Consider the following 72089-nt stretch of genomic DNA (forward strand, 5'->3'; position numbering starts at 1 on the left):
CAGAATAGTACTGATATGAGTTAAAATGGTGCATATAAATATGTGCATTATTTCAAGTTAAGGTGTATTGATTTCTTGTTAAGTGGGTTATATATGTGATTTCTAATTCCTGTTAGTGTAAAATACTTATACATCGTTCCAGTTGTACTCATGACCGTGAACCTGTCTGACCCAATTGTCGACTTCCTCCGGGCCTGCTGTTGGTTATCCCACGACATCCGGTTGATCAACATCAACCACGCAACATGTTGCAAGTCTTGGATCGATGGAAGCAAAGAGCACTGACAATGTTTAGCGCCTTTCGTTGATGGCGTTACTTGGGGGTGGCAGCCACTACGCCATGACCCGAGAGGGCTCAAGGTAGCCCGACTTGGTGCGATAAGCCGTTGTGACCTTAATAAGAGTACAAAAAAAAATTTGTATTAAGCAAGTGGACCATGCCACGTGAATGATATGATTCATGGGTATGAACCCGTACACCATAGCTCATAAAACAAATATGAAATTTGGGCTCCAAGTCGAGCCATGTTTCGAGAAATACTATATGGATGATGCTTATGGTACCCGGGCTCGAAATTTGCATACAAGGTATGCAAACCCAATAGTAGATTCTGGATTTTTGGAAAATCCCCTGTGGTGCGACGTCTTGCACAGGAAAAACAAACAAAGGCTGAAATGAATGCAAAATCATAAAATTGTGTGGTTCTGGGTATACCTGAGAGACAGTATATGTTACCAGACCCCTCGTGGTGCGATAGCTTGCGCATGGTTATAAAGAAAAGGTTAAATAAAAACATAAATATAAAACTATCGAGATTCGGGGTACATCTGAAAGATGGTGTATGTTACCAGATTCTCCGGGCTCTGGGTACACCTGAAAGATGGTGTATGTTACTGGACCCATGGTCTACCTTGGAGAGGGTAGGTGGTACAAGCTTCGTGGACATTCTTATTTTCGTGAGAGCTAGGTGTCTCACCGGGTCCCCAGTCCACGAAGTTAGGGGACCAGGACTACCAGTATGTCCTAGGTGGTAGATCCAAGTCTTCTGCATAAGTACAGGGTGCATCCTAATTTTTGTTCTAGCCACTGAGGAGTTCTCTCTCGGTCACTGACCGTCCCCTTTGGATATCCGTACGGCTAGTCATACGGGTTATTAAATAATAGACCCCCGTATGGTCTCGGTCCGCTACGAGGTCTATGCCTGTGCATACCCACAGGGTAAAAGTAAGCTAAACATTAAATAATTTAAGTTGACTGGAATTTATTTTTGAAGAGTTATAAACTGTTGATATGACTTTTACAAAACTTGTGTAATCTACAGCTTGTGCTAATGTGGAAAAATGCATCTTTAGTTCAGTCATATTTTGTTCTGTATCATGAATTAGAAAGCATGATCTTTTTATTAGAATGATATAAATTTCTATGCTAGTTATATCTATAGTTATTGCACATACTTGTACACATGACACTGAGCACCACATATAAATATAATGCTTCTTACGCAGAAAAGGGAGTCTGACCCTTCTACTTTAAATGTTTTTCAGGTAGTAATTAAATCAGAGCATCGTTGGCGTCGCGTATGGAAGTAGTCAAGAGATCTCAGTTTTTCAGTGTTTCCTGTTCGAACTCTGATTAGTAGATTTATATTTCTGTTATGGGATGTAATTAATGACATTAATGTTTTAATTAATGATTGTTCTGCTTTTATTACTTCTCTGTTTTACCCTGTAATGCACCCGACTTGTGTTTTTCGCACTTCCGCTATTTAAAAAAAAAAATTTACTCCAAAATTTTTACTATAAAAAGTTGGGGCGTTACAAGCGGACTCACACAACCTCTGTGGGGCATGTCTCTACCTAGGAGAGGTAGAGGACATATAAACATGCATTTATACCTTCATGCCTTTCACAACACTGCAACACCATCAGTTGTGAGGGTTCCTTCAGGCTCCAAGAACAAGGAGAAACCTACATATACCCCCCAAGTATCCCTACCCCTTAGTGGGTTTTATGATGTTTGTCGAGTAGTGTCTTGTAAGTCGTGTAATAAAGGTCTCTTGTGGTCTTGTTGTTATTAAGGATTCATGGGTTGTATTATGGAAGAACTTATGATAACTTTATAAAGATGTTCAATAAAATAATAGTTTAACTATGATGGATGTGTTTGTTTGCATAAATGTTGAATGACTAACATACATAAGTGTATTTTACTATACTCTTAATTGTAGTATGAGGACTCGCCAAGGTACATCATACCAATCTAGGAACTCCCAAGCAAGCAAGAGTTGAGTGAGCTCTTCTCAAGCAAAGCAGGCAGATAAGGGTTTTAAAAGAAGGTGTACTGTAAGCCCCAATGGTCTTGTATCTCCATAAGTATCAAAGAGTCTGCCTCTATATAGTATGGGAGCAGAAGGTGGAGGAGCGTCAACAACTTCACTTAGGCAAGAGCATGCTACGATAGGGAGTGATATGCCTCCTAGCTATACCATAGAAAGAATTTTGTATGAGTTATTATAAAATTTACTACAGTAGAGCAATAACCAAGTAGCATCTAGAAGCAGTTTTTGGTCTGAAAAGTTCAATATTATGAGAGTGCCTACCTTCGATAGAACTTCTGAGGGAGGGGTGCTAGAAAAGTGGATGATGCAAGCCAAAAAAGCACTGGATGTGATACAGTGCCCCGATGACCAAAAAGCTTGGGTGGCAGCATCAAACCTAGCTAGCCGGTGATATAGAGTACTAGTGGTGATCCATCAGAGATGTCTTGGGTAATAGAGAGTTTATTCCCTGGATCACTTTTAGGAACAAGTTCTATAGAAAGTTTTTCCCCAAGATCGAGAGAATAGAAAAATAAGAAGAGTTTAGAAAGTTGAAATAGGGAAGTATGAGTGTGGCGGCCTACACTTCCAAGTTTAATTTGTTATCCAGATTCACAAAGGCTTTAGTCTCTATCAAGAAGCAGAAATGCAAGCTCTATGAGCATGGATTAAAGCTCGAGATTTTAAGAATGGTGAGACCACTATAAATTCAAAAGTTTGCCAGATTAGTAGAGATGGCATCTCGTTACGAGTTTTGAGATGACCTGACAACAAAGCTAAAGTCAGAGAAGAAGTCAAATCAAGTACAACAGGGACAGTTCAGTTTATCATCCCGTGGTTTCTTCAAGAAGAGAAAAAACAATAGATTTTCAAAGGCATAAGAAAGAAGTAGTGGGAGAAGCAGCAATAAGCAACAGGCGAAGAAGTCTAAACGACAAGAAGCTTAGAAGCCTCGCTACCAAGGGCCACCTTCCAAGAACATCAACAATTGTAGGACTTGCGGCCTTAAGCATGAAGGTTGTTGTAATGAGTAAAATATCAAGTGTTATAATTGCAGACAAACGGGACACATTTCTAAGAAGTGCCCCCAGCCAGTGCAAGAAGATGAAGCAAAACCCAAAGACAAACCAGTTGCTTCAGGTCGAGTTTATATAGTGACTCTGCAGGAAGCTTTGGCTAGTCTGGACGTTGTGGAAGGTATATTTTTTATTTTTGGTGTTGGTACTCATGTTTGTTTCAACTCAGGTGCAACACATACATTTACTACCCTTACTTTTCTTGCACTATTACTTGTTCTACCTATATCTTTAGATATAAACTATTAAGTAAAAACACCAATGGGGAAGACCATTTTTGTAGATAAAGTTACCAAAGGGTGTTTAGTGCAAATTGAATAACGTCTATTGTTGATAGATCTCCTAATATTAGAATTTAAGGGAGTGAATGTTATCTTAGGTATGGATTGGTTGTCTAACCATCATGCGATGATCAATTATCAGAGAAAAAATGTCAGTTTTTAATACCTCGAACCTCCAATATGCATCTTTTTGGGTGTTAGAAAACTAACAAAGCTGACAATTATTTTATTTCTTCGGGCTAACAATTACATACAAAAGTATTGTATTGGGTATTTGGCTTATATGAAGACAGAAGTTGGTGATAACCTTTGAGTCATAGAAGTAAATATTGTGCATGAATTCGTGGATGTGTTCCATGAAGAACTTTCAGGACTTCCACCAAATAGGGATGTCGAGTTCTAAATCGATCTAGCTCCTAACACAATACCCATCTCTATTTCACCATATAGGATGGGACCTGTAGAACTCAAAGAACTCAAAGATGAGTTGCAGGAGTTTTTTAAGTTGGGTTTATCCAACCATCGATGTCACTTTGGGGTGCACCAATTTTTTTATGAAAAAGAAGGATGGGTCACTACAGATGTACATCAACTATAGGAAATTGAATGTTGTGATAGTAAAGAACAAGTATCCATTGTTGGGGATAGACGATTTATTCGATTAACTCCAAGGGACAACCTATTTTTTTAAGTTGGATCTACGCTATGAGTATCACCAGTTAAAAATTTAGAAGGAGGACGTGTTCAAGATAGCTTTTCACTCAAGCTATGGGTATTATGAATTCCTAGTCTGCCCTTCGGTTTGATGAATAACCTAACTGCATTCATGGATTTGATGAATCAAGTGTTTAGATCTTATTTGAATAAGTTCATGGTGGTATTCACGAATGATATTCTCATCTATTTGGCCAATGAGGAACAACATGCAGAACACTTGAGAATAATTTTGCAAATACTTAGAGATCATAAGCTATATGCTAAGTTCTCTAAATATGCATTTTGACTAGATCAAGTTTCATTTTTGGGATATATCATCAGTAAAAAGGGTGTGATGGTAGACCTAGCAAAAGTTAAAGCGGTGGCCAACTGGTTTAGACCAAAAAATGCCACTGAGATTCATAGTTTTTTTGGGTTTAGTTGGATATTATAGACATTTTATTGAAGGATTTTCAATATTGGCAGCCTCAATGACCAAACTGACAAAAAAGGATGTGAAGTTTGATCGAAACAAAATATGCGAGCAAACTTTTCAAGAAATAAAAAAATGATTAACCATTACACCAATGTTAGTTATACCTTCTATCACTAATGGTTTTACTGTTTATAACGATGTGTCACATAAAGGATTGGGTTGTATCATGATGCAATATGGTAGGGTTATCACATATGCATCTTGACAATTAAAGGTGCACAAGATGAATTACCCAACTCATGATCTGGAGTTAGCAGCGGCAGTGTTTGCACTCAAAATTTGGTGATACCATTTATGTGGAGAACAATTTGAGGTCTGTGTTGACCATCAAAGTTTGAAATATTTGTTCTCCTAGAAGGACTTGAATATGAGACAGAGGTGATGGCTTAAGCTACTCAAGGATTATGATTTTGAGATAAAATATCATCCAAGAAAAACCAACATGGTGGTTGTTGCACTTAGTCAAAAAGCAGAGGCAACCATAAGAATATTTGTATCAAACTTGTTTGTTAGCATTGTGGATTAAAAAGTAAAAGTGCAATGCCTACCATGTCAATTGAACTTTGTCCAGATGACCTTAGGGTCTGAAATTTGAGACAAGATCAAGGAGAAGCAACCTTTAGATAAGAAATTAAAAGAAATCAAATTAACAATACCTAAAGTTGAAGTTTCAGATTTCAAGGTAGAAAGTATTTTAATGTTTCAAGATCGAGTATGTATTCTTAAGGATGCAGGACTTAGGAAGCAACTTCTTTAAGAGGCTCATCGTTCCAGGTACTCCATTTACCCTAATGGTACAAAGATATACAAGGATTTAAAGGACAACTTCTGGTGGAATTGAATGAAGAGGGATGTCACTAATTTTGTCAGCAGATGCCTTGTATGTTAGCATGTAAATATCGAGCATCAAAGACCGGGTGGATTCTTGCAACCACTACCCATTCCTCTATGAAAGTCGGTGAATATCATAATGGATTTTGTCACAAGTTTTTCTAAGTTCAAGGAAGGATTAAATGCAATCTGGGTGATTGATGATAGATTGACAAAGTTTATGTATTTTCTCACATGCAAGACAACATGTTCCTTCAAACAGTTAACTCGTCTCTTTATTAAAGAGATAGTGAGATTGCACGAAGTGACAAACTTTATTGTCTCCGACAGAGATTCAAAATTCACCTCCAAATTTTGGCAAAGCTTTAAAGAAGTTGTGGGGACTCAATTGAAGATGAGCACAACTTTTCATCCTCCAACAGATGGATAGTCGGAAAGGACTATACAAACGCTGGAAGATACATTGCGAGCTTATGAATTAGAGTATCATGACTCTTAGCATGAGATTCTGTCATTAATGAAATTTTTCTATAATAACAGTTTTTAGGCCAACATTAGTATGTCTCCCTACGACGCTTTATATGGGATTCATTGTAGAACGCCTTTGGGCTCGGATTAGGTAGGTCAAAGGAAGACCTTAAGCCCTGAGTTGGTTCGACAAATGGAAGAGCAGATCAAATTCATTCATGAAAGACTTCTAACTGCTCAGAGTCGTCAGAAAAGTTATGCAGAAAAGAGGTGACGTGAGTTAGAGTTCGGTCAAGGAGACCACATTTTCTTAAAGATATCACATTTTAAAGGGGTAATGAGATTCGAAAAGAAGGAAAATTAATATTAGATATATTGGACCCTTTGAAAAGATAGGTTCTACAGCATATCGGTTGGCATTACCCTCATCATTGTCTAGGATGCACAATGTGTTTCATGTATCCATGTTAAGGAAGTGTATATCAGATTATTCGCACATATTGGAAACAGTTAAATTAGTGTTGGATATCCAAAAAGAATAAAGTATTAGTGAAGAACCAATCAAGATTTTAGAACTCAAAGAGCATAAGCTGAGAAAGAAGGTTATTTCAATGGTCTTAGTAAGATGGAAGCATCACAACAAAAATGAAGCTACGTGGGAGAGTGAAGCAGACATTCATGCACATTTTTTTCCAGTTATTTCCAAGTAAAATTCACGATAAATCTTTTTTTAAAGGGCATGGAGTTGTAATGCCGACCAGGTAGGTGTAACCCTCACCTCAGTCGGTTACAGTGAGGAGAGGACAGTTACCCTCCCTCTCTCCCACATATGAAAAGTGGGGATAGAGAGGGGGGAACACCTCTTAAAGAGAAAAGAGAGGGGGTGAGGGGTAACGCCCCTCACCCATAGCTATAAAAGCCATGGGTCCTCTCTCTCTCCCTTGTCAATTTTAGCAAAGAGAGGAAGAGAGAGTGGACATAAAGAGAGAGAGGGAGAGATTGAGAGAAAGAGGAAAGAGGAGAAGAGGAGAAGAAGCAGGGGACAACGAGGAGCACCATTGTCGGCGGACCAGGTAAGTCTTCTCCTGTCCTTTTAGAAAAAAAGAAAGAAAGTCAGCAATCATGTGGTTTTCAGCAATTGTAGAGGTGCAAGGATTGGGAGGCGACTATCCCTGACGCCCAAAATGGTGAGGCATAGAGAGAGTCCCTCTGTCCTCACAACCGGTAACTAGCAGGTTGCCAGTGTCAGAAGACAACCACTGCGGTCGTGGTGGAAGGCAAAGGAGGTGGTGCCTTGCAGTAGCTGCCAACAACCATAGCAAAGAAGAGGGGGCTCGACCTCGAGTGGGTGGAGCAAACTTGGTCTACACCGAATGTCAAACCGAGTTGGCCAGGCCACTCGGTCTGGGTATGACCCATACCAAGTCGGGCTAGCAGCAAAAGACTAACTTGGTTTGGGCATGCCCAAACCGAGTCAGAATAGACAAACCAACTAACTCAGTTTGGCAATGGTCTAGATCGAGTCAGGTAAAGGAAAGAAAAATGATAGACCGAGTCAGGTCTGTTTTCAGTGGATCAACTCGGTCCAGACCGAGTCAGACCAGCTTTTGGGATAGACCGACTCGATTTATATCGGGTCGACCATGTTTTAGAAAAAATAATAATAATAATAGAAATATAAAATATTCATATATATATATATATATATATATGTATGTGTGTAATCGGATATGGACATGTATATGGAGCGAGGCAAGAATCGAGATGGTGATGACCTCGATTTTCCAATATAAGTCGGATCTAGGTTTGAATTCGAATTAGATCCAATCTCAGATTGGATCTCGTATATGTAAAGTGGATCCAAAACAAATTAAATCTAGTTGGATTTAGTTCCAATCCAAGTCCTTTCCATCATTGACACCACACTTATACCAAACTTAATTATTATGAAAAGGTTTAGATCAGTCATACCAGATCCAAGATCCAGTCATGTTTATAATTGAAAAACTTGAATGATCCACATTAGAATAAAAGTGGATATGGATAAAAAATATCCAGTTAAACTAAATCTAAACTATAGTGAATGTGAATTAGGTGTACTGTAAGGAAAAAATGAATCTGAAGAAAATTACATGAACCTAAGGATGGTCGAAGAGTAAAAAGTCTATTTTGCCCTTGATATGCTCGATTAGTAGATGAGGCATAACTTTGCACCCCGATATCGGATTCAAGTAATTTTTTGATCTTTGGATTCTTCTTTTTTAGTAGGATCCATTAGCAGGGGGTGTGATGACAAACTCTGAGAAAAATGTGATCAGAGTTTGCCATAAAATCCTAGGGGTATTTTTATATTTTTTCACAAAAAATGAGACTATAATGATAAAATGGGATTTTTGTCTATTTCATATCAGAACTTGCGAGAAGAATCAGGTTATTCTTTAGATTTAGAATTTAAGCGTTTCAGGTAAGTGAACATTTATAAATTTCTCCTTAGTCAAATAAAATACATGATGGTTAGTTTAGGCATCTTGCAATATGATTCCATGTATTATAAGTATGTTAGTTTTATCGTATTTTGAATAAAACAATTGTTTAACATGCTTAGGAATCCATAACCTTGATGTTCAGTATGATGTTTAAATATGATGATACATGTTACATATTTTTTTTATTTATGACATGATTTAAATTATGAATGTATCATGTGTGAAGATAATCATGACATTAATGCATATAAAATATTGTTAAAAATTAATGTATGACTTTGAGAAATATGTGTAGAGTTCTAAAGTTTCAAGATAGGATATGTCCTGAGAATGTTATGCTTATGCCTTAGTAGGGGCATTGTAAGTGTCATGACTTAATGAGTTGGCTATATGATGGGATGTTATCTTTAGATATGCGATATATGTCTACATGTTAAAAGTAGTTAGTGGATATACATTGATGATTGTATAAGACACTAATGTCAAGAAATAAAAGTTGAAAAAATAATGTGCATAGGATAACAGTACAGAGCATGATAAGAAACTCTAATAGGTTAGACATGGTCTAGAGCATTGTTTGTAATTTGTACCTCATTCATACCTTATAAATTGCTCAAAAATTCTTAGGTGATCTTTAGGGGTTAAAAATATTGTCACTAGACACATGTAGGATGTAGCATGAACTATAAACCTTGGGGGCATGTATAGACCCTCGAGCTCTTCAGCTAGCTACCGATGAGTATTTTATGGCTTTCAGCTTGCAACCAGCGAGCAGTTGCAACACTTGTGAATTCATATTCTGGGTCGATTTGGAATATGTTGTTGTGAGCGGTTCATATGTTTGGCCAAAACTTTAGACTCTAAGTTGTCTATATGGGTTGCTACGCTCAAAGAGGTTATTTCCAGAATAGTCGATTATAGTAGAATGTGAATGTCTACTTTGACAATAATGACAGTAAAATAGTAAAGAAGCTAAAATCTATAAATAATATGTGTGTCGAGTTAACAAACTAAACTAAGATTAGAAGCTTGGAGCTCAGTACAATTGTAACTGTCGTGTCTAATTTGTAAATGAAAACTTAATGATTTTTTGACTTACCACCTCTCTTGATTACAATTATAGGTTCAAGAACTGCTGCCAAACGATAGGTTCAAGAACTCTCAGCTACCCTCAAAATTTTCAGCACTTAGAGTATTTTTCACTGCATTTTCTTTTATTTTGATTATGTACTTTTGTCACTTTCATTTAAATGGCAATAACTGTTGTTGATTGATGTGTGACACTTTAATACTTATGAAAAGAAAAATAATTGGTGTGATTTTTAAAGTTATTGTAATAATTTTTTTTTTTTAGAATTAAGGTCCACGAACCTGGGCTTGAGAGGCCCAAGTTTAAGTCGTTACAAGTCTACTAATCCTTTATTATTTTCTGAGGGTTTTGTGGATCAATGCCAGCAAATATTATCTACATAATTTATTTATAAATAAACATGTTCTTGATCGTGAGATGGCAATGTATAAGTTTTTCAAAAGCTTGGGAGAAATTGTAGGACAGAAAAATTGGAATGTTGTGCGCATTTATGCAGTTTTGTTGAGCAGATAAAGCTTACACTTATAATTTATCAGTAGACAATAATTGTACTATATAATGAACCGACAAAGACTAGGTGTCACTCACTTTTTGCTTCATTCCGTGTTTTGGCAAAGATGAAAGAATATGACAGACATGACCATTTCACGACTCATAATAGGACAAAGTTGGCTATTTACATGTTCACACACACACACACACACACATATATATATATATATATATATATATATATATATATATATATATATATATATATATATATATATATATATATATATATATTCGGGCTGGTTTGGGCCGAGCCACTGACAAATTTACCGGCCCATTGTGGGCTGGGCCGGGCCGTCCCTCGGGCTGCACGGCCCAGTGCCCACCACTACATGGGAGTCAGGTACTCTACCAAGACTGGTCAAATTTCAAAGTAGTGGTATTGTTAGGACTGTAAACGGTCCTTGCATGGATGGCCCAAGGTAACCAAGTACGGTTTTCTTACTTCCTTTTACTAGCTTATAATATAGATCTGAATGGATCCGTGTGACTGGTTCTCGGGTTAGCTACAAAGCCAGATTGTTATTCCTTTATCAAGTCTGTATCTCCAGAATGGGCTTCGGATCCCAACTGACCCGGACCGGTTAAGCTTGTGAGATCAAACCGGTCTCTCTCTCTCTCTCTCTCTGCCAGTATTTTCTGACAAACCATCAATCCATGGCCATACCTTAGGTTTCAAAATGTGCACAGCGTTAAGAACTAGAAGCATGAAAGTTGGTAAATATTATTTTTGAAAACCACAAATCAAGTGGTGAACAACTTGCCACACAAGGCAAAGTCATTCGTTCAATCCTCATGTTTTCTTGGTTTCACCGAAAGTCAAGTATTGTTTTTTCAATTCAATATTTTTTTCAGATTACTCGAGTGAACCAAAGATTGGGTATGCAATGGAACCGAAAGAATAACAAAACGCAGAAAAGTTTTCCCTCAACAAAAAAAAGGCACTGCTGGAGCTTCAATCATAACTTGCACTAATGGTTTAAAAACCAACCGTAGGTTGGCAAGTCTTCATGCCAGGTGCAGTTTTTCCAGTTATAAATAAATAGAAAAATTATTCATCTTGAACTGTCTTCCTAGTGAGTTGTTGTTTGTGCAGGTTTGATTGATCTTTGGACACACACAGAAATGTTCATCTTGGGCAGATTCAAAATTGATCACTTCACTTGGACAAGGATTCCTGGCATCAGGCTCAATTGGGTTTTGAGTCTGGTGGTCCCTCGAGTCAGTCATCAGCCAACCCAAGTTCAACCAGCTTGCAGTTCTCACCTATATTGAGCAGCTATTCAGTTTGTTAAATCAACTCATCAACCCTGAGCCCGCAAGGGTTTCCACTGATCTGCTAGGGGTGACTTGTGAGTCACCAACAAGACAAGTTTAAAACCTATATAAAGGTCTCTTGCCACAAGATCGAAGCTGAGTGTACTCTCTAGCAATGTTGTCAGTATCGGCCTGAATCAGCCTGTATCAGTCAATACATATCATATCAACATAAAATCGATACGATACTAACCTGAATCAGTTATTTTTTGATAAATGAAAAATACTTAATAAAATTTTTAATATTATTTTAATGGTTGTAACACGTTTTGATTGACACAGAATATTTTTTAATTATTTTTAGTCAATTCAGAACGATTCACTTGAGAATCAATATTGGCCGATTCACCTGAATCGTTGGCTAAACGATTCAGGGCCGATGCTGACCACAGTGCTCTCTAGTGAGAAGCAAGGCTTCAAGGGTTTTACCAACCAGAGGCCGTTTTCCCCTGGCTTAGAGAAAAAAACAACTCTGACTGAGAAATCATAGATGTTGGTCAAACTCTCGAGACATTAAACATAAGAAGATGCAGAGTTGATAATTGAGTAAATCAAACGCATGCCAACATACTCATTTGCGTTAAAAGGGAGAAGCCACGAACTTAATTGCACTAAAGGATGACAAGAAGTTCCATTAAAAGCTGATAATGAGAATGATGCTCTTATACAGCCATTTTATTGTCTGTTGCACTCCCCTATGATCTAATATTAAATCCCACTAGCCATCCTACTTAACCATGGTAATGATTTTACCCCTCATTATTTACTATAAAGAATAATTTGGTATGACTAGTCGTAGACACAAGTACAAATCCCCTCTCTCTCTCTCTCTCTCTCTCTCTCTCCATTTGATAAACCCCAAGGGTTTTGATGTAGACTTTTAATTGATTTTAAGATATTGGTAGGTCTTTCTTGATGATAACAGGGTTTGGGTAGAGGAGAGGAATAATAACGAGATTGCTTTTAGTGGGCTTTATCGTGCTCTCACCAATCATGACTCTCTTTACCTTTATCTTTGGAGGGTTGTAAAGGGAATGTTTTCTTTATGGGGCATTGCCGTTTCCCTAGGGCACAGGATTTTACAAAACAAAGGCCATGGGCGGGCATTGGGAGGGCTGTCAGAGCCTCGTGTCGACCATCCATGTGAGCCCCCTTCCTTTTGTATTCTTGTAAAGCAGCCACCCTCATTGGAAGCAATCATGCCGGGCGTTTTTGTGGAATAATTCCCAACTCCCCTTCCTATTCTTTATTCTTTTTCACTCCGTTATAGATGAACATCGATACAAATCCTTTTTAATAAGTTTCAATCTCACATCTTGTCTACACAGCCAGCCAAATAAATGCTCTGTCATGGTAGGTGATGAATAAAACATCAATACATTTTCTCTAGCATATTTCATATGAATCCATGAATATAAGGGGAATGTAGATGTCCTTACGTAGAAAGCAATAAAAAATATAATTTTTAAAAGTTATCATGTGTTTATAACGTAGAACATGTAGCCCCAAGGGTTTGAATATTTTGGCACATTTGGGTTAGGTGGGTTGGGTTGGGTTGGATTCAGGTTGAAAGACATTGTGAGTTTTCATCCTTTGCAGCAATGCCAAAGCTTGTGTTAGGGCACGGTGGTTGTAGAGTTTTATTATCAGTGGGGTCTGCATTAGGTCAGCTGGATTCCCGCCCATCCTGCTAACCATTAATTAAAGTTGGGTTTTAACTTTGCTTACTAAAAAAATTTGACTATTAATTACTATTTAAAGCTAATTATGAAACAGTAAATATCACAGAATAGTTACGATCGGCAGCGTTTCCAAAATAATGTAATTTTATCATGGTATTTTCAAAAGCTAATAAAATACCCAAAATAACTCATTATTTTCATACTTTAACCACATTGAAAATATCCCATTTTTAGCACAGTATGAACGCTTGTGAACAAAAAGGATTCAAAAACATTATGATAAGGTCCAGGACTATGTTTACTGTGTAATTTTGTTGCATAGCCAAAATGCTAAGATTCGACACATCATGGCAGAGGAGTGCAATTTTCACTCTCAAAGGTGGGTGACTTCGTAAATTGGTACAGTCTAAACGGTACGGAGAAATTTGCCGATTTTTTTAATTCCTGATCAAGCCCGGTGGGGCAACCCGCTCGTGCGTTCAAGCCATGTTTTTTTTTGAGAGAGAGAGAGTTTGATCATCAATCATCAAACCCCTCTATTTGGAAAAGCGGTTTTGTTCAAGCTGCCGATTATTTCATGAAACCGCCGATCATTTCGACCGTTGTGGCAAACAAAATCGGCCCTGGTCTCCAGAATATATAAATACCAAACACCACCCCCTACCCTCCAGAATTCCAAGCACTCGACCCTTTTTCGGAGCTCTCTGTCTCTCTTGCTGTTTAGAACCACCTGCAAGTATGGCCACGGACAAGGTGGAGACAGTGGTGGCAGGGAACTATGTGGAAATGGAAACAGAAGGCAAACCAAAAACCATGAAAACCAAGCTCTCCAAATTCTTCTGGCATGGTGGCTCCGTCTATGATGCCTGGTTCAGTTGCGCTTCCAATCAGGTATTTCCATCTTCATTTCCCTGCATCACCATCATCATTTTTTTTGTTTATTACGGGGAGAAACTGCGTCCGGGATCAGAGACGTGGCCGCGCTGGCTTAACGGTTGCTTTTCTTGCAGCTAATGTGCACATCCAGTTTTTTTTCTCCTTTCTTTGCTACATTTATACACTTGGCTTTTGCATTCTTTGTTGCATTACATTTGTGTTAAAACATCACTGATGTTCACAACAGTTCTCTTATGTTTCCCTTTCACTTTGTGGTAGTTTAGTTTTTTGTGTTGCTTTTGATTGTTTCAGGTGGCGCAAGTGTTGCTCACACTGCCATACTCTTTCTCTCAACTGGGGATGCTTTCAGGCATCATGTTTCAGCTCTTCTATGGACTGATGGGTAGCTGGACAGCATATCTAATCAGCATCCTTTATGTGGAGTATAGAACTAGGAAGGAGAGAGAGAAGGTTGACTTTAGAAATCATGTCATTCAGGTTATTCATTCACAACTTCTCTCCTTGTTTTCCCTTTGGAACAGTCTTTTTGTGATGTTATCTTCTTTGTCTATTACATTGATAAATAAATGGCTTTCCTTTCTATTTTAAACCTTTGAAGTTTTGATTTATAGTGGTTTGAAGTTCTTGATGGGCTTCTTGGGAAGCATTGGAGGAACGTGGGTCTGGCTTTCAACTGTACTTTCCTTCTGTTTGGATCTGTCATCCAGCTCATAGCTTGTGCCAGGTCCTCATTTATTTTCTTTTCTCTCATACATTCTGTGTTTCTATCATATCAAACAAGTGCCTTGGAAAATGGTTTGATTTACTTTATTGGTTTGAACAAATACAGTAACATTTACTACATAAATGATAATCTTGACAAGAGGACATGGACATACATTTTTGGGGCATGCTGCGCCACTACAGTCTTCATCCCTTCTTTCCACAACTACAGAATCTGGTCCTTCCTGGGTCTGGTGATGACCACCTACACATCTTGGTACATGACTATTGCTGCTCTCGTTCATGGACAGGTAAAAACCAAACAAACACCACTATGAGCATCCAACGAACATAATACTGTTAAAATGGTGTTTCTTTATTCATTGATTTACATGATCTCTTATCATTTTAAGTCTCTTATATAGTTATCACTAATAATGGTCTTTGAAAAGGTTGAAGGAGTGAAGCATTCAGGACCAACAAAGCTGGTTCTTTACTTCACTGGCGCCACAAACATCTTGTATACGTTTGGAGGGCATGCTGTGACTGTGTAAGACTCTGATCCCTATAGGAAAAGGGGGGAATCTGACATGACTATTGTTATGAATATGGTATTGCTGGTTGAGGAGATGTGTGACTTAAATGATCGATTTATTTGTGTGGTATACTGGTGCAGGGAGATAATGCACGCCATGTGGAAGCCCCAAAAGTTCAAGTCCATATATCTGCTGGCCACTGTGTATGTGCTGACACTAACGATGCCCTCTGCTGTGGCTGTGTATTGGGCATTTGGGGACATGCTTCTCAACCACTCCAATGCTTTCGCTTTGCTTCCCAGGACGGGGTTCAGAGATGCAGCTGTCATTCTGATGCTCATTCATCAGGTTCTGAATATAAGGCCCTCCCTCTCTATCTAGCCTTCTCTCTTCCCTTTCTTTTTCGTTTTTTTTTCCCTTCTTTCATTGATTTCTTTGCTTCCTTTACGCAGTTCACCTTCCAAGACATAAAAAAAGAGTCTTTTTTCTTTTTCTTGACGCGGGATGTGTCGGTCTGACTGATACTGCAGAGAGTGCAGAAAAGACGTTACGTTTTTCTCATTATAAAGGAACTCCTGAAGCTTTCGATTTTTTGCCACTGTGGGGTGCCACAAAAAAGCAGTGCATGGGTTGATGATTGGTCACATCTGGGGGCGTCTTTTTCGCCCCTGGAATGTTTCGGGAATCGTACGTAGGGGCACTCCACTCGGATAATTGTATCGGACTAGCATAGGCTTGATTTTTCTTTCTTATTCACCATATTCCTCCTTAGCCACGTATCTCTAACACCTAGCTAGGGCTGGTAAACGAGCCAAACGAACCGAACATGCCTTGTTCGGGCTTGGCTTTTGCTCATGTTTAGACAAGCTGAGCTCGAGCTCGAGCTCGAGCCAAACCAAGTCAAACGAGTCGGCTCGTGTAAAAAAAATGAAATGAATTTCAAAATCGGCACCACCCCAAACTTCTCATGTACATCTCAAGAACTCTAACTCGCTATACAGCACCATAATGTCTTGCATTCTATATATTATATTTTTATGAGTTTACACAAGCCTTGCCGAGAAGAAGACTCCTTGTTGGTGCTTGCCTAGTTTATGCTTAACGAACTGCTCATGGCTCTGCTCGTCACCTACACGAACGCGCGCATTCATGGAGAGCCGAACCGAGCATTTGTTTACCAGCCGTACTAACACCTAGCTGAGCCCTGATGTGGTAGTAGCCGACCTAACCACTCTTGGCTCGTTCACGAGCCCATTCGGTTCATTATTGAAGACACCAACTTGAAATATTGGAAACTATGAGCCTGAGTCGATTCATTTCTCCTTGTTTGGAAGAGCAAGCATGACTTTGTCTCAGCTTAGCCTTGTCAAAGCTTTTTTCTGTTTTTATTTATAGATTTTATATAAAACAAACTAGTTAGTTGAGATAAGTCTTAAAGTTAGAACCTACAACCAATACAGCTTAGTTGAGAGAGAGAGAGAGAGAGAGAGAGAGAAAGTTTAATGCTGAATTTTCTGTAAAATTCTTTTTAAAGTACTGACATCGTTTCTTGTTGCTTCATCGTTTGATGGGGATATATCGAACGAACGACGACCAACTCTAATAAGCAGTTCATCACATTCGGGTTCGCGTGCACTCCACTGTACTTCGTGTGGGAGAAGGTGATAGGGATGCACGAGGCCAAGAGCATCTGCAAGCGCGCCCTTGTGAGGCTGCCGGTGGTCATCCCCATCTGGTTCCTCGCTATCGTCTTCCCCTTCTTCGGCCCCATCAACTCGACCGTCGGCTCCCTCCTCGTCAGCTTCACCGTCTACATCATTCCGGCCCTCGCCCACATGCTCACCTTCCGCACCGCCTCTGCTCGAGAGAACGCCGTGGAGAGTCCGCCTTGGTTCGTGGGCAGGTGGGCCGGCATGTACGTGGTCAACATGTTCGTGGTGGGTTGGGTCTTCGTCGTGGGCTTCTCCTTCGGTGGGTGGGCTAGCGTGACCAACTTCGTCCACCAGGTCAACACCTTCGGGCTCTTCACCAAGTGTTACCAATGCCCGCCTCCCAAACAGCTTCCCCTCACACCACCACCCTCCAATGCGACAGCATTTTCCCCGGCCCCTGCTTACCATCATCATCACAAACACCCTTGATTAATTTTCTTGTTTTTCTTTGCTTTTGGTATTGGGAGAATCTGTCCTGTCTCTTTGGTGAGGGGTGGAGAAAATTAAGAGGATGACGAAGGTGGTGGTAATGATGGTGGTGATCATGAAAAATGTTCAAAAAAGAAAAGGAAAGAGGGGCGCATGACATCGTATGAATGATCTTGGCAACTCAAAAAGAGCTGTGTAGTGATATGTTTTCTTTTTTCTCTTTTCTTTTCTTTCTTTAGTCTCTTTTTTAGCGACAATGTAACTTTGAATCTATAGTTAGAGTGGCAGAATGTGTTTCTCTCTCTCTAAAAGTATGCCCTTTGAAACTTATAGCATGTCGAGTAAAGCACAAAATAAATGATGTCAAGTGTGCTTTTCTTCTTTTTATTATCGAGAGAGAGAGAGAGCATAGGATACCTCCTTCCCCTACCGCCGGGTCACCATCCATCCCGTGTCTGATGCTGCTCAACCACCTTTATTCCTTGTGGGCATACATCTTGCAGATGATGAGACCAACCGATGAACTTTTTTGCTGCTTATGATCCCCATGAGATTCGATTGCAAGACCCCTCAATTAAGCTAGTGACCAAATATACTCAATTTTCGTTTGTTTCAGTCTATTTTTAGTTTGAACTTAGTAATTGTTGTTTGCACTGGAAACTATACAATTTTTGTTTAAGAAATGATGGGAAAAAGCTCCAGGACTTTGTGAAACAAAAGGGTGAGGTGCTATTAAGTATAAGACCAAGGATCATGTTAAGCTGAGAAATCAGAAGATAAAATCAGGGATCAGTTGAGCTGGATCAGATCCTAAAATCAAGGATCAATATAACAAGAAATCAGATAAGGATAAGAAATTATGTAACAGCAAATGTAACAATAAGATAGAATCTCTTACCCAACTCTATTTAAATTCCTACTTAGGAGAATAATAAAAAAGGGAAAGGAGTGAGTGCCGGGTGAGTTTCCCTTACTTTCGTGGACTTAGATTCCTGTTGGAATCGAACCACGTTAAACTGTGTGCATCTTCTTCTTTGTGTGTGGTTATTGCATAACCGTTGTCGAGATTCTCTCTTTGATTTGGTATCAGAGTGGCGTCGACCTGCAGCCATGAATAGCTCGTCCAGCAGCAGCATTACTAGCAGAAGTGGTGGTTATGATGGAGTTGTTGGTACAATGATGCCTCCCTCCTTCCTTGTTGACTGCCCCTAACAACCTACAGTTGTTCCTAAATGTGAAATTGTACGATGATAATTTTTTGCTCTAAGAATCGCAGTTCATTCCCTTGTTGAAGAGCTTTGATCTTCTTGGATTCGTGGATGGATCCACTCCATGCCCAGATAAGTTTCTTACTCATCTTTATCAGTCTTCTCCTACCGTGAACCCTGCCTATGAGCAGTGGCAAAAACAAAATCAACTTCTTCTGAGTTGGATCTTGTCCTCTCTCACGGATACAATCCATAGCCAAATTGTTGGGTTGTCATCCTCATTTGAGGTTTGGACAACATTAAAAACCAGTTATGCGGCTAGATCTAGAGCTCGAATTTACCAACTTCGAGCTCAACTCCAAATTCTATTAAAGGGGTCAGATTCTATCTCTCCTTACTTTTATAAGGCAAGGGTCATCTCCCATCACCTAGCTAGCTCTTGCCTCTAAACCAGCAATTGAAGGGGACTTAATCTCATATTTTAATTGGTCTTCCGAATGCTTAGTATGGATAATTGAAAATGTCCATCAACACTCGTAAAGAGTTCTCATTAGATGAGTTATATGGTGTGCTTCTAACTCATGAGGCCCAAGTCGAGGTGATTGAATAAAATGAATCCATAAGCACATCTGCAAAATTTTCAAATAAGCAATCAAATCGGGGGGAAAGGTTATCAAAATCAGTCAAGTCAAAATAGAAATAAGAATTTCTACAAAAATAAGGGGCAAAATGGTGGGCATGGAGGTTGGTCCAACTATGGACGACAATATCAAAATTCAGATTCTCAAAATCTGGTTTGTCAAGCATATGGAAAGTCTAGAGCTTTCAGGTTTCAAAAAGAAAGTACCCTAGAAGCCTATCATTACTCCAACATCAACCAACTATGGTGACAACTCGTGGTACCTTGATTCAGGAACCTCGCATCATATTATCGTCGATCTGAATAATCTTTCATTGCATGTCAAGGTAATGACAGCCTCAAAGTCGGCAATGGTGCAGGTTTGAAAATAAAAACACTCAGGCTCGTCTATTTTTCATTCATCTTGTTCTAAATTCTCCTTGAAAAATATCTTGCATGTTTTTGAGATTACTCGAAATTTATTATCAGTGAATAAGTTCACCCGTGATAATAACATTTTTTTTCGAATTTTATCCTGACAATTGTTTTGAGAAGGATCACAAGACAGGTGCTCATCTTCTTCAGGGGAAAGTAGAGATGGTTTGTATTAGACTCAACTTTTTGTAGGCTCAGGCATATGTTGGTGAAAGAACAACATTGGAAAAGTGACATGAAAGATTAGGGCATCCTTCTTATCGCATTTTGAATAATGTGTTAAACAGTCGTGGTCTTATTTTTTATCATAATAAGTTGAACAACACGGTATATGTGGCTTGTCAAAAGGGTAAAAGTCATAACTTACCCTTTGATGATGCTAAATTAGTTACGACAAGACCCTTGGATTTAGTTTTTTCAGATGTGTGGGGACCAACCCCAATTGTGTCCTCTCGAGGACATTGATATTATGTTCATTTCATTGATGTGTACTCTCGATTTACCTGGCTTTATGTTATTTCAAATAAATCTGAAGTGATGCATGTGTTTCAAATTTTTAAGAAATATGTGGAAAATCTATTTGATAGAAAGATCAAAAGCCTTCAAAGTGATTGGAGAGGTAAGTACAGAAATATCTCAAAATTTCTTCAAACTCAAGGTATAGGACATCGAATATTCATAAGCAAAATGGAATGACTGAACACAAACACCGACACATTATGAAAACCGGTCTTGCTCTCATTGCTCACTCTAGTGTCCCACAAAAGTTTTGTGATCAAGCCTTTTTAATTGCCACATACCTTAATAGGATGATGTCACCAATCACCAAAAACAAATCTCCCTACCAAGTGTTGTTTCAAAAAAAATCTTGATTGTAAGTTTTTATGTGTTTTTGGGTGTGCTTGCTACCCTTGTATTTGCCCATTCAACACTCACAAAATGGATTTTCGGAGCACTAAGTGTGTGTTCATGGAATATAGTCTCAACCACAAGGGATACATTTTTTTTCGTCTTGATAATGAGAAAGTGTTATATCCCGTCATGTTGTGTTTGATGAACACCGGTTTCTATACCATGATCCGCATGCAAAATCAAGCCCAAGACTCTCTCATTCTCAACCCATTTCATTAACCTTACATGCTCCACCTGCCCTAAGTCCCACTTCAAATGGATCGGTCTCAGCCCATCCCCATGACTCTCATGATCTACCGCCTGTGACCCCATCTCCTTAACATCTAGACCCCATCAATCACCTGAGCTCTCCCACCCAATTGAACCCACCTAGTGCAACATCTGATCACATTTTCTCATCTCCCTCGGTTGTACCACCCAACGTCCAATCAAAATTGTCTCGCACTCACCACATGATCACAAGATCTCAAACTGGATCTCTTAAGCCTCGTCTTTTTCTTACAACCCGGTACCCACTTCCCATAGCCTTGCTTGTTGAAATTTCTCAAGATCGTGAACCAACCACTTTTCGGCAGACCAACTTCGACCAATGATGGCGTCAAACCATGTAGGTTGAATTTCATGCTTTACTTCAAAAACAAACTTGGGATCTCGTACCTCCTCCGTTAAATCAAAATATTGTCGGGTGCAAGTGGATTTTCAAGATCAAGCATCAGGATGACGGGGAGATTAAACATTTCAAAGCTTGTCTTGTTGGCAAGGGCTTCACTCAGAAAGAAGGTATAGACTACTTCAAAACCTTCAGCTCTGTTGTTAAAGCCCCCATAATTAGGTTCGTGCTATCCATTGTGGTTACCTTGGGATGGTCAATTCGACAGTTGGATGTCAATAGCACATTCCTGCATGGGTACCTCCAAGAAGAAGTATGCATGTCCCAACCACAAGGGTTTATGAGTCCTCAATATCCTCATCATATTTGTCGTCTTCATAGGGAATTATATGGATTAAAACAGGCTCTTTAAGCATGGTTTCATCACTTGAGTACTTACTTGGAGCATATTGGGTTCTATGGGTCTCACACTGATCCGTCATTATTTATCCAAAAAAATGGGTTCAGATTAACTTATATTTTAATATATGTTGTTGATATCATTATTACTGACAGCTATGGGTAAGGAATTTGAAAGTGCAGTAGGATCGAGGCAACGAGCACTAGAGGGGGGGTGAATAATGCTTTTAAAAATTTGTCTTTGGAATATTAACGGATTTTGCAATTTGAAAAGAAATCACACAAAGGAACACCAGAATTTATCCTGGATCGGTCTTTCCTGACCTACATCCAATCCCCAGGCAAAACCCGCTTGAGATTTCCACTATCAACCTTGTGTAACTACAAGATCATACACAAACCAAATTCGGTTCCACTTCCAGTAACACACCTACTGAAAGCAAACAACTCCTTTAAACCAAGGAGTCCTTCCTTTTACAGAATATTGAAATAAGTAACAACTTACAATACAACCTATGAGTCTTTCTTTTGAATGCAAATGAGATGCAATTAGCTTTTGAGGTTGTTGAAATACTCTACTCACGAATTCACTATCTCTCAAAGGAATTTGAGTGAAAATATCAAGTGAGTGAGAAAATAAATACTTGAATGAATAGGAGTGAAAAACAAGAAGTAATTCAATTGGATTTGATTGAATTTGAATATATAATGCACTCATATTTATAGTTGAAAGTTTTCATACGTTGAGGGTATGAAAGGGTGTCAAAATAGTCCATTTTGAACGATCAAAATGTTTGAAAAAAGAAAAGACACGTCTTTTTGAAGTTTCAGGAAAAACGGCAAAATTAGTCGACTAGAATAGTAGTTAGTCGACTAATAATTAGTTATTAGTAGACTGACAGTTATCGTTGGTCGACTGATCTGTTTATCGAGCCGTTTGAAAATATGAACTTTTAAAACTTAGTCGACTAGAGATAATATTAGTCGACTGATAATATCATCAGTAGACTCAAAAACCTTTTAGTCGACTGCTGCTAAAATCTTTTGAAAAACGTACATTTTGTCCAGTCGACTGATAAAAGCATTAGTTGACTGATGCTAAATTTTCAGAAAACACATGTTCTGTCTAGTCAACTGATAAAGTCATTAGTCGACTGCTGCTAAATTTCCAGAAAACAGACATTCTGTCCAGTCGACTGATAAAATCTTCGGTCGACTAATTTGACAAAAATAACTTTTTAGAAAATATGGCGCGAAAGGATTAGTCGACTGGTGAGTCTATTGGTCGACTAATAAACACGAAAATTTAAGAAAAGAGTTTTCTAAAAACATTTTCATGAAGGGTTCTTTTAGAAAAGTTTTTCTAAAGTTTTTTTATGTAAAATGCAACCGAAATATGCACTCTAAGTAACGCTCTTACAAGAATCTAAGACTTTTAATGAATTTAACATTTGCACACTAGTCTTCAAAGATTCTTCATCGAATTCTTCAATATCTTTATTGCCTTAGCTGAAATGCAGTTGATTTCACTTGCTCATCATCAAAACCTTGTACTTGAAGTATCATGTATGGCTTCATTGTCGTAACAGAATTTGCTCTCAAGGACCTTCGTCCACTTCATTTTCTCTTGGGAATCGAGGTTGCTCATACAGAACAAAAATTGTCTTAATTAAGTCAATGGAAGTATATTGTGGATCTACTTAAAAAAATTGGTATGGATGGGGCCAAACCCATGAACTCTCTGATCTCCTCTTCAACTCGGATATCCATGTCGGATGGTGATCCATTACCCAATCCAATGAAATATTAATGTCAGCTTGTGGGTTCTCTGCAGTATGCTACACTCACCAGACCAGAGTTCGCTTTCTCGGTCAACAAAGTGTGTCAATTCATGCACGCCCCTACCACCGCTCATTTGGAAGCAGTTAAGTGGATCCTTTGTTATCTCAAATGTAGTTTGGTTCTTGGCCTTCAAATATCCATATCAAAGGATCTCTCTATTTTCACCTATTCAAACTCTGACTGGGCAGGCTGGGTTGATGATCCCAAGTCCATAGGAGGCTTCACAACTTTTATTGGGTCCAACCTAGTCTCGTGGAGTGCCCATAAACAACATATTGTTTCTCGATCCAGCACAAAAACCGAATATCAAGTTCTTGCAAATGCTACCATAGAAATTAAACTTGGTGTTTATCTCTCTCATCCTCCCGTACTATGGTGTGATAATATTGGGCCAACATATATGATGGCAAATCCTATTGTTCGCAATCGAAGCAAGTATATTGAAATTGATTTTCACTTTGTCAGAGATCAGGTCCGTAAGAATCTTCTTCAAGTTCAATATATCAACACTCAAGACCAGATCGTAGACATTATGACTAAAGCCTTGGGCACGGTCAGATTTATTTTTCTTCGAGACAAGCTCAAGCTACATGCCCGCCCCTTGAGCTTGAGGGGGCATAATAAGGATAAGATCAAGGATCATGTTGAGCTGGAGAAATCTGAAGATAAAATCAGGGATCATGTTGAGCTGGAGAGATCAGATCCTAAAATCAAGGATCAATATAACAAGAAATCAGATAAGGATAAGAAATTCTGTACCAGCAAATGTAACAATAAGGAAGATAATATGTATCTTCCTAAGATATAATCTCTTACCCAGCTCTATTGTAATCCCTACTTAAAGGAGAATAATAGAAAAGGGAAGGGGTGATTGGCGTGTGAGTTTCCCTTATTTTCGTGGACATAGATTGCTATTGGAATCCGTGTGCATCTTCTTCTTTGTGTGTCTGGTTATTGCACAACCGTTGTCGAGATTCTCTCTTTGATTGGTGCATGTACTGTCTGTTTATGTTATCGTGTAAATTATGTTATCATAAATCAATTTAATTTGATTAATAAAGGGTCCAAGAGTCCATATATTGACGCAAAACCATTTATGTTCAACACTTAGCCACTACGGTCCATGGGTTGAAATCAGATCCACTCCATTTATGATCCATCCTTGATACATTTAATACTTCCATCAATTTGATTGAAATCCAAGTAAAGTTTTTACGATGGCAGATCAGGTGAATCACATTGCACAAAACATGTGATACCCAACACCTGGGTGTCACATTGTGTGCGTGTGCACGCTTGTGTGTGTGTTGGGGGGGGGAGGGGGAGGGGGGCATTCAATATGATTGAGTCTACTACGTTTAACTTGGAACTTAGCTCAAGGTTGTCCTAAATTTTTATACTAAATTTGGATCCAGTAAACCTATTTGAGACCGAAATGTCCAGCGTTAGTTCAATCTATATACACATTTATATTCAAAAACTGTTTCGGATAAATTATGATAAACGTTAAGAATCTCATTTTATTGCTTAAAAAATTAATGAACATTGTTTCTTTTTAAATAACGTACATATTGGGTACATAGAAAGAAGATTCTGTCTCATATTTTACAGAAGTGGTAACAGCAGAGCTGAATCTTCTCTGGGCTCCAACATTTGAAAAAACAAAAGAAGAAAATAAAGATCTTAAATAACCAACATAGAGTCTCACCATGCATCATGGACAAGTGGGGGCCCACTGATATGTTTGGTTATATATATATATATATATATATATATATAGAGAGAGAGAGAGAGAGAGAGAGAGAGAGAGAGAGAGAGAGAGAGATATCTGATTTTTCTTTTCTCTACCTGTGGCAGGAGTAGGACTCATAGCAGCAGAGGCAGCCCCTGCAACAGCAGGCTGGTGACGCCTACTGCTAGAGTGCAGGATTAAGCAGTGACAGAGTAAGCCATCGGTCCCCACTTGGTTGATGTGCAGGTGCATGCTGGTTGGTTTAGGCTTTCATTTAGCTCTCCTTGAACCAGCAGCATATCCAAATTCTGCCATCTTGGTTTAGGAGAAGTTCAGAAGGTATTTGACAATTTACTTACCATTCAATTCATGCCCTATACTCTCAATATATTGACACTTCCAAGCTTCTTGATTATATGATCTATGGTTCCCTATATGAATTGTAATGTTTTTTATCATCTGGTGTAACTGGTTGGGGTCAGCGTGACCCCATCTTGCTAATAAAAAAAAAGAAAAAGAAATGATCAACCGGCATCAAGGACTCCGATACTATCCACCATTAAAAATATGGACAATGACTTAGATGGCACTAACTTTTGTCACAATATCGAAACTGACTGCGGATTAGAAAATATGACACATCTAAGCAATTAACAGTTTTGCTCTTTTGTTACGTAAAAAAATCAAGTGCTTTGGTCAAAACCACTTGCCTAGTGGTTGTATCATGGAGCCTGAATTTTTCAGGCAAAAGGCTTAGAAAACTAGCTTTAACCAAGGTACCTAATTTTTCAGCTGACAAAAGGGAAAAACCATCAAGAAAAAAGTCAACTGATAACGTCCTTCATCTTGAATGTCTTAAGCTGATGCAGCTGGCCGGGTTTGCAGATCACTTGTGACCAATAGCCTGGAATCCTCTTTCCTAATGTTTTGCTCAATGTGGATGGGTATTTTAATTATAATCAAGGACATGGAATGGGCTATTGCATATTTGCATGAACCAAACATGGCAAACCTTTCTTCACTTATGCATGTTTGGTTGAGTATCATGAGATTTGGAATCATGCAAATGAGAGAATGAATCTTATTTGGATTGGCTAAACAAACATGAGAAAATGAGTGGTGAGAAATAAACTCTCATTTACCTTTTCAAATGAGTCACATGGAGCCTCATATGATTATGATTCATATGATTCCAAATCAAATTTGATTTGGAATAATGTGGCCCAGCAAACCAAACTTTAGAATTGTTATTTCAAACATCTGCGGATGCCAATCTTTTGGAAGCAGTCTGGTGGGGATGATAAAGTCTTGAACATTACCACTCTCCAATGAACTATCTTGCCCTTTAAGCTTGTTTTAAGATAATGCTTCTATCAAGTTCATAAGCCTTGTCAAAACTACAAGTGGTTGGCAGTTCCAACTGTAAAAGCTTGTTCTGATATAATTACACTGCACTGCTATACGTAGAAGCTTGGACATTTTACAAAAGAATAACAATACAATTGGGCAAAGACAATTGATTTAGGATCATGTTGTACTCTTCATAGCGAAGGTGAAGGACATTTAACAAAAGAATAACACAATTGGGCAAAGACAATTGATTTATGACAAGTCTAGTTAGTGGAATATTTAAGAAAGCAAACAATAGGCGAGTATTAAGCAGTAGTGTCTCCTTTAAAAAGGCCTACCAAGACACCAAGTGGCGTGATGCCATTCATAAAAAGTACGATGCTCTTCTAAAAAATAAAACATGGACCCTTGTTCCTACAAGCGAAGCTCCATGTATTATAGGTTGCAAGTGGATTTATAAAATTAAGAGGTGTGCACAGATGGGTCTCTTGAACGCTACAAGACTCGCCTCGTAGCCAAAGGCTATAATCAATAAGAGAGACTAGACTACTTTGAAACATTCATTCAATTGGATGTTCAAAATGCTTTCTTGCATAGGTACTTATCAGAAAACATGTATATGAATCAGGCTTTGGTTTTGAAAGAGCCTTGTACGGTCTCAAACAAGCTCCCAGAGTTTGGTTTGCTAGGTTAAGTTTTTACTTACAAACTCTTGGTTTTTCTGGAGCTCAGACATACATGTCTTTGTTCCTACATAAAAATCATGATGAAATTGTTTATGTTTTGATATATATGGATTGTGCATCAGTTGATTAATAAACTCAGTGAAGAATTTGCTGTCAAAGATCTTGACCCTTTATATTTTTCATTAAATGATCTTGTTCTATTTAAGAAAAAATATATTTTAAACCTATTGGTGAAAATGTCCATGCAAGGAGCTAAGCCTTTCTCCATGCCTATGGCTCTTACGCTTGCTCTTTCAGTAACATCAAAAAATAAATTTAGTAATGCTACCTTGTACATGAGCATTGTGGGTGCCTTGCAGTACGCTACCCTCACACGGCCAAATATCTCCTTTGCAGTCAATAAAGTATGCCAGTTTATGCATACACCTACTGACACTCATTGAGCATTTATGAAACGCATCATACAATACCTAAAGGGGACACTGCACTACAATTTTCTGTTAAAACCGTCATCTCAACCAGTGCCTTTAGTATATTGATATGCGGATTGGGAAGGATGCCCTAATGACCGCAGGTCGACCAATGGATAGGACATCTATTTTGGGTCCAATTTAATTTTCTAGAGTTTCAAGTAGCAATCTATTGTTTTTTGCTCCAGTACAAAATCTGAATATAGAGTCATAGCCAATGCCACAACAAAAGCTTTATTATCTCTTAAAAGAATTGGGTGTAATCTGTATACAGATCCCAACTCTTTGGTGTGATAATATTGGAGCATCCTACCTAGCAGCTCATCCAGTTTTCCATAACCGTAGAAAACACATTGAGATTGATCTGCACTTTATGCATGATAAGATTGTGACAAGAGAATTTCTTGTTAGATACATTTCAACTCAGGATCAATTAGCTGATGTGTTAGCTAAGCCTTTGTTGTTGCCACATCATCAACTCCTCTCTTGCAAGCTCAATATGCTCCCTACCCCATTGATCTTGAGGGAGAATGTTAGAAGACACGCTAAAGGATACGCAAGACACATGAGTTTTGTTCAGGCTCATGTTGGACTTGGTCTCTCTCAAGACTCTTACACCATGGAGGACTCTCTCAAAAGGAACTCTCTCAAGAAGGAAGCTCACATGAAGGAGGACTCTTATATGATGGAGACTTGTATGAATCAGAAGTCTCAAGAATCTAAACCCCAAAATCATGTGGACCTCCTGGGACCCTGAACTCTAAGAAACGTGTAACCTAGAGCTCCTCTCAAGTCTATAAATACAATAATATTCAGAGCTCTCAGGTGACCTGAAGTGAGAGTCTTTTCCATGGACATAGCCACACATTCTATTGAACTGCATAAATCATTTTTCCATCTTCTTGTGTGTGTGTATTGTTTTACTTAGGTCTTAGTCAAAGATCAATTTTGTCTTCTAGTTATTGTTTGTGGCAATTTGATTAATTTGTCTTGTGCAGAGATTTTAGAGTAAAGTTGGTATTTACATATGTATGGGTAGCATGGGCATGTTAATTTATTTAATGTGCAGTAAATGTCATGAGGCATGTGAAAGGTTAGTATGTGAAGGGTCCATGTAGGGGTGTATAAGAATGTGAAAAGTCGGTATGTGAAGAGTCTCTATGCCCTAGTGAGTAATTAAAATGATTTTTTACATTTAGCATTGGGGCATATGAGAAGGCTAAAAGTCGTTAAAATTATGTTTAAAGTGTGTACAAAAGGGTCCTAATGCCTAATATCTATGTCACAGGGATTCGGCTAGCAGGGTGTCGCACCCGCGTCGACGCGACTCGACGCGGGTGCGGTCAACACGACTCTGGGTGCGTTGACTGCACCCAGGGTCATTTCGCTCTATTTTTTTGGATTTTTTTTTTAAAAAATTGCCCTATGAAATGGGCTGTGAAATTTAAAAAAGATAGCACAAACCAAGTACCTCAAAAAATAAAACAAATAAATTTGTTGATCGAAGTAATATACAAGAAAATCACTAGAAATGCACGAACAAAGATATACAAAGAGAGAAATATTGAGCATTTTCTTGCTTCCATATTTGTGAAGTCCCAAACAACTTCACAAATATAATATATGGAGAGAGAGATTACTTGTTCGTCGCGACTCTCGACCATCTCTCGCTAGAACGAACAAGCGATAGAGCCGGAGAGAGACAGAGAAAGTTTATCTCTCATGGCACTTTTATATTGGCTAATTTTTCACGGAGAGCATTGTTCATGTACAGGGAAATCTTGTGAAACGACTTGTACGGGTAAATCTGCAACACATGATTCCTGGATGGACAGTGTAAGGTCATAATTGCTTGAGCACTGTGCTTTCTCATGATGGGGTGAGCCACACCTTTTTCTTGCGTAATGAGAATTGTCCATCTTTTCGACGTGGTGGGGATTGTGACAGTCTCACGTTCGACGAGGGATGGTGGCAAGGCCATCATTTATGCATTCTTCACCGTTCATCTTGTGACGTGTTGGCGCAATCTGACGCTGCCTTTTTGGAATGCGGGAATATAATGGGCATGGTGCAGTGACAAGTTTGGGTTGGATTTTATCCATAAGTTCTTGCCCCGATCCATTTTTCTGAGCACGCTGACACCAAACCCGTACTCCAGTTTTGTTGGATTTGGGACTGGCCTGTCGTATTATGAGCATTCCATGTCCAAAGATCCCAATTTTGGTCTGGACCCGCCGGGGGGAACCCCCGGACCCCCCTTATATATATATATATATACATTTTTGCCCTTGTCGCACCCCCGCACCCGGGTTTTTTGGAAGTGCCGAATCCCCGCACCCGCACCCATGTGACATAGCCTAATATATATATATATATATATATATATATATATATATGGAAGCCTGTAACAGTGGGCGAGCAAATTGTCCACTGTTATCAAACAAAGGTCTGCTGCTGATCGTTTGTGGATCAGCGGCAGACATTTTTTTTACTGAAAGACGCCAATTGTCTCAGATTAACACTGGACATGTGTCCCGCATTTAACCTGTTCGACATTACAATGTGTGTGTTGTTTGACGTTACAATGTGTGTGTCTTATAGTTTTGTGTGAACAAGTGAAATACCTTTATTTTCTTCCTTGGTCTCTTCTCTTGGGTTGGGTATTTTCTTCTTGGTCAAAGGTTGGGCTTTCCCTACAATCTCAGAGGTTATGTGTCAAAAATTGGAACATCCGTATGTTCCAATGTTCAGCAATTGCATGAAATCTTATCTAGATTGTTTCGTTTTTCATGCTTGTGTTTGTCACATACAACCTACGGGATGATGGAAAATTAAAGTTTAACTTTGTTTCTTTTTATTTTTTTCCTGAACTGATAACTTCATTCAATTTAAAATCAAACGTTTTTGTGCACGAGCTCGCTCATTCTTAATTACAGAAGCTACACTCTTATGAACTCAAGCCTACGATGACCAACTATTTTGAAACACAGTGGTTAGCTAAGAAACCATTGATCTCTGTGATGAAAGTGAAGAAACTTGCAAGGATTTGCAACCAACCAATACTTCAACACACAACTGTTACCACCAGAAAGCAATGACATAAATATCTTGCATAATCAAATACAACCAACTCTGAAGAGTCTGGAGGTTTGTTTCCAAATAAATTTGGAAAGCACATTTTGATTGCACTGACAATGCTTGCAAGCATTGCCTTTTTTTTTTTTGAGAAAAAGACAAGATACTCTTGCAAGAGTTTGAATTGAGCAGAGTGTTGTACATTCCTTCCATGATAAAACATACAAGAAGGTAATAGGAAATACATTATAAGGAAAAAGGAAAATTGAAGAAACAATTATACATAGAAGAGTTGGTCACCTATCTACACAGTAGAGTGGATGTTCAAGTCTCCAACACACTGTTTCTTGGGGAAAAGAAGATTGTAGAAAGAAGCAAGCATCAATATACTTCAACGTTCCATTGCTCTGACTTCTTCAACTGTCTTTTATACTCGATCCAATCAATTCCTACAAACACAACGTAGTGACTCTTAGTGGATTAAGTTCTAAGGTTTCTAATTCATTAATCTATAACAAAAGTCCCTGTAACACAAGTTTGTCTTACCATCTTTAGCAGCCAAAGACGTCATAATGTCATCAATTCCTTTCTCCATTCCCTTCAATCCACACATGTACACATAGGTGTTATCCTTCTTGAGCAACTCCCACAATTCCTCAGCATATTGGGCCATTCTTGTTTGAATATACATCTTCTCCCCCTTTTCATTTGTTTGTTCTCGGCTGACAGCAAAGTCAACCCTCAAATTATCAGGTGCTTTCTCCTTCATCTTCTCAAACTCCTGCATCATCAAGAAAGCATTTAGATTTTCGCTTAAAAGGTAGAAAAGACCATCACTCACCAATTATATCGCATCAGTTTGTCTGTGAATTTATCCACTCACTTCTTTGTAGAGCAGAGAGCTAGTGGTGGGAACCCCCAGAAATAGCCATGCCAGACCATTGAACTGCAAGTCATTAGGAAAGTCCACACGTTTAAGAAAATCTCTGCTGATGACAGAACTATAATGACAATCTAGGATTTCAGATTCAATTAAGAAAGTCAAATTACCTTGTAATCTTGGTGCTTCTCGAAGAACATTTTCCACAAGAACGAACGGAAGGGAGCAATTCCAGTACCAGTTCCAAGCTGCAACATCAGGTACTAGCATCATGTTTATGAAACTCAAGTGACACTGGCATGCATACATGCCTGAAGGTTTGAGCAAATTTCAGTCCAAGCCACAATTTTCTATGCCAATCTTTCTTTTCTTTCAATGAAATCTATGTCAATCTCTCAAATTCAGAACTCAAGCCTACTGGCAACTTTTCATCAAGCTAGATTTCACAACTACACTCGTTCAACAATGAAATGTAACCCCATCAACCATACAAGCGAAGAAAGCAGAAAGGGAATATGTTATTGTTATAAACTAGAATGGTTCAAATGTTGGAAAATTACCATAATGATAGTAGCATTAGGATCAACAGGCATAAGCATTTCTTTTCCAACTGGCCCAGTTATTTTAACTTCAGCTCCAGGCTTCAAGTCACCTACAATATTAGGCAACAATTAATGGGAAAACTGGTATAAATTAAGTAGATGATTTAAACAAAACAAAATACACCACGAAACTTTTAAGTAATTCTCTCCAAGTTGTCTGAAGATCTGTGACAATCATTCTAGTTCTTTGAACAGCTATACGATTCAAGACTTACAATTATAGCCTTTAAAACTGAACTGCTTCAGTGGCTTATAATTCCTAAATAATGACTGAATGGAACAACCTAAGGTTATCATCCCGTCCCATGGTAACTTTTGAATTAGGGCTATCCAAAATTTTCTTATTGGGGCTTATGCAGAAATGTGCATGGTGATAAGCCAGAAGGAATGACCCATACATAAGAAGTTAGAGCAGACTCCCTTGACAATCTCCCCTTGGTCATTGGTATAGACGAGCCGCTTTACGCACAGTGAAACCTGTAGGAAATAACAGTATAGCTCGTTAAATTAAATTATTCTGATGTTGAAGAATTCCAGAAGGAAATATACATGGAAAAAATAAGAACCATTGATGACAGTGAACAAATGAACATGCGGTTGTCTCGTTTGGTTTCCATGAAGCTGAAGAATTGGAGAGGCAAAATACTTGGTTTCTCAATTTAAACACGAACAGATAAAATACAAGAAGTAAATAAAATTCCCATCCATAGTGAAAAAGCACTGCTTATATATAAGCAAAGAGTTTGTTCTGTTACTCGGAAATTATTCGCTTCATTACCAATGTTATAAATGGGAATTATCAAAATCAGAGTAACTTGGACTTACAGTTTTGGAGTCTCCAAAATCTCCAAGAGCACTGCTAGCTATAGAGTACAGCCTCAACTTGTGGGGCTTTCCATTCTTGTCAATGCCATCTGGGATTACACCAATAGATTGTCCTTCTCTATAGGGTATTTCACCTAAGCGCAATTAAGACCAATATTAGGACAGATAAACCATGGAGGTACCATAACAAACATAGTCAACCAACAGAGTTGGAGGAGAATTGGTCCCAAAAGCACCTTCTGTGCTGAAAACCATGTGCCACGTCTCTCCTGGCGCATCATCGCCGGTAATCTTAGTGTTAAGGAGGCAGCGACCGATGTACGGGGTCTTGGGCTTGAATTTGTTCACAGTGACACCTTCCTCATTCTTCTTGGAGACCTTCTCTACTTTTGCAGGAGCTTCTGTAACAATCTGAGCTCTGACTGAGAGCTTACCAACTGCAGAAACATTCCTGGTTGACACCAGCGCTTCAGTGGTAATAGGCCTTCCACTGAGGAAAGCCTGCAAAACAGAATACAGAGTAAGGAACCAACAAACAATTCTAATATTTTTTCACTTGTAGCTTCTTAAACTGGAATTAAGCCTAGGCTGAGCAATGTTGAGACAAATCCTCCTGCCGTTAGACCAATAAGTACAACAACCAAATCACCGGTAGTTCTTCAAGTAAATTAAAAACAAATTTAATGAAATAAATAAAAGGGTCCTTATCAATAGTACAACAAGAGATCTTTGTGACTGAATGGTGATCAAGAACTTGTAAGAAAAATGAATTTAAAGGTATTTGCTTAATTGCATTGAGTGATGCATACCATAGACAGAAGAATAAACCAACAACCATTGTTCATGCATGAAAACCAGATTATGATTAATTTGACATCAAACCAATCTTCTTCTTTTTTAATCTAAGAGGATGATTGAATTGGTATACCTTGAGGAAACAGATCCTTTCAGAGGAGGTAGAAGCCCTGGTTGGTAGAGAAGAAGCTTTGGAAGTCGGGAGGGACACTGCAGCAGTAACTGCAGCCATGGTGTTGTGGGACGCAAGGGAGGTGGTAGAGTGATTGAAAGCAGCTTAATCTCTCTCTTTCTGGTGGGTGAGTGGGCGGAGAGAGAAAAGAGGAAGAGAGAGGGATTGAGATGGAGGAGGGAAATTGCGTGGACGAGAGATGGCAATGAATGCAGTGGTTAAGGATGTAGGATAAGATTCACTTTGGATAAGTTGGATCCTCCACACAAAATTGAATGGAGAAAAAGGGTGTGAAAAAAATAAATAAAATTTCCAGAGAAGTGGTCAGAGAATCTTTGGTAGTCCTATAGGTGGTGTGGTTTCAATTTCACAAACTCGGGTTAATGTATTAATCGGACCTTCAGGTCCGGACTCGGGTCTTAATCAGGTCTTATTATTTATCACCATACTTGGACCCTATAGAGTTTGGTTTGGGTCAGGTACGGGTAAACCAGGCCCGGTGACACCCCTACACTTCAGCCCATATCAGTGCTCTTGCTAGAGTCATATTCAAGTCTAACAAGGAACTGGTGTTGGCAGTTCCTATAATGCCTTAAATTATGTTTTTCACTTCCAAATAAATTTTTATGCTGCCCCAGATGAGTGGCTTCGCTCATCTGGTAGTGGCAACTTGTGAATGTCACCAAGTTTATGGACGTCACAAGTTCAAAACCTATGGGGGCATTCCATGCAGTAAGATCAAAGTTGAGTGTACTCCCGGGTGAGCAAGGAGACCTCAAGGGTTTTACCAACCGGAGGCCAGCCAACGTATGGACAGTGAGGGGTTTTCCGTTAGACTGTATTAAAAAAATAATTGTTGATGCTGGGGATTTCTCAAATCCACTCTGACAAACTCCAAAGCAGAGTTATCAAACAGGGCTCTAGTTAAAAACTGAATTCGGTGAGTTGAATTTCATTGATTGCACAAAATATCAGTTTGAAGTTGGCAAACTTGTAACTTTATTTGTGTAGGGAAAAACCTCAAAAACCCACTATTTCTTATGTATCGATATTTGTGATGGTGTTTGCATGTTAAATCAATGTTTGATCTGAATGACATAAATCTATAATGATTTTGTAGTGTTTTGATAGATATCTACATAGATTTTGAAAAAAATATTTTTGAAGAACCCTAAAAAAAAATAAGATTTTGATCTATGGGCAAAATATAATGATTGTGGTTTGGGGTTTAATGGCAGAAGTTTGTGTTAATTTTAGAAATCATACGAAACAATTTGTTTATAGAAAAAATCAAAATAAAAAAAGTGGCTCTTGTGAGAGAAAGTACGTAATGTAATTAAATTATGGGGATAAATTAGGGCTATGTTATTTTCACAAGTTAATTCTCCCATGTAAAGTAAAGGCTTTGCATGATATTGGGTATATGGATTTCTAAAAAATCTCGTCAGCTCAGCCTTTTCATGCTTTCATAGGAGAGAGGTAAGAAAAGTTTTATACATAAAAGTGGTAGGTGGTGAGAAAAAGTAGGGCTCACTTGTGTCACCATGGTACTTATTCCCTATGGTAATTTGATGTTTGTTTCATTCATATAGTGGAAAAGGATTACATCAACATTGCCCAGCTCAGCACTTTCCCATGTAAGTTGTAGGAAACAAACGAGGCCTTAGTATTAAGCATAACTTATTAACCATGTTATCATATGTCTGAAAATCTTGAGAGATCCCTCCTATAATTTTCTAGGCTGCTCCGGCTATAATGCAAGGGGTTGATGCCCATGGGATTGGAATCTTGTCCACCCGTCTAGCAGCCTAGGCCCCACCCCCACTGCAACAAACCTCATGGGGCTCACATGTGGATCAGGTTAATTAGATCAAGATTGAGCTATGATTTTTGCTGAATATCTGACATAACGTGGTTGATCCAAGTGTTTTCTTATATAATCTTATGCAAAAAAGATACTCTAAATGCTTCCTAATTAAATTATGTGGGTTCGGTTTAGCATTCCATTTTCTCAACCCCATATAGCTCAAACCTGAACCCAGGTGCTTGTTATTTGGCTATAAAACCATCAATTTTTCTTAGCTTATAAAAAAATATTTTTTCGCCAAAAAATATAATCCACGAGTTGATTTCCACGAGCATGCTAAACACATCTTCTTGGTGGTTTGTTTGGATGGCGCGAAACGATGCTCATTTTGGTCATATTCGAGTTAACATTCAAAACCTGGTGCATAAAATCTTGGTAGATGTTTATGCGATCTTGCGCATGCATCTTAGTGATTTTTCACTACCTCCTGCTGATGCTACCTATCCTTTGTCGCAATCTGGGCAAGCGGCTCCGGCGTGAGCCCATTTTATCTGTCTAATGTTCTTTTCTCTTGTGCTTTCTTTATTTGTTTTGGCTTTTGTTCTTGTTCAGTTCATGGGTTCAACATTTTGTTGATCTTCATGAGTGGTAATGTTGAATTACTTTAGTCTCTCTCTCTCTCTCTCTCTCTCTCTCTCTATATATATATATATATATATATATATATATATATATAGCTGAAAACAAAAGAATTTGAACCCTAAACCAGATGAGCCAAGCTCAAACTAACTCATTAACTGAATAAATAATTGCTTCAAACTTGTAAGCATTAGGAATTGAACTCTTAAACGTAGGATTTGTTTGCAGACGAGACACTTCAACCATCTTCATTCTATAATATAAAATAAATATAAACTATACTTAATATTAATATACGAGCATAAACTAACATTGATTGTTCATGCTTGAGCTTGTCGAGCCCATTTCATCAGTTCGAACAAGCTTTTTACGAGCAAAACATGAGCAGCTTATCTCGTTTCTCAGCCCCAGGAAGCTATATATACGTTTAATATTAGCAAACCTTATGTTATGTGAAACAACCAGAACTATTTTAATCTCTTGGACATTAAATTAACATATAAAATCATTCCCACCATTGCATGCGCCAGCTATTAAATTTATCTTTGCCACCAAACAACTAAAATAAAAAAGAATATATGCGGTTGTGTAAGAATGAAAGATGGGGTTCACCAAACCCTTGGTGGAACATCTAATGATATTATACGCTGCATTTTTTTACTCGGAGAAACTGCACTGGCTCGGCCTGTCGTCCTACTGGATCAATCATCTGAGAGAGAACTCACAGTTTTCATACTATTTTAGTTCAATTTGGTGAGCCAGATGGTTTATCAGAGGCCTAGATTCAGTGATCCGGGTACCCTTCATTCACCTTTTAACAAACAATATTCTTTGTTTCATGTGAGTGCAAATATGTGGATACACATAAACTCACAATTCGACTGAGCAACTAGGGGTAGCCATCGAGCCAAGTTTCCGACCGGCGGTCCGGTAAGCAGCCCATTTCCGGTTAGGTTCAGGCTGTATTTCCAATTTAATTCAGGTCAGGCCTGGCCCAATTGCTTAATCGGGCCATGTGCAAAATGCATAGGGTCTGACAATCCTGGCCCTTGCATAAAGGGCCCGGTCGAGTTCGGCCGATTATAACTGGGTTGAATCAGGCTCAAACCAAAATATGAGTCGAGCCTGTTGGGCCGTAATCGGGTCAGGCCGGGCTGGCCTAATCGCCAGCCATATAGATTTGCTCATTCTTTTACCGTATCAACATATGAACATATTTGAGAACAAAATAATGCATTTGGCATACACGAAGTTAGGGGTGTCAACAGGCCTGGTTTATCCGGACCTAACCCGAACCAAACCCTATAGGATCCGGGTATCGTGATAAATAAGAAAACCTGATTAAGACCTGAGTCTGGACCCGAAGATCCGATTTATACATAGACCTGAGTATAGTTTGTGAAATTTTATACCAGACCCTGACCCATACGAGTTCCGATTAAGACCCACAATTTTTCAATGTAAAAATGATTAAAAAAAATATGGTTTTATCAGGTATGGTCGGGTTTAGTTCATGTAAGTTCTTATCCGGTCCGGGCTTGGTTCATGTAGTTCTCATCCATACTAAATTACATTTAAACCATGTCTAGTGAAAAGAAGTCATTCTTCATACCTGGCCGACCTTTGCCTTCTGAAACGTTGTTAATTATCTTTCACATGTAGAGAATTATTATAAGATCATTTTTTTTTATTTTTTACTCTGAGAAACCGCCCCAGGCGCAGTGACCCCAATAATAAAAGCGTAGAAAAAGTTCATGCATGAATCTTGTTTGGTGTTTGAAAAGTTGAATCAACAACAAAGGAGACAAGTAAAGTAATGACGATGCCAAAATTATAAATGCCACCCTTCTTTATTTTATGAGTAAAACAACAAAAGCCCAAGCTCTATTTCCCCACAATCATTCACTGGGGACACTTTTTCCTTATTTTGGCATGATCTACTCTTGTGTGCTTACACCTAATGTGATTAGGACAAGTTTTGATTACCTTAATTATACTCTTAGGCAATTTTGTTAAGATCGAATCGGATCGGCCTGAATCGGCAAATTTGAATCAAATCGGCACTTGACGGATTTACCGAAAACAAGTCCTAATGGGTTTTCTTTTTTCATTGTTAATATTTTGTGAAAGTTGTGATGAGTTTGCTATTATACTTTTAGGTGTTACAAGCATAGTGACCGTAAGTAGGCTGGCTTTGGCTAGGTCATTGATCCTGGGGGCAGTTTCTCCGTGTAAATAAAAAAAAAGTGTTACATGCATTTTTTAGAATTTGAGTGAACATTGAAGAATTTTCCTTTTCTATATAAATTTTCTTGATTTATTTTATTTTTTTGACCTTTTCAAAAAAAATCAAAATTTTAAATAAACCATCGAGTAGGAGCAATGAGTGTACGTCGCTTTGTATTGGGACCAGAGCCAGACCTGTGAAGAGGCCAATGAGGCTTGGGCCTCAGGCCCCAGGGCCCAAAAAAATTTAGGGGCCCATTGTTTAGGTAGTTTATATAAATATTTTATACATTTTTATTTAATATAATATAAATATTTAGAATATTATATTTGTTTAATGTGAACGCAAATTTTATTGTTATTTTGATTCTTTAAAAAAAAATCGGAGGCGCTGCCCCCGAACTCCTACTATTAATAGAGGGGCCATTTTTTCCCTCCACCTTAGGCCCCATAAAACATATGTACGGCTCTGTGCACGTCCAAATCCCAATGGTATGGTTGTATAACTGTTTGGGGCCCCTCTGCCTAACCTCAGCTTGCCTTTAAATAATAATAATAATAATAATAATAATAATAATAATAAATCAATTCGTTCAAGCTGATTTTCTGAATCTTTTGATTTGGTTCAAAGGATCAGTGGTAGCATGGGACATGGACCACATATTGGCTGGCCTTCGGTTGATAAAACTCATGAGGTCTCCTTCGCCCACCGAGAAGAACACTCAGTTTCGATCTTGTCGCAAAGGACTTATCCTAGGGTTTTGAGCTTGTGACCTCCCGTCAACTTGATGATGTTCACAATCCAATTTCAGTTTGAAAAACCAGTAACATCTTTGATTTCACTTGTAAAGGGGCAAAAGCTTTCCCACAATACAGTGATACCTTCTCTTTTTTATTTAGATATGATTCAAATTCAAAAACTCTTAATTCATATTCTACTCATGATTCTTATAAATAGGAGCCTACCCTTACGGCCAAAAACATCTAAAAAACTCTTATATGAGTCTAGACCTTAGAGAGAATGAGCTCTAGCTTTATGTTGCCCCTCTTATATTTCATTGTTAAATCTTTATATGAAATATAAGCATCATATCCAAATAAGTATTGATGACGTAAGGTTGGATCCCAATCCTAAATATCATACCAGAAAAAAATAGAACAAAAACATGTAAAAAATACAATGGTCAGATTTTGATTCAGATCAATTACAGATTTGACATAAAATGTTGATCCGAATCCAAAAGTAATTGGATTGAACAGATCGGATTTGAATGCACATCCGGATTTTACTTAGAGGATCCAAAACCGAAAATAAAATATCTGACTTGGATTCGAATGTCTGACCATATTCGATCCGTTTGCACCCTAGTACTTCTGATCCGAACCGCCTCCCTCATATCTTTTGAGATTATTTTTTTTAATACAAATTCACGATTTGGAGCGGAGAGAATCTTTCGATTGGGATCTGAGAATCGATCCACTGAAAAGTCCTGAACGCACACCCCTAGATTAGGGGTGGCAATTTTTGACACGACCCGCCAACCCGCCTCTTAGGCGGGTTCAGGTTGGGCTTAAGCCAACCCGTTTAATAAACGGGTCGACCCGCGTAACCCGTTTATTAAACAGGTCGGGTTCGGGTTCGGGGTATGCCAACCCGGCTGACCCGTTTAATAAATGGGTTAGGCGGGTGGGTCAACCCGCCAACCCGCCAACCTGTCTGCCCGACCCGTCAACCCGCCAACCTGCCTACCTGCCAACCCGATCCGTCAACCCGCCAACCCGACCCGCCAACCTGACCCGAGAACCTGAAAACCCGTTTACCCGACCCAACCCATTTATTAAATGGGTTGAGGGTCGTGTCGGGTTACCCGTTTATTAAACGGGTCGGGTTCGTGTTTGCCACAGCCGACCCGTTTAATAAACGGATCGGGTTCGGGTTGAGGTATGCTGACACGCCAACCCGACCCGCCAACCCGACCCGATTGCCACCCCTACCCATGGTTACCTCACTTGTGTTCCCCAAAAATACTTATTTAAAAAAAAAACAAAAAGAGTGGCGAAACTCCTCAGTCACCGGGGACGGCTGTGGGTCCCACGCTAAACCCAGCTGAGTCAGCCACCTTCTAGATAGATAAGCGTCCCAGACAGCATACCTAAACCCAACCTCCTAACCCTGGTTAAACCCTGCCCCCTCTCTCCCTCCCTATAAATTGACCTCAGCTCCTCCCTCCCATCCGGACCCTTCTCGGATCCCCTTCCGCAGAATCCGCACCAGATCCCCCACAAGCTTTCTTCCCTCCCCTCCGAATCCGATGATGGCAACCTCCCCGCTGCGATCGCCCCGCTTCCTTCCCAAACCCGAGGCCGCCGGGTTCCCGCCGGAGACCCTCCGGCCGAAGATCTCACTCTCGGCCGTCCCTTCGCGCTTCCGCACCATCTCCGCTTCCTGCGCCTCTTCGACTGAGCGATCTCCGCCGTGCGCCTCCCCCCGAGCGGCCTCCCAGGCGTCCCACTACGACGTCCTCGGCGTCCCGATGGGCGCCTCCGGAGAGGAGATCAAGGCAGCCTACCGGAGCCTCGCCAGGACCGTCCACCCCGACGTCGCCGCCGCCGATCGTAGGGACGCCTCCGCCGACGAGTTCATCCGGATCCACTCCGCCTACTCCACCCTGTCCGACCCGGAGAAGCGTGCTGATTACGATCGAGAGATCCTCCGGGTCCGTTTCCGGCGGTCGGTATCGTTTTCCGGTCACTCCCGCCGGACCTGGGAGACGGACCAGTGCTGGTGATCGACGGCCGCCGCCCTCCGACTGCGATGATCTTCTTTGACCCGTCCCTTCGTTTTCAATGGTTCGAAACGGGACGGCAAAATAACGGAAATATCCTGGTATCTTTTTATAACGACGGGATCCTCAGTTCCGTTTTCCAGGGAAAGATCTAATCTTTGTAGTAGTGTGGGGGTGATTTGGTCATTTTAAAGAAACCCCCAGTTGAAGGGGTCGGTAGATTTTGCAGCACCGGTGACTCGTATTACCGTTTCTCATGCTACAGATGATTTGTATCATTTTCTGTCTTTCCATTTGAGTTCCTTTTTTTCTCTGTAAATTGGGAAGCAATCGTGGAATACAAATATAGGTGTACCTGTGGATCTTCATATTTTGGTTGGTGGGTTTGATTTCTTAATTTCAAAGATGAAAAAAAAAAATACTGATAGGATTAGTCACTAGAATATCAGAAAGGAAAATATGAGAACTAACGTGGGAACCGGCTATTTTCATGGATTTTTTGGTTTTTTTCTTGAATCTAACCACATGGATGTAATTTACATGCTTGGTTTGGTTTTATAATCACCCGCTCTTGAATCATCGTATTTTTATACAACGAGATTTTTTTAAGGCTTTAAAATCAATGACTCATAATCTTCATAAATATTCAAGCATTCAAAAATCGTATTTTTTATAGAAAATACAAGATCCAATGGTTGATTCGTAGCAAATTCATCATGCCAAACACATCCACATGGTTGGATTTGTAAAAAAAGTCTTGGAAATGCCTATATTTCTAGTTCTCATATTCTAGCGACTCCTGATACGACTATATGGTTTATTTATCTAAGAATGTTTTTTGTATCGTCAGATTCGTTGCGTAATCAAGTATTTTAATAGCTTTAAAGAAATTAACCTCTCACAATGCATCATTCACGATTGAAAAAATTACTATTTTTTTTATAAAACCACTCGATTCAAATTCCGATTTTTTGGATCTGTTCTACTTAACTCCTGCACTACCAATATATCAATAAATGGAGGGGGCCTTAATCTCCCAGCTCTTTTTCTTCAAAAAAAGAAAGAAATAATATATTGCTAAAAAACGAATTACACACAACATTATCTTATGCGCCATTTCTTTTTTTTTTTTGAGGATGAGACGCTGCAGATTCGATGTGCAAGGGTTATTTAGTAGGAAATGAGCTTTGAATGGTGCAATCATGATGTTTAGCAGGTTTTTTCGATGGATTGAAACAATAAATGCCCACCATGTTGAAAAACTTCAATGCTCAAGAAATCATGTTTTTACATCAAATAAACATGATCCAAGTACAAACCCTAACAAAATGACCTTGATGAATGCATCTAAAGGATCAATTAAGTCTATACAGCTTGCACATATTATTTTCAGCTAAGCTAGACTTTCATAGCAAGCATTATATCATATGATGTATATATATATATATAAAGAGAGAAGGATTTTTTCCATGTTTTTTTAATCTGACCATATAAATGTGTTCTAAATGCTTGATTTTATGTGACTAAACTCTTGGATCATCTAATTCTGATAGGGAAGTGAGTTTTTATAAGGTTTATGATTTAACTTTTATAAATAAACTTTTATAAATATTCAAGGCTTAAAAAATCATGTTTTTTATCAAAAAAACATTATCCAAGTGTCATTCCCTAGTAAATTGACCATATTGAATACCTATATATGGTCAGATTTAAAGAAAACATGAAAAAAAAACCTTCAAAAACTCGATTAGCTGACGATTAGTTAGAAAAATGGTTAGCAATATTTGTTCTAGTCAACAATATGAGCAATCAAATTTAACATTCCAAGCTTTTCAATAATCCTTCCGTTCATTTGTATTCCTAATAAGGTTTACTTAAATTCCAAGTAAGTCTGGTAAACAAGCCAAGGTTTATGTATTCAAGTTTGGTACATGATTGTAGAGAGTCACCCCAAGCTTGAGCTCATGACAATCTCAAAGTAAATGAACTGAACTCAGACTGATTTATAAAATAAAAATACATTGTTTCAAAGCCGGAACTCCCATTTATCCTACACACTATTTCTGTGGAGTCTTCTTCTTCTTCTGAAACAGAATCATATCCCTGCCCCCCACACAGGAAAAGCTTTCCACGGATGGGGGGAGGATAACGTTGAAAATGACCCTCACTTTTCACGGGGAAAGAAAGTGTGGTGTTTGTGAAGCCCATGGAAACACTTCGTGATTCATGTGTTTCTCTAAAAAAAAAACTGTTTTAGTGGCATGCGAACATGCCCTAAAGGCTTGCTATGTGCATTTGATAAAACGTTTCCGTGATTCATTATGTTTATAAATCTAATATTGTAGACGTGATTTATATAATTATTTCAATAAAAATAGGTTTTATTTATGACAAAGAAATCACCCTCGAGGATCAAAGACCTAACCCCGCTGGCTAAGTCTGTCCTTCTTACTGTTACTTTTCTAACAATGTAAACCCATGGCACACCCCTTGACTTTTATCAGTTGCCCTCATTAATGAAGTGGTTTGACATTTATGAGAAGGAATCCTCAACCCCCGTCTGGTGATCACCACCTTTTTAGTGGTCAAAATTTCCACCAGTGCACCAAAACCCCTTGGGACAGTAGAAAATAGGTTTTGAACCATGTTTTTGCAACATGTAAGTTTTTTTAAAGGCTTCAAAAGTTTCATAATTCATAATACCATGCTTCATTATATATATATATATATATATGTTACAAAAAATATTTGCGGGCCTAGATAAATCATGATTGTATTAATTTTTATAACAGATAAATAAATAGAAATGTACACATATGTATGTATTTAAAACACATTGTAACTTATTTTTAAAATATAGAATTAAATATTAAATAAAATAAATACTTTTTATATGGCTTAATATATTTAAATTAAAATATAGCATTCCATCCATATGAGTGGGCTTGAATTATATTGATTTTTTTATTATAAATAAGATGAGTACACTACAAAAAGACCACTTTTACTGGTATGTCCCCTCTGGCGCACCATAAAAGAGCAATTTCACTTGCACTAGTTTACGTAGGGTCAGTGAAAATGTTGGTTATACTGGCACTAGATGTATTACGCCAATATAATAAACTTTTCTGACAGACAAAAAAAGTGCGCCACTAAAAGTAATTTTTCTGGTGCAACAAAGAATTGGGCAAAAAAAAAAGTTTTTCCTGCCGCACATAAAAAGTGCACCAGAAAAAAAAAACTTATTTTAAAAGACATCTAGCCATGGCCCTTACTTTTTATATGGCTTTATATTTAAATTAAAATACAACCGCCTATCCATATGAGCATGGCTAAATTATATTATTTTTTTATTATAAATAAGATGAATACACTAAAAAAACCTCTTTTATTGGTGCATCCTCTCTAGCACGCAATAAAAGAGCAATTTCACTAGCGCTATTTTATGTAGCGCCAGTGAAAATGTTAGTTATCTTGGCACCAAATGTACTCCACCAGTATAATAAACTTTTATGATGCACACAAAAAGTGCGCTAATAAAAGTAATTTTTTCTGGTGTAACAAAGAATTGGTCAAAAATTAGATTCTTTTTTCTGGCACACATAAAAAGTGACTAAAAAAATGTACTTAAAAAAATTAGCCTGAGCCTCTCTCTCTCTCTCTCTCTCTCTCTCTCTCTCTCTCTCTCTCTCTCTCTCTCTCTCTCTCTCTCTCTCTCTCCACCATCGATTTGTACTCCACCGCAACCCCTCTCTCCTTCTCACCACTATTGACCACTTATCCTCCACCACCATTAGTGTTGTCTCTATGTTCACTAGCCATCACCGCCACCACTACTTTCGATGCCTTAGCCGACCATCTCACTAAAGGTATATTTCTCATTTTTTTTTGTATTTTAAAATTTTAGGAATTTTATATTTTAATACTTAATTATGTAATTTATTATGTAAATGCATGTTAAATTTATTTTTCTCATGTATGATTTAGATTTTAAGTTTTTTTTATTTTAATTGTTAATTTTGTTATTTATTGAGTGAATGCATACTAAATCTGATTTTTTTCTCATGTATGATTTAGATTTTTGCATTTTGCATTTTTGATTGCTAATTTTATTATTTATTAAATGAATGCATGCTAAATCTGATTTTTTCTTATATATGATTTAGATTTTAGAAGTTTTGCATTTTAATTGTTAATTTTGTTATTTATTGAATGAATGCATATTGAATCTGATTTTATTTTCATATATGATTCAAATTTTAAGGGTTTTGCATTTTAATTCTTAATTATGTAGTTTATTCTATGAATGCATGCTATTTTTTTTTCTTATGTATGATTTAGAGTTTAAAGATTTTATATTTTAATTCATAATTTTGTAATCTATTTAGTAAATGCATGCTAAAACTATTTTTTTATCAAGTATGATTTATATTCTAAGGGTTTTATATTTTAATACTTAATTATGTAATTTATTATGTGAATTTATGTTAATTTTGACACTATAAAAAGTACACCAATAAATGCTTTATCAGCAACACTTTCACTGGCACAGTTATTGACGCTACATTAGCATCAGTAAAAGTCTTTACTAACACTAGAGAGACTTTTGTTGGCACTAATTTAGCACCAATAAAGGTTAGATTTCTTGTTGTTGTAAACACATAGCATTATGTTCAAGACATAATGCATAGAGTTGGCCAAATCCATGCACAAGTAATTCTTTTAATGGCAAGTTGAAAACCAAGAATGGAGTGATACGTGGAGATATTTTTAGGGAGAGAGAGTTACATGTGAGAGATTAAAGAGTTTTTGAAAAATTACAAGATTTTCATGTAAGTAACATTCTCATTTAGGGGTGGGCATCGAGCCGACCTGGCCCAACCCGCTAATGAATCGAGTTGTTGACCAAAGCAACCCAGCCCATTTATTAATAGGTCAGGTTTTGGCCCGGTTTCTTAATGGGCTCGGGTTTGAAGAGAAGCCTATGGCCCGGCCCATTGGCCCAACAGACCAATGTGAAGCGGGTCAGGTCCAGTCTGACCTGGCACAACCCAAACCCATTTATAGGTTATTTTTTAATAAAATTAATACATTAATTCTTAGAATACCAAAAAAATGAATTAAATAAAAAAACATAAAAATAACAACTACTAATAGTTACCCATTCTTAAAATTAACAAAAAATGAATCAAATGTAATAGTTAGTTTATAAAAATTTTATAATATTACAAATTTTAATAAATAAGTCAGGCCATCAAGCCGGCCCGGTAGCCCGCAGGCCGAGCCGGGCTGGACCAGACCCGACCCACTTATATAACGGGCCAAATTTTGGCCTGGTACCTAACGAGCCCGGGCCTAAAATCATGGCCCAAACCTGGCCCATGACAGACCGGATCGGCTTGGCCCATCGGGCCACCGGGTCGGTTGCCCACCCCTATTCTCAGTGTAAATATAAAAAAAATAGCACACTTTTTTTTCAAAAACTATATAATAATGAGCAAACAAAATGAAATTGTCAAAAACATAAAAAGGATGTCAATTTAGAGAGTAATGAAGCATCAAATTTTTGGCACTTATTATGCTTACTTCTACTTTTATATTGTTTATTATATTTAAGATTTAAGATTTAAAAAAAAATAGATGATCCAAAGTATGATGCCTATCAAACAAGCTATGTTGAATGCATCTATGACGTCAGATTGAGTGGATATATATAACTTGCTCTTGTGATTTTCTTACTAGGTTGTACATATAATCCGCAATATGTGAACTAGAGTATGAACCAAGATTGTAATAAGTTTTTTTTATTTTTTTTTCTTAAAATTTACCATACATATGTGATCTAGATGCCTGATTTTATAGAAACAGACTCGTGGATCATCTTAATAAGAATGATCTTTTAAGGCTTGAAAATCAATGGCTCAAAAATTTCATAAATATTCAAGCATCCAAAAATCATATTTTTTATTGAAAATAAAAGATCCAACAATTGATTCCTAACAAATGGACAACGCAAAAAAAACATCAAAAAGGCCTAGTTCATACAACTGTTTACATATTTTCAGTTAACATATTCTAGTGACTATATATATATATATATATATATATATATATATATATATATATATATATATATATATATATATATGTGTGTGTGTGTGTGTGTGTTCACTAAAACATTAGAACTGAAATATGAAAACTAGAAATATGGGTATTTCAAATACTTTTTTTTTTTGCAAATCGAACCATGAGGATGTGCTTGGCATGGTGAAATCGCTAGGAATCAACCATTGGATCATGTATTTATGATGAAAAATATGATTTTTGAATGCTTGAATATTTATGAAGATTATGAGACATTGATTTGAAAGCCTTAAAAAATCTCGGTTATGCATCAAAATTGCATGATTCAAGAGTGGGTTCTTATGAAACCAAAAATGTAAATCACATGTGCACGGTTAGATTCAAGAGAAAAGAACAAAAAATCCATAAAAATTGTGGTTCACACGTTAGTTTGCAAATTTTCGGTTCTCATATTCTAGTGACTCTTATATATAAGAGTAGGTCCTAAGAGTGGATGTTACATATCTTTCACTGTTATAAGAGGCGCGCCCACCGCTGATCACCCAGCGGGATCAATGGTGGAAGATGTTTTAAACAAAAAAATGCCCTTTAGCAGCTGTTGTCGATGATAAAGGGAATTTGTCCACCCAGAAAATTAGTGGCGGTTGTTGACCGCCACTGAAGGGAATGATCCACCAAGAGAATCCGGCGGTCCAGGACTAAAATCCTAAATTACAAAAAATAAATTAACAAGAGTCGCTCGACGATTGGGCATCCACTATTACGCCCATATATATATATATATATATATATATATATATATATATATATATATATATATATATATATATATAGAGAGAGAGAGAGAGAGAGAGAGAGAGAGAGGTATTTGAGTTTAAAACCTGTTCTCTCTCTCTCTCTCTCTCTCTCTATTAGCCATTTGTTTTTTCCTTTTTTTTCCAATGCGTGGACGTTGAGGGACACTGAGGCTTCTAGATCATTGATGACTTTTTTGAGCAAAGAATATAGTTTAAAAAGTTGGATAAACAATTGCTACTTTACGCGGTGCATAAATTAGTCACAAGTCGTTCTCAATGCATAGGGACACCTTTGTTATGTCCATTACCTATTATTGATCATCCCCCAAGTCAAGTGGTTTTGTCTTGACTTTGTGGCACTCTCTACCCTTTTTTCTCTCAATGTGATGGTGAAATGACGTAGTTTGTGGTTTATCTATGCTCCACACAATAGTAAGCAAAGTTCCCTCGTCTTTACCAATGAGACGTGAATACATGATATCATATATGGCCAGTTTCTCAGTGGGTATGACTATCCTATACGTCTCAATTATAGTGTCTATGGAATAAATCTATACTACTGCAAGTTGGTAAAAAGAGACCAACCTTGATTCAAATATTATTTCATGATCTCAATGAAAGTTCTATAAGCTTATAAACAATGTTGTATTTATATGTTTAGCTTGTTTCTCATGATCTCTGCGTGTGCTAATAATACTTTTTCTAGTAAGTTCATTCAGATCGTTTACACAGGAGGATATGAAACTTTTTGAATTGGATATGAATTATTTGCAAGTGGGATAGCATTACCTCATCCAGTAACAATATGCTATTCTTCAAATAAGAAATAAATGCCTTTACACAAACGAGAGAGGGGGGGGGGGATATAAAATTAAAGGTGATATTTTATACAAATTATATAAAAAGATGTTTAGGTTTGAAATTTCCCATTTGTTTTTTTACCCTTCAATAAGGTGTTATATATAAAGGAACTTAGCAATACCATTAAAAAAAACTAGCAGTAAAATTTTGAAATAAACTAAAAATATCGTAAGGTTGTTTTCATCAATTCCATCTTTGTGTTCATGCGGATTCTACAGAGTACGGGTTTGTCATTTTAAAAATTGTCTGATTATATTTGCTTTGATAAACACTTTATTATTAATGCATCTTGGCAAATAAGTTTTTTTCTTAGTCAAATAGGGTTTTAAGAAAAATTGAATTATATACAAAAATATTTGAATTATGTATAAAATATGTTAGTCAAGTTAGGCGTTATGCAGGCCCTAGTGTTTAGACAAACTCAAGGGACCAAACATGTTACGTGCAGACTGACAAGAGGACTTTACCCAAAAAAGTATGATTTAGTCTATTACAGAGAAAAACTGAAGATCAAGACCATTTTTAAGTTCTTGAGATCTAATTAATTCAAACATGAGCAAGTTCACGAACTCTTAGCTCATACACTGCTATACACACTACATAGTAACAGTAGCAGATACCAGATGGGGTTTCATATGAACGTTGCCAAAGAGTATATAAACTGGAGTTCATGAACTTGGTCATATTACCTCACTCGCAAGTTCATCGGCATAAAAACCCAATTTTCCTTGAAAGAGGCGCATAGGAGGGAAAGTGCTTCATCATGAGGGGAGAAGTGAGAACCCATTTTGACAAGAAAGTTATTTTTTTGCATTTATTTTGTGGTCTCTACCACATATTTCTCATGAAGATGTTTGTTTCGGAGGCCCTCTTTCTTATGAAAGAGGTATTTTAGAATAAAGAGCATGAAACAAATTTCCCCTTAAGGTGCATTTGATTGGGTGACCTGCACATCACGCGGGATGGTACACTTGACAAAAAAATTTGGTTAGTTTAGACTGGACAATGTGTCCTGGCAGTAACACTGTCAAGTTCGTCCTTTGCCATTTGTTTTGTCCTAACCTAGACAGGAAGTCAAACACTCCCTTTAGGTTTCCACAAAAACAAACAATCCACACTATCTTTTTTTTATACAGGGAAAGAGGACCTCATTTTCAATGGGTCATACCCCTCTCACACTACAAGAAAAATGTCAATTAGAGACGAAAATTTGTGACAAAAAAAAATTCATCGTAATTTTGTGACGGATTAGCAAGAGAAAATGAGTCGTCCCTAAATTTGGAATTAGTTGCAGGATTTGCGACAGAATCATTCTGTCGCACAATCCGTCGTTAAGTAGCGACAGATACTATTTTGTCACAAAATATGTCAAAACTTAGCTACGAAATTGTGACGGATATTATTTTGTCACTACTTAGCATCGGTGTTGGCGACGGAATTGCGTCGCCATAAATCTGTCGCTAATTTTTGATGTAAAACGCCCATCTAGAGCACGAAATTGTGTTTGCTCTTTCTCTCATCCACGTTGCTCGCCCCGGTCACCTACCGCTCTCTGGCAACCGCCGCGGCCACCTCCCACTATTCAGCGATCTCTGCACCTGCTCTTCCCCTGTGCTGCTCTCCGACGATCGCCCCGACCATCTCTGCCCCCGCTCTTTCATCGACCGCCCTCGCTCATCAGCGACCCACTGATAGGAAAGTGCACCGGTGAGCTCGCCTCCCATACTCGTGCCTCCCCTCTGCTCCTCTTTCTAACTTGTCGGTAGAGAACCCACCCCTATGCCGCTGGTATTTTCCGGTAGGGGGCCGAAACCCCCTGTCGCTGGTATTTTTTGGTAGGGGAGCGGACCCCCTGCCTTGTTTAAGCAAGGGCAGCAAGGGGATCCCCCCACCCACCCTCACCGCCCCCTGCCATTTTGTTTGCTCGACCGGCAGGGGAGGGAGCCCCCCTATCACTGATATTTTCCAACGGCAAAGGGATCTGCCTGCATGGGGCGGAACCCCCTGCCGCTGGTATTTTTCGATAGGGGGCGGAGCCCCCTGCACTTGTTTAAGCAACAGCGGAAGGGGATCCCCCCTCCCCCCCCCCCCCCTTGCCGTTGTGTTTGCTCGGTCGGCAGGGGGCCCGCGATCCACCGATCGGATCAGATGCCCCTGCATGATGTGTAAGAAAAATCGATTTGTACAACCTCATGGCATTAGACATCATCTATACATGAAGGGTTTTGTTAGTGGTTATCAGAATTAGACGCTTCATGGTGAAAATTTTTTAAATAATTTTGGCGCACGAGTGGATGTGGTGCACGATAATTCATATATGGATTTGCTATTTGATGTCGCAGGACCAGAAATTGGTTCTGCTATAGGACCTAGTGATATACCAACTGGGATACAAAAAGAAGTAACAAATGATGCAGCTAATAGATTTTATGACTTACTTAGAGATGTTGATGAGCTACTATGGAATGGTTGGGAGAGTCACACTATTTTGTCAGCAATTCTTCAACTACTGAATTTAAAGTCAGAGTATAATTTGAGTCAATCATATTTTGACTGTTTGTGCTCTATTGTGAAGAGTATGTTGCTCAAAGATAAGAAATTGCCAGAAAATCTCTACCGTGCGAAGGTTATGGTCAATGCTCTCGGTATGGGGAATCAAAAAATAGATGTTTGTCCAAATCACTTGATGTTGTATTTCAAAAATCAAGAAAATAGCAGATCATGTCTGTCATGTGGGCATTCTCAGTTCAAGCCAAAGACAAGGAAAAATGGTAGCACGAGGTCAAAAGAAGTGTCATACAAGTCACTCCACTACTTCTCTTTCACCCCTACATTGCAACGAGTGTATATGTCTTCGAGGATAGCTAAACAAATGATATGGCATGCAAATAAAGTTTGACATGATGAAGACAAGATCACACATTCTGTTGACGCGAAAGCTTGAAGGCACTTTGATTGTATTCATCAGAACTTTGTAATGAAAGTAAGAAATGTTAGGCTCAATTTATGTACAGATGGATTTAATCCATTTGAGGGTAGATCAACTCCATACTCGTGTTAGCCGGTATTTTTCACCTCATACAACTTTCCTCCAAGCTTGTATATGAAGCGTCAAAATCTTTTCTTGTCTCTATTGATCTCTGGTCCGACTTCTCCAAGCCAAAATCTTGATGTATATTTAATGCTATTGATTGATGAAGTGAAAATATTATGGGATGACGATGTTCTCACGTACGATGCCCACAAAAAACAAAACCTTAATATGAAGGTTGTTGTTCTATAGACAATTAGTGACTTCCCTACATATGGTATATTATTTGGTTGGAGCACACATGAAAGGTTGGCATGTCCGTATTGCATGGAGGATACAAAATCTTTTAGATTGACGCATGGAAGGAAGTTGTGTTGGTTTGATTGCCACCATCGATTTCCACCCAACGATTAAGTGTTCCGACAACAAAGGAATGTGTTCCGAGCAGGCATAGTTAAAATAGAAGGTCCACTTGCACGGATGTCGGGCATTGAGATTTTAAGACGATTGTGATACTTTTCATATGGACTGACAAATGCTTGTAGTGCGAGACCCTTCCTTGGATTTGAGAAGGATCACAATTAAACAAAAAAATCTATATTTTGAGAACTACCATATTGACCGACCTTATTGATATGACATAATCTAGATGTGATACATGTGAAAAAAAATGTGTTTGATAATGTGTTCAATATGGTAATGGATGTCAAAGGAAAAATGAAAGATAATCTGAAGGCCCGTATAGATTTAAAAGTAATATGTAAAAGACTAGAATTGGAACTCCAAAAGTACAATGGCAAATTATTGAAACCAAAGGCAAGGTACGTACTTGGATCAGATCAAGTGAAGCAGGTATGCCAGCGGTTGAGACAGTTGAGATTTCTGGATGGATACGTCTCTAACATTGCTTGGGCTGTGAAGATAGACGAGGGTTAATTGTATGGGTTGAAGATCCATGATTGTCATGCTATCATGCAACAGTTGATTCTCTTAGCATTTTATGATTTGTTAGACAAGCCTATATTGGAGTATTATTCGAGTTGAGTCAATTTTTTAGAACATTGTGTATTGAAAGTTGTAGTAACTGAGGTAAAGAATCTCGAGGATTTTGTTGTTACTATTATTTATGAGCTAGAGAAGATATTTCTTCCAGCATTTTTCGACATTATGGAACATGTGATCATACACTTGCCATATGAACTTAGGGTTGGTGGTTCTGTGCAATATCGATGGATGTACCCATTTGAAAGGTAAAATTTATTTTATATTTTTCTCCCTAATGCTATTGAGAATTTATTATATTACGAGATGTATGTTGTTGACAGATGCATGTTTGACCTAAAAAAAAAAGGTTCATAATAAAGTAAGTGTGGAGGGTTCAATCTGTGAGACATACACTTTAGAAGAGATTTTAAATTGCTTATCTATGTACTTTGAGCCTCACATTTTAACACGTTACACTTGCCCACCTCGTAATGATGATGGAAAATAAGTTATTGTGACTAACAAACTATCGATATTTAAACTACTTGGGAAGGCTTTTGGTAGTTGCTGATTAAGACTCTTGAAAGATCGAGAGCAAGACGCATCATAAATCTATATCCTTTTTAATTGCTTAGAGATCGACCCCTACATCAAATAAGTATACATAATATGTTACACTTAATTCTCTACGTACATGTTTTGAGAATATAATTATTTGTTAAATGTAGATGATTTGATCTGGAGTTGCGAAAAGAACTTCTACATCTAACTGATTCAAAATTACAAAAAGAACGTGAAAATAAGTTTGTGGATTGGATGAAAGAGTTGGTAAGGATGATGACATGCATTTTTTCTGTGTGAACAACAATATGTTACTTAATTGGTCGTGTTTACAGTCATTGTTTATGCTTGTAGATCCGTCATAGTGGTGTTAATGATCAAAGAATATGTGATTTACAAAATGGTCCGACCAAAGTTGTGCAATGTTACAACGGATACATCATAAATGATTATCGATTTCATATAAAAGACTACGGTGCAAACAAGTCAATGATGAATAGTAGTGTGTGTGTCCAGGGTAGCAGTTATGGTAAAAATAAACTTGACTACTACGGTGTTATAGAAAAAATAATAGAGTTCACTTACTTAGGCATAAATAACAAGTTAACTTTATTCAAGTGTCATTGGTTTGATCCCACAGCAACAAGAGTCGATAAAGCCTCAGGCATTGTGGAAGTGAATCATAAATCAAGGTTTGAAACATATGAACCATTCATATTAGCATCGCAAGCTCAACAAGTTTACTATACTTTATATCTGAATACAAGGAAGTCAGATAAAAATGAATGGTGGGTGATTCGCAAGGTGAAGTCTAAACTATACCCCAAGTATGATCAGTTACAAGAAGACAAGATTGTTGAAGAGGTTGAATACTATCAATCAGATAATATGTATGGCTTCTCTTATGGTCACGATGTCATATATGGTCTGCATGTCACATCTCCATTGTCTGATGGCACACGTATGAAAGAATGTGATCTAAATGATATACCAAGTGGATGGGTGCCTAATGTAGAAGAAGACAAAGATGACGAAGAGGAGAAGGAAGAAGAATATGAAAGTGAAACAAGTGATGAGGAAGCATACTCGATCTAGTGAAATACATGTTTGAGTGTTATAAATGATTTGAATGTATTGTCATGTTTGATGAGGTAGTAATTAACAGAATATTAGAGTGTGTTTGCTGCAGGTACATGTTTGACATTGATATGCTATGAATGTATTGTCACGTTTGATGTGACTGTATCCATGCTTGCATGAAGTTATTTTCGATTTGAATATATATTCATGAAATTGAATATCATGTAACTGATCTAAATAATATTTTTATTTATTAGACCCGCTTTACTATATGGTACGGAATGTTGGGCTGCCAAGAGACATCATATTCAAAAAATGAGTGTAGCTGAGATGCGGATGCTTAGATGGATGTGTGGAAATACAATAAAAGATAAGATTCGGAACGAAGAGATACGTAAGAAGGTAGGTGTTGCACCCATTGAAAATAAGATGCGAGAGAATCGTTTACGGTGGTTTGGACATATTCGGCGAAGGCCTAATGATGCTCCAGTTAGAAGGTTGGAGAAATGGGAAAATATATTAGTTAAAAGAGGTCGGGGTAGGCCTAGGAAGACTTGGATGGAGATGATAGGAAAGGATATGAATGCTTTGAACCTCACCGAGGACATGGCGTTGGATAGAAATGATTGGAGGAAAAGGATTCATGTGGAAGACCCAAAATGAATTTCTTTTTTGGTTCATATCGCTGACCCCAATTGTTTTGGGATGAAGGCGTAGTTGTTGTTGTTGTTGTTGTTGTTAGAATATGGTTCATGGAGGTCACAATGGTCGAGGACCAAGTGGAGGCCGTAGGACATTATTAGGTAAATGTTTTTGTGTTATATTCAAATATAGGCATTCGTTATATTTTTGCTTATATGTTGATATAAACATTGTTACTTGTTAATCGTCTTTATAGGATCTCAGCTAAGTGATAGGCAGTCTCAGCCTTCGTCTTCACGCAATGCTTCGATAGGTATATCATTTAAATAATTGTATACTTGATTAGTTTAAATGTGCATTGTGTGAATTTTTGATTCATTGTTCTGTAGGTGATGTTTCACCTACACATGACCCACCTACACTAGCAACTCATACACATCACGAGACAACACCGAATGCAGGGTCTTCTCAGTGTGACACACGGTGACTCATTCAAATAGTGTATATCGATAGTCGACCATAAGTATTTCATTGTCACTTGTTCAATACTTATCTTATAAATAGTGTATATCGATAGCCAATTATTAATGTGTATCAATTCATGTGCAGTGTGAGGTTCAAGCAGCAACAAGTAATATAAGAAATTAAGAAGTTACTACTGCAACATCTTCTAGGACCAATCGTGCATTTAAAAGAGTATCCGACAGAGGTGTTGGACAGATTAATGTCCTCATTCATGGTATGCAATCGTTTATCATAATTAATGTGTTTCATATTTAATTTTTTGTCATACTCATGTGTGCTAACTTTCTGAAAGTATTTGTAGGCTTTCTATCGCTTCGTTACTACGAACGAAGAGAAAGATACCAGGGTAGTGTGGCAGAAGGTGGCTGTCAATCGATTTGCTGACATGATGCACAATATGAAGATTGCAGCAAAAAAAGCAGCTGGTGGGATAGATGATCCACTGCAGTGGAAGGACCATGGGCCTTCTACTATCAAGAGGGATTATTGGGAGGGCATATGCCACAAGTGGGTGAGCAATGAATTTTGAAACCGTTCAACAAAGGTTGCACAAAATCAAGCGAAGATGGTCGATGCCCATCTACACACAGGTGGATCTAGAACTTTTGAGAGCCACCAAAAGAAAATGGTAACTCATCAATATATATATATATATAGTCAAATTTGTAAGTATTTTTACATACTTATTATTTGATTTTTTTATCATTTAACATTGTAGGAAGCAGAAAAAAGAGACATTGTGCCTTATAAGGATGTGTTTGTTGAAACACATAAACGTAAGAGCATGAAAGATTTTGTATTAGAGAAGGCGAGAGCGACAACGATATGTATTTATTATATTAATAAACATTGTAATATACAAGTTACTATAAATTACATTATCATAAACATTATAATTCTTAATTATTAATTCATATTCTAATCATTACTTTGTAGGAGTCATACGAGCAGCAAATGGTAGAGCGATATGGCGATGACTTTACTCAGCATCCGCCTTTTGATCCTGCAACATCGATGACTGCAACCGGTGAACCCAAAAAGGGTCGTGTGTTCGGGTTTGAGAGTAACATGAACACCACAGCAGTCGTTACTTCCTGTAGTCATGGCTCTCAGAGTTCTTCCGCCAGCATCAACTCCCAACGTCCGATTGACCCTGCTATATCTTGGGATGGTGTCTGTCAGCATCTTGAGGACAAAATATAGTACTTTTTAAATGAAGTCATTCTTAATATTGTCCATAATGAGTTATGCAACTTTTTTTGGGACAGGAAAACTTCGTCTGCATTCAACATGAGCTCTGGTGCCCGTCAGGTATGAAGATTCATGTCATTAGATTCCATGCTAGTATATGCATGATTGAATACATATATGCATGATTGCCTCACTATGAATTTTTTTGACACCTTTAGAATACATATATGCATGATTGATTCACTATATAATTTTTATGACACTCTTATAAGACATATACGCATGATTGAATCACTATAAAAGTTTTTTTACAACCTTACAACACATATATGCATGATTTCATCACTATAAAATCTTCTTAGTGTCTTATAGAACATGATATGCATGATTGAATCACTATGATAGTTTTTTTACAACCTTAGAACACATACAAGCATGTTTCATCACTATGACAACCTTAGAATACATATGAGCCTGATATTAGCATATATGAAAGTTTTTTAATGTCTTATAACATGTATATGCATGATTGAATCACTATAAAAAAATTTGTCTGCCTTAGAACATGATATGCATGATTAAATCACATATAAAGCTTTTTTACTCCCTTAGAACACATATGAGCATGATTGAATCGCTATGAAAGTTTTTTGACTGCCTTATAACACATATGAGCATGATATTAGCATATATGAAAGTTGTTTGGTTGTCTTATAACACATATATGCATGATTGAATCAATATGAAAGTTTTTGGACAACCTTAGAACACATATATGCATGATTAAATCAATATAAAAGTTTTTTGACAACCTTAGAACACATACAAGCATGCTTGCATCATTATGAAATTGTTTTAGTGCCTTAGAACACACATATGCATGATTGAATTACTATAAAAATTTTCTTAAAACACATATATGCATGATTGAATCAATATGAAAGTTTTTTTACTGCCTCAGAATACATATGAGCATGTTTGAATCACTATAAATGTTTTTTAAAACCTTAGAACACATATAAGCATGATTTTATCACTATGAAAGTGTTTTTACTGCCTTGTAACACATATATGCATGATTGTGATATATAACACATTTATTTGGCAGCCTTATAAATCATATATGCATGCGTGAATCACTATGGCATTCTTTGACAACCTTAGAACACATATCTTCATGATTGAACCACTATAAAAAAAAATCAGTCTTAGAACACATATTTGAATTCTGTTAATGTTCTTCAGTTTATTGCTAGTCTATATGTCATTCAACCATTTACTTTGTTACATTAGATTAGGTGCATTGCATATAATTTATTTCATTATATTTTGTTTATAAATACTAACATTTTAGTTCTCTTGTAGGATGTTGGAGATGATCAGCATAAAGGAGCTGATGGAGGCATGGAGGGAGGGGAAGATCGAGAAAATGAAGAGGATGATGCCCCAAATCTTGGCGAGAATTAGATTCATGTATTTAATTTGTTTGACGTACTTGTAACTAATTATAACTTGGCAAGGACTGTATTTGGTTGTTAAAGTTGTTTAACTTAGAACTTGTGTTAAATTTGTTTCACCTGTATATGTATTTTTTATGTGTACTTTGTTTTTTATAAGCAGGTTATATGAATTGTATAACAAGAAATTTTTCTCGAGTTTGATATTTTAAATTTATTTTTTTTAGATTTTTTTTTAAATTAACGATGAATATTATCCATCGCTAATTTGTCGCCAATTTAAATCAGTCGATGGCTTGCGACGGAATTTAAGCCATCACTAATGTCAGTCACTAAATTGACGACGGATATTAGCGACAGATATGTATCCCTCGTTTCAGTTTAGTGACAAATTAAATTCCATTGCATAACCGAATCAGACTCTATTTAATGATGGATTAGCGATGGACATGATTCACCACTAAGGCGTCGTTAATTAGCGATGAATAAATTCTGTCGTATTTTAGCGACTAGGATTATGCGACGAACGTTATCCATCGCTAAACATGTTAGCGATGAATTTTGCGGCATATAGTGTCCATCGCTAATACGCATTTTTCTTGTAGTGTCACCTAAACACCGTGAGGGTATTGTTTTTTTTGGATTTTTAGCCTGAAGAATCCGCACCCGACATGAAGACCTGATCACGCTGGCTTAGCCTACCATACCTATGGTCGTCATCCCGACAACATAAAACCTTGAAGCTATGACTCTTGCTTCCAGGACCTATGCTAAGCGTTGGCTTGTGCAGAAAAGCAACGGCCTATCTTTGTCTGTCTAGCAGCCAAGGCCTTACCCCGCTACGCCAACCTCCTTGGAGCAGGATTGTTGGACTTGAGTTCCATCGAGATCTGCAGCACACAAACATGCCCTTAATTATTACCTTTATTCACTCCAAATTCCCAGCATGTAGGGCAAGCTTTGGTCCACCTATGTTACAGGAACACGCCATTTTGGCCGCATGTCCCCCGTGACACGCAGAACATGGCGATTTTTACAGCTATTCTTTGAATATATTTATTACTTTTTAATAATATTTCAATTGTAAAGCATCTTTAAATATTAAATAGCAAAAATTAGTTTTTTATTGATTAAAAACTAAAAAATCTCATGTCCTCTTGTCCCTTTTTAAAAATTTGATCTTGCAAGTCTAACCCGTGTATCCCGATACGTTGTGTCTACGTATCTCTGTGACATTGACACCAAGTGGGTTGATAAAATGTAGTTTTTTTTTTTTTACATGAGAACGATAAAATGTACGCGCATGCAAGTGTTTAATTACCCATAAGAATGGACCTACATGTTCATAAACCTTGCTTACGCGTATAAGATTAGATGGGTCCAAGGGTATAACCGGGTTGCATATATCTTACTGAAACCAATTCAGTAACAAATATATTTTTATATTACAAAATATCAATATTTTTAGTCAATTAAATAATAACAAATTTTGTGTCCCATGTTCTATTTTGGGAAAATTTTGTGAGTTCACATCTCAAACTTGCATCGAGCCATGGTTAATTCGTGTCCTTGTGTCAGTAGATTACTCGTTTTGGTTCGTCATAATTAGGGGTGTCAACCCGGCCCATACCAAAACCTATCGGGACCGGGTACAGTGATAAATAAGAAGACCTGATTAAGACAGGTCCGGACCCAAAGGCGGGTCCGATTAATACATAGAGCCAGGTATAGTTTGTGAAATTGTATACCAGACCCAGACCCACACCCTATCCCAGTTTCAATTAAGACCAGCAATTTTTTAATGTAAACATGATAAAAAATATTATTTTACCGGGTATGACCTGGGTTTGGTTCATGCAGTTCTTATCGGGTCCGGGTATGATTTCTCTTATGGTAGGTCTGATTAGACTCGGGTCCGGACACGATACTTTACCCAAAAAATCGAGGCCAATTGTGGTTCTACCCGAGTCCGAACCAAACCTCACCCATTGACACCCTTAGTCATAATCCATTAGTGGTCCCTCTGTTAAGGCATTATGAAATCCCTTAGATATGGGACTAAATAAGTTTTAAAGGCGTTTGGAGGGAACAAAATGACTATTAATGTGATAAAAATCATGTGATATTGAACTTTTCCAATATAAAATGGAGTTACTTTTGAAACTTTTTCAGCATCTTAATTAAACCCGGTTGACCATGCTCTGCTCCTGCATCAATTGCTTTGGGTTTTAATAATGTGCTAATATTTTGACAAAAATATGATATTCCAAAATAGAAAATATTGTCAAAATACCACGATCCTTCCAAGAATGCATGGATCCTCCAATATATCATGGTAAAATCATGATATTTGTGACTATTCTCTCAAGGCATTATGAAATCCCTCATTCAATTGCAAAATGAGGGTTTCTAGATTTCCCCTCTAGCAAAAACTTTCTTAATTCATCGACTCTTAAGGGTGCGTTTAACAACATAGATAAATAATATATGATTGTTTATCCACAAAACCAGAATTTACCTGATCCATCCAAACAAGTAGGTGCAACAGGACACACCATAAGGGGATATGCATGCACTTCTCCGGAAAAGCAGGACAAATTGGGATAACAAACTACGGATTTAAGTGCAAAATCCCAATTTATCCAGTTTTTTTAATAAGTGTAAAACTCCGTAGGCTTACCCCTTGCCGCCGTGGAGTCTCCATGCTTCGGCTTGCGCTAGAGGTGACACCCATGAAATTTGAACCTAGACCACATGGATCTGCATAGTTGATCACGAGCATAGTCACAAATATCGTGCTGGAAAATTTCTCGACAATGGAAAATCTCAGGAGATGTTGAAAATATCTATTTTTCTCTAGAGAATATCGATCAATTGAAAAAATGTAAAAAAATGACAAAATAAGGAAAAGATGAATAAAAAATACATTATTTTAAACTTTTAAACACAAAAAAAAAAAAATAACAACAATACTTATAACTAAGAATTAGGAACTTGTTAAAATTAATGTTCAAAAATCCATACACAATTCGAACCGTATAGATTTAGCTAAGAGGGAGATCCAAAAATCCTAGAAGGATCACCACCAGTAGGATTGGTCCCCTCCCAAGGAGAATGTATAATGTTATTGTAATTCACTATTCTCTGAGAAATAGAATCTGGTAGGGATCTGCCTAACCCCAGCTTGCCTTTCAAAAAATAAAAAGAGAATTAGGAATTTGTTAATAACAACTAACAAATAATAAACAACAAATGAGTATAAAAGAAAATCAACTACCAACCATCAAGTTACAATTTAAATTATAATCATGCATTTAATTATAAGAAAAAATTAAAACATAAATTTCAACCCATCATTCTTCTTAAAAGCTTCATACGAAGATTTGAGCTAGTATCATTTTTCCAAGTTCACAAAAACAGATGAAAGCTGTTCTCTAGTTGTAGGTAGGGGTGTCAACGGGTCGGGTTTAATTTGGTTCAGATCAGGTGGAACCAGACTTGGACCAGATTTTAGGGTATAGTATTGGCTCTGAAACCGGGTTTAATCGGGTTCACTATAAAAAAAAACATACCCGGACCTGATAAGAATTACATGAACCATACCCGATAAAAGCATGTTTTTGTATCATTTTTACATTAAAAATTTGTGGGTCTTATCGAGTTCAGGTCTGTATAAAATTTCATAAACTATACCCAGGTTCATGTATTAATTAATGGGACCTTCAAATCTGGACCCAGATCTTAATTGGGTCTTATTATTTATCACCATGCCCGGACCCTATAAGGTTTGGTTCGGGTCGGGTCGGGTTCGGGGAAATCAAGCCCGTTGACACCCCGCTTAGTTGTAGGAGATGGGAGGGGCTTTCAGTTCAAGATCAGGTGAGACGGTTCAGAAATGGCCTTCAGGGGATGTGGGTGGGCGGATAGGTTATACTTGTAAAAGAGAGAAATCTTTTTTGTTTCCCTGTCCCTTTTGAGGTATAACTTATTTAGGGTCAAGTGTTTTACTGTATACTTTAGATATGGAATCTGAGTAGGGATGGCAGTGGGGCGGGGTGGGAGACAAGGTCTCCACCCCCGCCCCGCCTCCATCCCCGGCGGGGATGGAATTTAACCTCCACCCCCGCCTTCATCCCCGTTTCATGTCCTCCATCCCCGGTTCAAACAGGGATGAGGCGGGGCGGGGATCGAGGCGGGGAAAAGGGTACGTCCATCCCCGCCTCCATCCCTGAACGGGGATGGATTTTAACCTTCGTCCCCGCCTCCATCCCCGTTTCATACCCTTCATCTCCGGTCCAAACGGGGCGAGGCGGGGCGGGGCCCCACTTTCCCCCGGTCCACTGCCATCCCTAAATCTGAGTCCCATATCGATGAGGCAACAGGAAGGAGTCCTCCCTCCTCGCCTTTAAAAGCCCCATCGGAGATTATTGTATTTTCACTTTTAAATATCTAGCCTATTCTCCTTTAAGGGCTTGCTCATGTGGCAAAGCCTTTATATCACATTGGAGTGATGTTTTGTAAATATTGTGTATGATACTGGAAAAATGCAGAAAAGATATTTACCTTTTTCATTTTTCACGAAATTAAAAAAATCGGCGTTATTTGTGACGATGATCACTAGCAACCCATTTTTCATGTGGGCCTCAGCTAACTTTTGATCATTCAAGATCCATATCCACCTTAGCAAAACCCTGACTAAGAGCTCATGTACAGGGTTGTGATTTGTGAACACATTGGATCAACTTCGGGTAGGATCGGCCATTATTTATCCAAACAGTTTTTTATTGGATAGGGTTCTTTGGTTCGTCAAACTTGCCATTTTTTAGAAACAAGTTTCTTTGTAAAGCTTCGAATAATTGAAAAAGAAGCATATAATTTCATGCTTATAAAAACTAACCACTTTTTGTTTTTGTTTTTGTTTTTTTTTATAACCTGAAAAAACTCCACCAGCTCGGCTCAATAGTGCTTGTATAAATAATATATATTTTTTATGGATAACATATATTTTTGTGTAATATATAAAAGAAAGAGTGCATAAAATATATATATATATATATATATATAAAAGGATGAATGAAAAATATATACATAAAATATGAACTAAATGTAATTTATAAAAAATTATATATATTTTCAAGTATAATATATAAATAACATGGAATGTTTTTATATGAACCATCTCATTAAGGGACGAGCTGAGCCACGAGCTCAATCCACTATTGTACGAGCTGAGCCACGACATGCCCTGTTAGGTTCGTTCAGCTCGTTTACCGACCCTAGAGAAGATGCTCATGAGATCAAATCTTGACTACTCGTCTAACAGCCAGGGTGGTCAAGATTTTCAAGTATAATATATAAAAATATATATACTATATATAAATAACATAGAATATTTTTACACCAACCGGCTCATGTTCGGCTCGGCTCGGCTCGGCTAAACACGAACATGAGCCGAGCCGAGCCGAGCCGAGCCACGACATGCTCTGTTCAGTTCGTTAGGCCCGTTTACCAACCTTAAAGAAGATGCTCATGGGATCAAATCTTGACCACCTGCCTAACGGCCAGGGCCCTACACCACTATGTGAGCTTCTATGTTTAAGAAATTTAGGGCAACGATGCTCCCAACCACCTTGTCAGCTCCATTTTAATTTTTTTTTTTTTTTTGAAAGAGTCAGATCTATTTTAACTATCTTTGGAGTAGGTGGTAGACAATTTTAAAATATGATAATCCAAATGATTTGACACATTTGGACTAGGTCCAACATGGTCAAAAAAAGGCTCGAGTTAGGTGACATGTCTATTCAAGACTTGTTCAACGCTGGGAGACCGTCACCCTTCACGTGCATTGACTGGGCTCGAGCAAACAAGGCTTCTGTTCACAAGTAACTATCAAGTCACACCGAGCTGGATAGATTGAGGCTGGGGCCATCTGGCTCGCCTTACATGGCTAGGTTGGTAGAAGATCTTTTTCATACAATGGACAGTGCTAACACAATACTAGACATGCAGCAAGACATGGCTATACTTGGTCCCGCTCTAACTAGGCATGCTAGTCCGGGTTTGTACGTAAGGTCTGTTCAAGTTGGTGTGAATTTGACTGGGATGAACTCGGTCAGCTGTCTTAAGGTAGTGAGCTAAATGCTGAGATACATTTTAATTGGGGTGAGTCTATACAACTTAGAGAGAGATAGGGATGTATACAGTTCCGGTCCAGGTCAATGTAGCCAATACCAAATCAGACTCTGATTTGGGTTTGGATTTGGATTTGGATTTGGATTTGGATGGAAAAAAGATAATATCGAAACTGAAAAAATACATGTAATTGGATTCAGTCATGAAATCCTTATAGCAAATCTGATTCAGTTTTCTTAACCGAATTTGACTAATTACATACTGAATCAGATAGATATATATATATATATATATATATATATATATATATATATATATATATATATATATATAGAGAGAGAGAGAGAGAGAGAGAGAGAGAGAGAGAGAGAGAGAGATCCATTCAAACTGCTGTAGGTTTAAACTGTCGTTAACTGGGTCACTAACTTTAAAACAAGAAACTAAAAGTTTGCATCCACCCTGGCAAGCTAGCAATGAGCAGGTCAAATCATTTTGTACCAAAACCAATTTATTGGTTATATTCAATCACCACCGCACATCTCTCTAATTAGAGATGTGGGTAGGCCCCACTCTCACAGATCCCAAGTGAGATGCAGGGCTCCCAAATAAGATGAGCAGTGGGGATCATATACAATAGGACCTCATCTGCTCTCACAAGTGAGTGCCTTAGCAACTTGTGTGAGAAAGAATGAAACCAGTTGACCAAAAAAGAAATTTTTAATTTATACAAGAAGGCTTCTTTCCGGAGAGAAACTGTCAATTTCTTTTTGCAGCTGTAAAACCTTAATTGATGAGACGGGGTTGTGTGTTCTCCCATGAAGACAAATTTGTGTGTTCGGGGGTGTACGGAGGAATATCTTGGGACCCACGATAATTCATATGCCAATGTTACTCATGATGATTTTATAATAAAATAATATATAAAAAAGATAAATAACATATAAAAAAGATAAATATGCATTTGACGAAACTGTCCTCCCGTAAGATAGATATGTGTTTGACAAAAATGTCCTCCGGTAAATAGCTTTGCACATTCATGCAAGTCCAAGTTCCCGCCTTGGTTTTTAGCTTGTGTTACAACACATTGTCGCATTCTCATTCATGCCTTATGTTACAAAATATTCTTGTGTTTGTTCCTACCTCGTGGAGATAACTATAAATTGATCGACTGGTTCGATCATTGGTGGGCGTCATAGAAGGATTTGTCAGCCATCTCTTTTTACAGTCTTCTCTTCTTCTTCGTTTTTGTTAGACAGTATGGAAAAAAGCAATGGCACACAAATATTCCAATAAGTGCCATTAAGGCATCGTGAGTACCTTTCCATGTTATCATGTTATTGTTGAAGAACGTATGTCATCGTGAGTGCCATTAAAGCATTATTTTGTTATTGCAGGTGGATGTTGGCTTTTCAACGGTTGAAAAATTAAAGATATTTGTAGGATGTTGGGACTTGTTGATAAGAATGTTTAGTTACAAATGCGAGGAAGGGCCTCTACCCCATCTGGTATCGTCCATTCACTCAGTGTATGCAATGTATCATAAATCACGGTTGTAGTAACATACTACCAATTTGTAAGATATTGTTTTATTTGTTAATTTCGATTTGTAAGCTATTATACTGAATTGTCGTATCGATTTGTAATATATTATGCAATATGTATATCAATTTCTAAGATATTATGTATTTTTTAGTATCGATTTATAAGATATTTATAGTATGATTTTAAAACGTGTATGTGCAGAATTTATATTGTTGCACGCTTGCGGTGTTGATTTGCATATTCAAATCGCTGCTCGTTTAGCGATTTTTATTAAAATTGCTTCACAGTGTCGTAGATATAATTAAATCGTTGTTACGTGAATCACTATCGTCAACACACATATATGATAAATCATTTTTTTATTGGCATGGTAAATAACAACTCGATGCATAATATAAGCAAATAACAAATCGTTGTTGCATTTATACTGTGATTCATTCAATCATTTTTTTGACTTGCTTAACTAATCAGTATCTGTTATTATATGCATCTTGAATAAATCGTAATAAACATATGCACTGGCTAACACAAATTGATATCTTGCTTATGATAGTGTTGAGCTTATCATTTGGTTGCAGTGAAGATGATGTATCTTAATTATTGGAAAGTTATGGAGAAGTAAACATTTGTACTAATGACACACCTAAAAAAGTGAACATGTGCACTAATGATGCACATGATAAGAAGGGTGCAGGCATTGGATTCACTATTGACTTGAATGTTTCAGCAGAAGAAATGCAATTCGATAATGAGATAGACGATCATGACAGTACACTTGACTCTGTTCCCGTAGAAGAAATGCAGTTTAATAATGAGGAAGTTGCATACAAATTTTACAATGATTATACCTTCAAACTTGGCTTCAGTGTTAAAAGGTATTCTTGGTCAAAAAATGCACAAGGTGTCATGATGAGAAAGACATATGTTTGTTCTAAGAAAGGTTGGAAGAAATTAAGTGGAAATCCAACAAGGAGCAAGCCAGATTCAAGATTTGGTTGTCCAGTAAGAATGGTGTTAAGAAGACTTCCGAATGAGAAATTTGTAATTCATACTTTAATCAGCGATCATAACCATGAATTAGCAGCTTCATTTGTAACTCCTATGTTAAGGTCACATCGTAAAGTAACTGAAGCGCATGCTGCAATTGCTGAAATAACTAATAGTGTCGGCATTGCACCAAGGAAGACATATAATTTGTGCACATACATAGATGGTGGTCGTGAGATTTTGTCATTCACACCTATGGATCTAAGAAATCACTTGAGAAGGAAGATGACAGACAACATAAAGAATGGATAAATATGTTCTTTGGTTGATTACTTACAGAAGAAATCAAGCAATGACCCTGGTTTCTTTAGTGCAATACAACTGGATAAAGATGGATATGTTGTGAATATGTTTTGGGTAGATTCAAAGTCAAGAGTAGATTATGAATGCTTCAATAATGTGCTTATTTTTTATACGACAGTGAAGATTAATATTGAACAGTGGTCATTTGTGCAGTTTATCGGAGTGAACTATCACTCACAGTGTTGCATATTAGGCGACGCTTTTTTGTATGACCAGACCAAGTAAACCTTTGAGTAGTTGTTCAGAGTATTTACACAGGCAAAAAATGGGAAGCACCCTGAAGTTGTACCTACAAATGGTGATCACGCAATTGCGGCTACAGTGTCTCATGTATGGTCAGATGCACATCATTACCTATGTTTGTGGCATATCTTTCAAAATACAACAAAGAACATAGGACGTATATTTAATAGAAGATAATATTTGATAAAAAGTTTACAAGGTGTATACTTGAGAGCGTAGATGAGGTCACCTTGTCTGATTGGAAGAAAATGATTCAAATATATGACCTTGAAGACTGTGTGTAGTTATAAAATTTATATGCAGACAAAGAGAAGTAGTCATTGGCATATGAAAGACAATACTTTTGTTTAGGTATGATAAGCACACAAAGAGCTGAATATATGCATGTCACACTGAAGAGAACCTTGTATTCATGTTTAACAATGTTTCGCTTCATGGAACAATATGAATTATATATAGACGGTCTTAGACAGAATGAGCTTGAACAAGATGTGAAATGCTTCAACACACGCCCTATAACTTTAGGCATGAAAATATTGATGCGACCTGCAGATCTTTATACACTAATTGTATTTGAATGGATTAAGAAGGAGGTTATACAGGTCATGAATTACAACATAGGACATATGCAAATCGAGAATATGCACAAATACCATATTGTATGGGAGGGCGAAGAGCATTTGAAAAGGCAAGAAGCACATATTACATACAATGTTGACAACGAAATAGTTGAATGTACGTGCAAAATGTATGAATTCAAAGGTAGTTTATGTCATCATGCATTAAAGGCACTTAATCAAGAAAATATACAAAAAATACCTGAGTCATATTTAATGTGAACATGGACGAGACAAGCAAAGATTGAACTGTTGGATATAGATAATGTCAGTGTATCTGGTGTTGATGAGAATCATATAGCCTCCCGTTACCAAGAACTATATAGGTCACTTATACATGTTGCAGCTTTGGCATCGAAAAGTGAAGAAGCCTATGTATGCATGAGAAAAGTGTTAAGGGAGTTACTTGAAAATGTGCAGTTAATTCACCATCAGTCTGTTGCAGTTCATGAAGACCAGTCTAACAAAATGAGAGCGAACAACGAAAGTGAAAATCATGTTTTCTCTGACCCGCATGAGAAGTTACGTCGAAGCGTAAACATCATCTTCAATAAGTCAGGAGTCAACATTGTAGATTATGATGGACAAATTCACCTAGCGAAGGGTATCAAAAGGAAACTTGCCTCTGATCGCAGTCGTCAGAAGATAAAGGGTGCACTAGAATTGGTTGGCAAGAAAAGGTCTAAGAAATAACCAACCCCTAAGCAAAAGTAACTAACCCCTTCGCATGAACAGGTATGTAATACATTATATTGCTTCCCATATAAATTGCATTACGTACAACTTATCAATATCTAACTTGTGTAATTTTCAACATGCAGCAATACCCTACAGACGTGAACTACAACGTTGGAACCTTCAATCCTCCCAACCAGTTTGAGTGGAACGATGGCATCAATTTTACAAGTCTTTTGGTATGTAATCAATGTTAGAAGGATGTTTGCATTTCTTGTTAAACTTAATGTAGTGTCTTATATTATTTTGTTTCATGACAGGCTCAGTTCAATACAAAAGTGAGCAATACAACATAGGAATCACGTGTGAATTCTTTAGCTACATAATTATATTTGATTGTATTAACATGATTGATTATTGTAATATGTATCCTTCACATGTATAAATCGTTGTCTCATCTAGCCTACAGAGCTACAGTTTTGATACCATTGGTAAGTACCATACGTAAATTGTCATTGTTTAGTGCTTATACTATTAGTAAAAATTGTTGTCTCTTGTAGCCTTCACATGCAAAAAGTTGTTCTATAAATAAACAACATTAAAAGTAAAAATTATTGTCTCATCTAGCCTTCACATATACAAATCATTATATATATACTATAGTTGAATCGTTGTACAAACAGTTATTCTGTGAATAAACTGTATTAAAAGTAAAAATTGTTGTCTCATTTAGCCTTCACATATACAAATCGTTATACATATATTATAGTTGAATCGTTGCGCAAAACGTTGTTCTGTGAATAAACTGTATTAAAGTAAAAATTGTTGTCCCATCTAGCCTTCACACATACAAATCGTTATACATATATTGTAGTTGAATCGTTGCGCAAAAAGTTATTCTGTGAACAAACTGTATTAAAAGTAAAAATCATTTTCTCATCTAGCCTTCATATGTACAAATTGTTGTACATATACTGTAGTTGAATCATTGCACAAAAAATTGTTATGTGAATAAACTGTATTAAAAGTAAAAATTGTTGTCTCATCTAGCCTTCATATATACAATCATTGTCTATATACTGTATTTGAATCGTTGCGCAAAAAAAATATTTTGTAAATAGACTGTATTAAAAGTAAAAATCATTGTCTCGTCTAGCCTTCACATATACAAATCGTTGTACAAATATTGTAGTTAAATTGTTGCGCAAAAAATTGTTCTGTGAATAAACTGTATTAAAATTAAAGATCATTGTCTCATCTAGCCTTCACATATACTGTATTTGAATCGTTATACATATAGTGTCCTATCATAGATGTTTATGTCAGAGACAACGATTTGCCTTTGCTACAAATAATAGTCTAACTTATTGACGTATTTAGTAAAAGTGTTTTATCATGTAGCCCATCGGCATGATTTACAACCACATCAATTTACATAGTATCCTATGTTAAAGGATGGAAAACACAGATCTTTCCATTCTGGAAGTATATATCAGCATTCCTCTTGATATAAGCATTTATCACTATTTATCAGCATTCCTCTTAAAATTGAGGTAATTATTGAATTTTGATTTCAACCTAGAGAGATTTACATAATTTGTATACACAGCCTTACAAAATTTGTATATAGTCTTAAAAAATTTGTATAAACAGTCTACAAATCTTTGTACATCATATTACTCTTGGGGGGGTCGCGTCGTTCGTTGCCTTCTAGGTATTCTTGTCGTATGAGTTTTTTTCTTTTCTGCAATTAGAAACTCCATCAATTTTTTTCATAGTTCTGTGCAGAATCCAGGTATATCATCGTGGAATAAAAAAATAATGTCAGACAAATATTGAAATTGAGTCCCAATAATATAGGATAATAAAACATGTTTAAGTGTAGAGCATACAGCGTCAAAATCAGGTTCTTGTCTATTGTATATTGCTTCAATATACTTTATTACAAATACGTCACAACCGACGCCATTATTTTATAAAGGAGCATCGAGTGCGCATTGAAACCTCCACTCGCCAATGTCGACACCCAAGACGTCTTTGACAAATCCCACCTATGGTTAATGCAGAAGCAAGTAAATTCTGAGTCACCGTACAAGATACGATACACTTATAAATAAAAACTTACCAGATGCATAATGTCACGGCATATACTAGTGTGAAAGTCCAATGAGTTGTAGCATCATAGTTGTTTTTGTAAATCCATCACGTATAAGACCTAATGCTCAGACGATCGCCATAATATATGAATCAATATCTGCAAATCAATGATAAAATATCTTATAAATCGATATAAAAATTTCTATTGATAGCTTAGAAATTAATATTAAGAATCAACATACAAATCAATATTAAGAATCAAACCAATATCTTAAATCGATATAATATATTACAAATCGATAGTAAAAATCGTGTTAGGACTGTTATACCTTATAAACCTTGGATAACAGGTTTCTTTACTTACCTTTTCACTTGACCAAAAGTCTTCGCAGTGATCATCGTTACCCCAACATTGTAGTCCATCTTGAAATTCATATTTTTTTGACATAAATTAATTTAAAAACTTAAATAAAATCACACCTAAGGTTAATATATTCTAAATTTGACAAATCATATTTTTCCTTAGTCGTTCGGCCAAAAATATAAATTTGTCCCCCACATGCCTTATTTTCTCAGAAATT

The 72089-nt window shown here is 37.5% G+C and overlaps 2 protein-coding genes and 1 pseudogene across 2 annotated transcripts; 2 read left to right on the plus strand and 1 right to left on the minus strand.

The window, feature by feature from the left end:
- The first annotated feature begins 14031 nt into the window (after positions 1–14031).
- Positions 14032–17569, plus strand: LOC149817852 (auxin transporter-like protein 3). Its single transcript, XM_089986100.1, has 7 exons — positions 14032–14184; positions 14482–14667; positions 14802–14914; positions 15020–15203; positions 15345–15442; positions 15569–15776; positions 17039–17569. The coding sequence occupies exons 1-7, from the start codon at positions 14032–14034 to the stop codon at positions 17567–17569; spliced, it is 1473 nt and encodes a 490-aa protein (XP_089842226.1).
- A 13341-nt stretch (positions 17570–30910) lies between these two features.
- LOC149817853 (ferredoxin--NADP reductase, leaf isozyme, chloroplastic-like) lies at positions 30911–34555 on the minus strand. Its single transcript, XM_089985573.1, has 9 exons — positions 34143–34555; positions 33451–33715; positions 33215–33348; positions 32788–32866; positions 32348–32439; positions 31958–32035; positions 31791–31853; positions 31454–31688; positions 30911–31356 (listed from the first exon to the last, which is right to left on the minus strand). The coding sequence occupies exons 1-9, from the start codon at positions 34239–34241 to the stop codon at positions 31289–31291; spliced, it is 1113 nt and encodes a 370-aa protein (XP_089841699.1). The 5' UTR covers positions 34242–34555; the 3' UTR covers positions 30911–31288.
- A 6535-nt stretch (positions 34556–41090) lies between these two features.
- LOC149817854 (chaperone protein dnaJ 11, chloroplastic pseudogene) lies at positions 41091–42007 on the plus strand (annotated as a pseudogene).
- Positions 42008–72089: the final 30082 nt, after the last annotated feature.

The sequence above is a fragment of the Nuphar pumila genome, chromosome 13 (assembly GCF_984573655.1).
Source record: "Nuphar pumila chromosome 13, dmNupPumi1.hap1.1, whole genome shotgun sequence".
In the NCBI taxonomy this organism is placed as follows: Eukaryota; Viridiplantae; Streptophyta; class Magnoliopsida; order Nymphaeales; family Nymphaeaceae; genus Nuphar; species Nuphar pumila.

What these genes read in the sequence shown, in the direction of transcription:
- LOC149817852 (XM_089986100.1), top strand. Translation starts at nt 14,032, where the DNA reads ATGGCCACGGACAAGGTGGAGACAGTGGTGGCAGGGAACTATGTGGAA. An exon ending in TCAGTTGCGCTTCCAATCAG is followed by an intron (nt 14,185 to 14,481) that starts GTATTTCCATCT and finishes TGATTGTTTCAG; the next exon opens with GTGGCGCAAGTGTTGCTCAC. An exon ending in GGAGGGCATGCTGTGACTGT is followed by an intron (nt 15,443 to 15,568) that starts GTAAGACTCTGA and finishes ATACTGGTGCAG; the next exon opens with GGAGATAATGCACGCCATGT.
- LOC149817853 (XM_089985573.1), bottom strand. Translation starts at nt 34,241, where the DNA reads ATGGCTGCAGTTACTGCTGCAGTGTCCCTCCCGACTTCCAAAGCTTCT. An exon ending in ATTTTGGAGACTCCAAAACT is followed by an intron (nt 32,867 to 33,214) that starts GTAAGTCCAAGT and finishes TATTTCCTACAG; the next exon opens with GTTTCACTGTGCGTAAAGCG. An exon ending in AGAAGCACCAAGATTACAAG is followed by an intron (nt 31,854 to 31,957) that starts GTAATTTGACTT and finishes AATGACTTGCAG; the next exon opens with TTCAATGGTCTGGCATGGCT.